Source organism: Vulpes lagopus, chromosome 1 (genome assembly GCF_018345385.1).
Source record: "Vulpes lagopus strain Blue_001 chromosome 1, ASM1834538v1, whole genome shotgun sequence".
Classification (NCBI taxonomy): domain Eukaryota; kingdom Metazoa; phylum Chordata; class Mammalia; order Carnivora; family Canidae; genus Vulpes; species Vulpes lagopus.
Window position 1 is genome coordinate 56,666,265 of NC_054824.1, and position 72,089 is coordinate 56,738,353.

Sequence of the window (72,089 nt, forward strand, 5' to 3'; positions counted from 1 at the left end):
GCAAGACACACTTTCCATAAAATGCTTTATATTAATTGTACTTTTTGTAGCTCATGAGATTCTTTTAATTATGAACCATTGGGATACCTGGCTGGCTCAGTGGTTGAGCATTTGCCTTTGGCTTGGGGCATGACCTGGTGTCCTGGGATCAAATCCACATCCGGCTCCCCACAGGGAGCATGCTTTTCCCTCAACCTATGCATCTGCCTCTCTGTCCTTCATGAATGAATGAATGAATAAATGAATAAATAAATAAAATCCTTAAAAAATAATTATGAACCATTTTAAAATTTTTATCCATACAGAAGCCTAAAAATTCTCCATATATTTCTTTAAACAATAAAAACAAAAAACATGATTGTAACTACTTGCTACTTTTCATAATCTTAGACATTTGATATTTCTCCTGTAATTTACTAAAGAGGTGTTCTACTTTCCTGAGGCACAATTTTAATCATTTTATGTAGGTTATTAGTAAAGCTATTAGTAATGGATATTCATCATGTTTGAAAATATTTGGATGTTATTTGAATCCCCTCCAAATACTCAGTTCTTAACTCTGGATTGTACTTTTTCAGCATTCATATTTGCTGCTTCCCTTAATCAAGCAAAAATCCATTAAGCATTCAATGTTTAATCTTTATTAATCTTTATTACTTTATATTTTTATTATAATTCCAATTAAGTTACTATCAAAACCCTAAATAAGGGCAGCCCTGGTGGCTCAGGGGTTTAGTGCCACCTTCAGCTCGGGCATGATCCTAGAGTCCTGGGATTGAGTCCCACGACAGGCTCCCTGCATGGAGCCTGTTATGCTATATGTTGGCAAATTGAACTCCAATAAATAAATAAATAAATAAAAAACAAAACAGTGGCCAGTCTAACAATCCCCATAACCCAATGGTTTAGCAAAATAAAAACTTAACACTATAGCAACATTTTTCTAAATGTGTCTCTGGGGCAAGGGAAATAAAAGTAAAAACTACTGGGAATACATCAAAATAAGAAAAAAGCTTCTGCACAGTGAAAGAATCAACAAAATTAAAAGGCAACCTACTGAATGGGAGAAGATAACTGCAAATATCATGCCTTAAAAAGGGTTAGTATCCAAGATATGTAAAGAACTTATACAACTTTGCCCCTAAAAAACAATCCAATTTAAGAATGAGACATGAACAGAAATTTCTGCAAAGAAGACATACAAATGGCCAACAGACGCACAAAAAGATGTTCAACATCACTTCTCAGGGAAATACAAATCAAAACTATAATCAGATATCACCTCACACCTGTCAGAATGTCTAAAATAAGAAACACAAGAAACAATAAGTGTTGGCGAGGATGTAGAGAAAAAGGAATGCTAGTGCACTGTTGGTGGGAAAGCAAACTGATGCATCCACTGTGGAAAACAGTACAGAGTTTCCTCAAAAAAATTAAAAATAGAACTACTCTACCATCCAGTAATCACACTACTGGATATTGATCCTTATAATACAAAAGTGCTAAGTCATGCTCCCTCATGTTTATTGCAACATTATTTTCAATAGCCAAATTATAGAAGCAGCCCAAGTGTCCATCAATAAATGAAAACATAATTATTTGAGAGAGAGAGAGAGAGAATGCAAGTAGGGGGAAGGGGCAAAAGGAGAGGGATTGAGAACCTCACGCAGACTCCCCACTGAGCAGGGAGCCCAATGCAGGGTTTGATCTCAAGACCCTGAGATCATAGCCTGAGCCAAAACCAAGAGTTGGACACTCAACTGTCTAAGCCACTCAGGCACCCCCTTAGGGAATTGAATCTTAAGTATAGGGAATCCTTGATTCCCTTCCCCACTTTTTATGTTTTAAAGACAGGCACAAAAAATTCACTTGAATGGAAACCCCTGGAAGTCTTTCATTTTTCCAAGTTTCCCTAACACTGTCCACTTTTCTAATTCTCTGTGTGTGTTTGCCTTGTATTAGTGAAACACTTTCCAGATGTATCATAGTTCTTCTCAATCATTCAGTTATAAGCATATGAACTTTTGAAGCACCTGGGATAACATTTCAACATCGGAAAAAGAGTGATGTATTCATGGCATAATAGACTTAACAAACCTCTGCCACTTTTTGTTTTTGCCAAACCTAAGCACACTTACTAAGGATAAGGAAATAGACCCCTTGACATTTTAGAACATAAACTTTAAAATGTTTATAAGAATTGAGGAATAGGTTATTTCAGGACATACCAGATTAGCTTCCTGATTCTTACTTCCTGAATTAAAATATTTATTTAGGAAAAAAAGTTGACCAAATATAGGAAAACCAGTGACATAAATATATTTTGAAAATAACTAGGGGCACTTAGGTCACTCAGTCATTAAGCATCTGCCTTCAGCCCAGGTCATGATCCTACAGTCCTTGGAAGGAGCCCATGTCTTAGGCTCCCTGCTCAGTGGGAAGTCTGTTTCTCCCTCTCCCTCTCCCCTCTCCAAGCTCATGCTCTCTCTCTCACTCTGATATTTCTCAAATGAATAAAACCTTTTTTTTTAAGAAAGAGAACTAAAGGGATGCCTAGTGGCTCAGTGGTTGAGCATCTGTGTTTGGCTCAGGACATGATCCTAGGGTTTCGGGATCAATCCAGTATTGGGCTTCCTATGGGGAGCCTGTTTCTCCCTCTGCCTATGTCTCTGCCTGTCTCTCATGAACAAATAAATAAAATCTTTAAAAAAGAGAGAGAGAGAGAGAACTGAAAGTGATAAAGAAATCAGGCTTCTTAACCATTCATAGAACTCCGGATGTTTACTTTGGTAAGCAAATAAACTTTCAAACAAATTCACCTATGGCATGCACCTATATAGGTGAGACAAAAGTAAATTTCTTGAAGCATTCTGGCTACTGTCTATGCTATTTCTCTGTAGGAGAATGGATGGACTGCCAGAATAGAATGTGGGAAGACAATACAGGAAGGATGGTAGGAACAGGCACTTTTTGTCTGCATTTAGCAGAAAATTCTGATTTAATTCAATAGCATAGTAGACTATCATGACTTTGTGAAGAGAAGAGTTTTCACTATTCTTTATAAACCAGAAGTCCTTAGGGAATCAGAAAACTTTCCTACTGTAACTTCAAAAGCAAAATATGAAAAAAATTACATTAGACCTTATTAAATAATCTCCACAATTGGGCTCTAATAACAAATATGGGAATAGGTATATACGCATTCACACATACTTGGTGCTTAAATGTCTTGTCCTTGAAATAGTATTATAAACATTGAAGAGATTTTAAAGAATTATTATTATTTTTTTTAGTTTGAAATATCCTTTCCCAAATGCAATCACTGGTCTGATACAGTATTGCAGATATTAGTATACTTTCTAACAAATTAATAGAGGCCCAAGTTAGGGAAATTTGAAGAAATTAATGATAACTTTTCAATTGGCACTAGTGAGGTCTTAATCAAGCTGATTATAGGGTTGAATAAGAAAAAACACATAGCATCAATCATTTATATTACTCCATAAAACTGGAAATTAAGTTACAGAATTACCATTAGATTTCCTAATGTTTTAGCAACTGATGTTTATGAACAATCATTTTTCACCCAGAGGAGAAAAATAAATAAATTTAGGATTGTAATATGAACAATAGGGTAAGGAAAAGGATTAATTCAAAAACTTAGACATTCTGTTGTACGAAATTCTACTTAGTGAAAAAACAAATATGGGAAATTAATCTCTTAATTTTGATTGTAGAATCAGATTGTTTTAAATCAATTTAAAAAGTCTGCTTCCAAAGTTCACTTACATTTGACTATAAATTGCTGATATCTTTAACTTTTTATTGAGTTGCTTCAAAATATAAGGCCATAGTTCTTTTATGCTTGGTAATATAGGAGTATAGCTTAACATTACCACATTTTTATTTATCCCACTAAATTACAATGTCACTTTTGGTGTTAGTAGTGCTAGGCCATTAGTTCATCTGAATTTAGAATGAGGTGAAATATTGTTATGACCAATAGTGACAGATATTCTGATAGAGCCTAAAAACAGCAGATTAATAAAGGATTTATTTTCCCTTCTCAGGAAACAAAGCCAATTCAGAGCATCTATTTATATGTGCTCTTGGGAGTGAAGGAGCATGTAATTTGTCCTTTAAGGCTTATGTCTTTCATTTATGTAAGAAATATAATAGGGCCAAAATATCACCAATAGTTTGTCATAAAAATGGTAGTTAAGGTTGGGGTAACTATAGTGTGCATATATGCTCAACAAAGACAGAAATGATCAACATAATTTAAAAATAAGCATTTAAGTTTAGAAAATGGTTTCATTATACATGTAGCATTTTACTCTTTTGTTTTCAGTAAAAAAAAAAAAAAAAAAAAAATGATGACCTGTAAACTTCTTTCTCTTACATCTGCACTAGTTGGTGGGAGAAAAGAAAACTTCATTGTCATTTGGCCTTTACTCATCCTAACAGAGATACCTTTATCATGGGAGTCCAAAAATGTCTCTCAATGTCTATTTGGAATAGAAAAAAAAAATCCAGCTATTCCCAGAAAGAGGTGTTGGCCATTGTGGCTCCTCTCTGTAGGATGTTAAGTGGCATTGAGAGCAGTTTCAGGAGGAACAGCAAAATAAAAAGACTTTTTTGCCAATCTGTGATTGTTCCCAATGGCCTCAGAAGGAAAGTCTGTGCAGAATATTATATGAGATCCCTATACTTTGTTGTTTTATACCTTGTGTGATTTTTGTCCTATTTGGCTATAGTTTGCAGCAGAATCTCTGGCATCATCACTACTGCAAGCGATCAGAGCGTTGATTGTGCTTCTGCAAAAGATGATCAATTACATACAGGCCACATCAGCAACCCCGCTTAAGTTTTGTTTTAATTCTGGTATAGTTAACATACAGTGTTATTTTAGTTTCAGGTGTACAATATAGTGATTCAGCAATCCTATACTTTCTTCAGTGCTCATTATGATAAGTGTACTCTTGATCCCCATCACCTATGTCACCCATACCCACACCCACCTCCCTTCTGGTAACACCATCAGTTTGTTCTCTGTAGTTAACAGTCTGTATCTTGGTTTGTCTCTCTTTTTTATGGTTCTTGAAGTCTATGATCCCATTGATCGTAAGAGGCAGGATGTTTGATTCATGTAAAATAAAAAGAGAAAGCTAGGAGAAGAAAAAATGCTATCAAATTATGAAATGCATCAATTTTAAGACATGATTTCAGATAACTAAAATGAGAACAAGCTTTAAGTTGCTAAAATATAAGACGTTGTTCCTCTCATCCTTAATTGTTTAGCTGTATAGATGATATCACAGAATCAAACTGGCTAAAGGGAAAACAGTGTGGTAAAAGTAAATAGCTTCTCTTTTTAAGATATCCTCTATACAATGCAAGAAGAACTCACCAAAATAAGAAATTGTGAAACCACTCAAAAGACAAAAACCTCTCTATCCCCTAATTACTTTATTTACTTAACATGTCACCCATTATCAGTGATAATAGCACTTTATCAAGATTCTAAGGTGATTCTTGTGCACCTTAAGATTTGGGATGTGCTAGATAGAACACACAATACACTGTCCCCAAAAGGTTTGTAAGAGGTATGAAGATCCAATAACAACTAGGTTGTGAAAGAATGCTGATCAGCTGTTTTGTGTATTTACATATCAGTATTTAATGATTATAAGATATTGTTTCTCAAAGAATATTTCAAGTTTACAAAATGCTCATTTGGGGGGAGGTGAATTGTGGGAGAGGGCTTTATTTTACAAATGTTACAGTGAAGTGTTTTATTCAAATACCTATAAAAACCATCAATTCTGGAAATAAAAATTATGTACATACACATATCCATATAATTAATTATTCATTGTATTTTCTTTTTAAAAATTATTATTGATTTTTTAAAAGAATTTATTTATTTATTCATGAGAGACACAGAGAGAGAGAGAGGCAGACAGGTTCCATGCAGGGAGCCTGATGTGGGACTCAATCCTGGGACCCAGGATCACTCCTTGGACCAAAGGCAGGCACTCAACCACTGAGACACTCAGGCGTCCTTAAAATTATTATTTAAATTCAAGTTAGTTAACATATAGTGTAGTATTGGTTTCAGGATTAGAATTTAGTGATTCAGCACTTACATAAAACATCCAGTGTTCATCCCAACAGGTTCCCTCCTTAATGCCCATCACCCATTTAACCCATCCTCCCAACCCAACTCCCCTCCAGCAAGCCTCAATTTATTCTCTGTAGTTAAAAGTCTCTTATGGTTTGCCTCCCCCTCTTTTTTCATCTTATTTTTCTCTCCCTTCCCCTATGTTCATCTGTCTTGTTTCTTAAATTCCATATATGAGTGAAGTCATATATTTATCTCTGTCTTGTTTCACCTAGCCTAATACACTCTAGTCCCATCTACTTTGTTGCAAATGGCAAGATTTCATTTTTTTTTATCCCTGAGTAATATTCCATTGTATATATACACCACATCTTCTTTATCCATTCATCAGTTGATGGACACTTATTTGGGCTCTTCCCATAAGTTGGCTATTGTTGATAAAACTGCTATAAACATTGGGATGCATGAGCTCCTTCGAATCAGCATTTTTATATCCTTTGGGTAAATATCTAGTAGTGCAATTGTTGGGCTATAGAGTAGTTCTATTTTAACTTTTTGAGGAACTGCCATACTGTTTTCCACAGTGGCTGCATCAGCTTGCATTCCTACCATCAGTAAGAGGGCTCCCCTTTCTCCACATCCTCACCAACATCTGCTGTTTCCTGAGTTGTTAATTTTAGCCATTCTGGCAGATGTGAGGTGGTATCTCATTGTGCTTTTGATTTGCATTTCCCTAATATGAGTGATGTTGAGCATCTTTTCATGTGTCAGCCACCTGGATATCTTCTTTGGAAAAATGCCTTTGATGTCTTCCGCCTATTTCTCAACTGGATTGTTTTCCGGTAGTGAGTTCGATAAGTTCTTTATAGATTTTCAATATTAACTTTTTATCTGATGCGTCATTTGCAAATATCTTCTCCCATTCCATTGGCTGCCTTTTAATTTTGTTAATTGTTTCTTCCACTGTGCAGATGCTTTTCCATCTTCATGAGGTCTCAATAGATCATTTTTGCTTTTCTTTCCTCTGCTTCAGGAGATGTGCCTAGTAAGAAGTTACTACAGCTGATGTCAAAGAGGTTGCTGCCTGCATTCTCCTCTAGGATTTTGATGGTTTCTTGTTTGACCTTTAGGTCTCTCATCCATTTTGATTTTATTTTTGTGCATGGTGTAAGAAAGTGGTCCAGTTGCGTTCTTCTTCATGTAGTTGTCCAGTTTTCCCAACACCATTTGTTGAATAGTCTGCCTTTTTTTCCACTGAATATTCTTTCCTGCTTAGTTGAAGATTCCTTGGCCACGCAGTCGTGGGTCCATTTCTGGGTTCTCTATTCTGTTCCATTGATCTGTGTGTCTATTTTTGTGCTAGTACCACACTGTCTTGATGATTATAGTTTTCTAATACAGTTTGAAGTCCGGAATTGAGAGGCCTCCCACTTTGCTTTTCTTTTACATTATTTTGGCTATCTAGGATCTTTTCTAGTTCCATACAAATTGTAGAATTGGTTCCAGCTCTGTGAAAAATGCTGATGTTCTTTTGATAGGGTTTGCTTTGAATATATAGATTATTTTGGGTAGTATAGACATTTTACCAATATTTGTTCTTCCAACCTAAGAGGATGGAATGTTTTTCCATTTGTGTCCTCTTCGATTTTTTTCATAAGTGCTCTATACTTTTCAGAGTACAGATCTTTTACCTCATTGGTTAGATTGAATCCTAGATATCTTATGGTTTTTGGTGTAATTGTAAGTGGGACTGATTCCTTGATTTCTCTTTCTGCTGCTTCATTTTAGTTGTATAGAAATCCAAGAAAAAAAAAAAAGAAATCCAAGAATTCCTGTACATTGATTTTATATCATGAGACTTTGCTGAATTCAAGTATCAGTTCTAGCAGTTTTGTTATAGTCTTTCAGGTTTTCTACAGAGTATCATGTCATCTGAGAGGAGTGAAAGTATGACTTCTACCTTGCTGATTTGGATACTTTTTATTTCTTTTTGTTGCCTGATTGCTGAGCTAGGACTTCCAGTACTATATAGAACAGCAGTGATGAAAGCCAACATCACTAACTATTGTGTTCCTGATTTGGGAAAAGGCTCTCCATTTTTACCCATTGAGGATATTAGCTGTGAATCTTTCATATATGGCCTTTATGATGTTATGTTCCTTCTAGCCCTACTTTCTTGAAGGTTTTTATCAAGAAAGGATGCTGTATTTTGTTACATGATTTTCTCCATCTATTGAGAGGATCATATAGCTCTTACCCCCCCTTTTTTATTATTAAAGTGGTGTATAATAGTTGATTTGCAGATATTGAACCACCCTGTGGCCCATGAATAAATTCCACTTGGTTGTGGTGAATGATCTTTTCTTTAAAAAACAAAAAATATTTTATTTGAGACAGAGAGAGAAAAAGAGAGCAAGAGCCAGGAAGGAGCAGGAGAGGGACAAGATGACTTCATGCTCAGCACAGAACCCAACAATGGGGCTCAATCCTACAACCCATGAGATCATGACTTGAGCTGCAACCAACAACCATATGGTTAACCAACTAAGTCACCCAGGCACCCCATGTGAATAATCCTTTTAATGTACTGTCAGATTCAATTAGCTGGTATCTTTTAAAAAAATATTTTATTTATTTATTCATGAGAGACACAGAGAGAGAGGCAGAGACACAGGCAGAGGGAGAAGCAGACACCCTGCCAGGAGCCCGATGTGGTACTTGGTCCTAGGACTCCAGGATTGTGCCCTGAGCCAAAGGCAGATGCTCAACTGCTGAGCCACCCAGGCATTCTCAATTAGCTGATATCTTGTTGAGAATTTTTACATCCACGTTCATCAGAGATATTGGTCTGTAATTATTTTTAGTGGGGTTTTTGTCTGGTTTCAGAATAAGATAATGCTGGCCTCATAGAATGAGTTTGGAAATTTTCTTTCCATTTTTTTTGGAACAGCTTCAGTAGAGTAAGTACTAATTCTTGAAATGTTTGGTAGAATTCCCCTGGGAAGCCATCCAGCTCTGGACTATTGTTTCTTGGGAGATTTTTGGTTACTGTGGACTATGGTTTTTGGGGAGATTTTTGGTTACTGATTTAATTTCCTTGCTGGTTTTGGGTCTGTTCAAATTTCCTATTTCTTTTGTTTCAGTTTTGTAGTTTATATATTTCTAGGAATTTATCTATTTCTACCAGATTGCCCAGTTTGTTGGCATATAATTGCTAATAATATCTCTTATAATTGTTTATATTTCTGAGGTGTTGGTTGTGATCTCTCTTCTTTAATTCATGATTTTATTTACTTGGGTCCTTTTTCTTCTCTTTTTGATAAGTCTGGCTAGGGGTTTATAGATTTTTTTAAATCCTGAGGGAGGGCAGCCCGGGTGGCTCAGTAGTTTAGCGCCGCCTTCAGCTCAGGACATGATCCTGGAGACCTGGGATCAAGTCCCACGTTGGGCTCCCTGCATGGAGCCTGCTACTTCCTCTGCCTGTGTCTCTGCCAATCTCTCTCTCTCTCTCTCTCTCTCTCTCTCTCTCTCTCTCATAAATAAATAAATCTTAAAAAAAAATCCTTTGAGGAAATCAACTCCTGGTTTCCTTAGTCTGTTCTACTCTTTTTTTTTTTTTAATTTCTGTATCATTGGTTTCTAATCTAATCTTTATTATTCTCCTTATTCTGCTAGTTTTGGGTTTTATTTGCTGTTCTTTTTCCAGCTCCTTTAGGTGTAAGGTTAGTTTCTGTATTTCAGACTTCTCTTACTTGAAGTAGGCCTGTATTGCTATATACTTCCCTCTTATGATGACCTTTGCTGCATCCCAATGGTTTTGGTCTGTTGCATTTTCATTTGCTTCCCTGTATTTTTTAAATTTCTTTTTAAATTTCCTGGTTAACTCACTCATTATTCATTTGGATGTTCTTTAACATCTACATATTTGTAGTCTTTCCAAATTTTGTCTTGTGGTTGATTTCAAATTTCATAGTGTTGTCTGAAAATATGTGTGGTATGATATCAGTCTTTTTGCACTGTTTGAGACCTGATTTGTGACCCAGTATGTGATCTATTCTGGAGAATGTCCCATGGGCACTCAAAAGGAATATATATTCTTCTGCTTTGGGATCAAATTCTCTGAATATGTATGTTAAGTCCCTCTGGTCCCGTATGTCATTCAAAGCCATTGTTTATTGATCTTCTGTTTAGATGCTCTTTCCATTGCTGTAAGTGAGGTATTTAATTCCCCTATTATCAATGAGTTTCCTTAAATTTGTTATTAATTGATTTATGTTTGGCTGTTCTCAAGTTAAATAAATATCCGCAATTGCTAGATCTTCTTGCTGGATAGACCCCTTTATTAGTATATAGTGGCCTTCTTCATCTCTTATTATAGTCTTTGATTTAAAATCTAGTTTGTCTGATATACGGATGGCTACTCCAGTTTTCTTTTGAGGTCTATTAGCATGAGAGATGGTTTTCCACCCCTCACTTGCAATCTGGAGGTGTCTTTGGATCTAAAATGAGTCTCTTGTAAGCAACAGATTAATGGACTTTTTTTTTTTTTAATCTGATACCCTATGTCATTTGATTGGACCATTGAATTCAATTAAATTCAAAATAATTATTGATAGGTATGAATTTAGTGCCATTGTATGACCTATAAAGTCACTGTTTCAGTAGAATGACACTGTTCCTTTCTACTCTTTGTGGCTTTTGATCTCTTTCCCATTCAGAGATTCTCCTGTAGTATTTCTTGCAAGGCTTTTTTAGTGCTCACAAACTCCTTTAGTTTTTGTTTATTTGGAAACTCTATCTCTCCTTCTAGTTTGAGTGACAGTCTTGCTGGATAAAGTATTCTGGACTGCATATTTTTCCCATTTAGCACATTGAATATATCATGCTATTTTTTCTTGCCTGCCATGTTTCTATGGACAGATCTGCTGCTAACTTTGTCTGTCTACCCTTGCAGATTAAGTACCTTTTGTCCTTCACTTTCAGAATTCTCTCTATATTTTACAAGTTTCACTATGATATGTCATGGTGTTGACCTATTTTTATTAATTTTGAGGTGAGTTCTCTATGCCTTGAACTTGAATGCCTTTTTCTTTCCCCAAGTTAGAGAAGTTTTCAGCTATAATTTGCTCAAATAATCTTTCTGCCACTTTTTCCCACTTTTCCTTTTCTGACACTTCTATGATATGAATATTATTGTGCTTTTGTGCTGAGTTCCCTAAATCTATACTAGTGATCTGATAGTTTTCATTCCCTCTTCTTTTCATCTTCATTATTTTCCATCATTTTATCTTCTATATCACCTATTCAATCTTCTGCTTCTTCCATCTTTGTGATTACAATCAGTTGGTTTTGCATCTCAGTTATACCTTTTTTTTTTTTTTAACTGACTAGTTTTTAGGTCTTTTATCTCTATAGCCATGGTTTCCCTGGTGTATTCTACACTTCTTTCAAGCCCAGCTAGTATTATTATGACTGTTGTTCTAAATTCCTGTTCAGATATATTGCTTATATGTTTTGATCAAATCCCTGGCTGTGATTTCTTCCTGATCTTTCTTTTGGGGAGAATTCCTCCATCTTATCATTATGTTTAAGTTTCTGTCTTTGCCTGTTATGAAAACTTGTTATGTTTCCTGCTCCTGAGAGCAATACTATATTAAGAAGGGGTCCTACACAAACAGTGTATGTTCTCATTCATTTGGGGAATATGAATAATAGTGAAAGGGAATATAAAGGAAGGGAAAAGAAATGTTGGGAAATATCAGGAAGGGAGACAGAACATAAAGACTCCTAACTCGGGGAAACGAACTAGGGGTGGTGGAAGGGGAGGAGGGCGGGTGTTGGAGGGGAATGGGTGACGGGCACTGAGGTGGACACTTGACGGGATGAGCACTGGGTGTTTTTCTGTATGTTGGTAAATTAAACACCAATAAAAGTTAATTAAAAAAAAAAAAAAGAAGGGGTCCTACAGTATTCAGGATCTGGTACTTCAGTAAGTGTTTTCGGTGTATGTTGTGTATACTCTGCTGTTGTGTTTTGGCTTCTCTTTTCCATAGGTCAGTCCTCTACAGGGTTTCTCCTTGCTTGCAGTGAGGAGTTTTAGGACTTTTAACTATATATGCTCTGATTTGTTTGTTAAGGTAAGCCTGGGAGAGGGAGAGAGAGAGGAAGAGAGAGAGAGCGCAAAGAAAGCAAAGGAAAGAAAGGAAAGAAAGGAAGGAAGGAAAGAAAGAAAGAAAAAGAAGAAAGAAGATTGTTCTGATCCAAGAAAAAAGGAAAAAAGAAACAAAAAACTGTAAGTCTGATTCCCAAGAATATGAAAGAAGGATAAAAAGAAAAATTCACCTGATCAACAAAAGAAATAAAATGAACAAAAAACTATAAGCCGGATATGAAAGAAAAAAGTAAAAAGAAAAGAAATATACATAAAAAAGCAAAAAGCAAAAAGCAAACCTATTTCCACCAGAACTGAAGCTGATACTTTGAAGCACTCTATAATCAATAGACTTGGGATATGCGGGGGCCTCCTTTTAGTCTTCTAATGGAGAGGGCCCACCTCACTGGCTCATGGTAAGTCCTGCCCCTGTTAAGATGCTCATGCTTGGCACAGTGGGGTGAGGTTTGGTGCAAGTGACTCTAACCTTCACTGGAGGAACTGAGTTTCTCTCTGAAGTCCAACTGCTCTGGTGAGTGGGGGTGAAAGGTGGGGAAGTGGAAGATGGTGACACCCTAACCTCTTGTCCCAGGAGAGGGGGAACTCATGGGCAGTATTGTTCAGGAAGCCCTCACAGAAAAGTGAACAATCTTCTCCCCTGTATCCCAGGCTTTTGTCGGATCCTGCCCTTAAGCTGTTTTCACCTGGCCATCAGCACACCTGGAGCCACAGTTCCCTTGTGTTTTACCTCTGGCTGGTGGATTCAAAACTCCAAATCCTTAAAGAGCCTGGCAAGATGCAGACCAGCTTCCCATCCCTGGAGGAGAGTCTCACTGCTCACCCAGCACTGTTGTGTCCCTGAAAAGCAGTCACAGGGTGTGTGAATTGTGGCTGGAGTCTATTTTGGTGCACAGTGAAAAGCTGTAGCCAGATTATCTTTCTTCTGTGTGTACTCCTCAGTCCCTTGCTATTGAACCACTCAAGGGCTCCCAGCAGGCCTTCTGTCCTCAGAGAGGCAAAATACACTCTTCCTTTTTTTAATATTGATTTATTTATTCATGAGAGACATAGAGAGAAGGAGAGGCAGAGACATAGGCAGAGGGAGAAGCAGTCTCCTCACTGGGAGCCTGATGCGGAACTCGATCCCAGATCCCGGGATCACGACCTGAGCCGAAGGCAAGCGCCCAACTGCTGAGCCACCCAGGCATCCTCACTCTTCCTAACATACTCCAGGAAGGGAAGGGATCTCTCCCAGTGATCTGGGATCTCTCCAGGGATCCAGGGGATCCCCTCACCATGGCATGTTGTGTGAACTCTATGCACTATTCTCTCTCCTGACTTTAATATGTGAAAAGGGTTCCCTCCCCTTGAGGGCACCATGGCTTTTCCCTCCCAATTCATGGCTCTGAACCTTGTGTCTGCCACACTTTCTCCCTTAAATTGTGCAGATTGTTTTCTTAACCCTCCAATCAATTTCCTAGTTGTTCAAAATGACTTGATGTTGATCCGTTTTTGAGGGATGAGGCAAGCTCAGGGTCCCCTCTATTACTCCACCATTTTTACTCTTCCTCTATTCACTGTATTTTCACTTATAATTTAGACTTCCTAAAGGAAATATATGATTTTTGCTTGTTCTAATTTCTGAAGTGAAAGTGTATCCCATTTTATGTCCTCTGTAAGAGCATTTTGAAGTACAGAGATACACACATTGCATTTTGATCTGATTAAATGTCTCAGATTATTTAAAACTTCCCCCAATCTCTTACTTTTCCCTCACTTCTTAACCATCTCTCTTACAATCAGTGGAAATAAACAGTTATAATAAAATTGAGAAATCTGCCTATGTACAGTAATTACTTTTTAAAAGCTGGCCTGGGATATATTTGCAAGAGGGAAAAAATTTCAAAACTAACCAAAAAATGTGCTTTCTAAATGGATCATACTCTATTATAAATCAATAGTACATGATTTAACTTTAATTCCAAAAATGACTAAAATATTCTATTTGTCACTAATATATAAAACTTAGATGCTGATAAAAATAAAAACACTTCAAGCAACAATACTGCAGTGTGCCCCTTCTCCCCACACAATGGACCCCACAGATACTCCATTTATGTTCAGGTGGGTAACACAGCCTCCAGATACTGCAGTGTTCTCATCTGTTCTCATCCACCACATTAGTGCCAATAATACTTACCTTAGGTTTCTGTTGAGGACCTGCTTGGCAATGCTAGTCCCTGAAATAATGGCAAGTTCCCTTATCCTTTTCGCCATGCACATCAGTTTTGTGTTATTCAGGCCAATTAGATTATATAACATGCATGCAAAATCTAGCTATGTTCTATTTCAACTAGAGGAGAAACATGATTTGTGTGTGTAATCAATGAAGTGACACATGTAAATCATCTGGAGTAGCACTGAACATCTGATTTGTACTCAATAAGGATTCATTTTAATTTATCCTTATAAATTTTTCCAAATGAGAAAAGGATAGTGTTTTTTTGTCACAGAGGATCCAGAGTAATTCCCTTCTACTTCTCATCCTCCAGCTCTAAGGAGTTGGGACTTAAAATTCACATATGAGGGGTGGGGATATCTGTGTGCTTAGGCATTTTTAATCTACATTCAGTTATGTGATATGACATAATTCCTCTCTGCATTCCTCCAAATGCATTTAAGGTAAATAAATATGCCCTGGCTACAAAAGAAAAATGGGAATTTGGATTTTTTTTTTCAGATAACAAGTCCTTTGTATCATTTATTTCTATTTTTTAAGATTTAGATTACCACAGTTTACTTTTGTGAAGATAAAATATGTTCAGTTTCTCCCAGGATAGACACAAAAAGGAACCAAAAACACTGAATGCCCCAGTTTCACAAGAAAAGCTCATCATTGGAGGCTTTCAGATAGCTAACAGGGCCCAGTTACATTCAAATTATGTGCATGACTCAAATGTGTGGACAAAAGGAGACAAAAGTCAACAGTTCACATGAGTGGGACTCAACACCTGATGAGGCAAACAAATAAGGGGTGACTTTAACCCAGCTGTCCAGGATAAAATGAGAAAAGGGTTATCAAACCCTTAGGAGCTGTGATAAAATGCTCTATCTGTGCATTTTGAAAATAAAGCCAGTTATAAATCATTCTTATAATTCTTTTGAACAGCTTCAAAGTGGAATCACTCTGAATAGGTTTTATGTAAATGAGAAATGACACATCAGAGCCTAGGCCATAAGTTCTTCAGAGAATATTCCTAACATTTTCAAGTTTCTATATTCTTTATATGTTTAGTCATCTCTCTTGCCCCATCCTGCTTTCAGAAGAAGAAAGGATAGCTGTTTTGGGAACTTTTTGCCAAATGAAATATTAGTTATTTATACCATTTTTTATCCCAGAGGAAACAAGTGATCTGATCTCAACTGATCTAAAACATGTTCATTGGAGGCAGAGCCTCTTGTTCAAAAAGAACAAGTATATTGCTTGCATCCAAATCAAAAATGAGAAAATATCTTGAAAGCTTCTGATAGCTCTGTCCACTAATTACTGCAATAAACATACAAAAATCCTACCTACAGTAAGAATCATAACCAGTATTTACTGCATGTTTACAATGCCCTAGTTATTATAAAAATATTTTTTAATTTGAATTAATAGCCCTAGCATGATGTTACAAAAAGGTAGTACTGTTATCTTCATTTTCAGATGAGGGAACTGGTTTATATAAAAAATATTAGATTGATTACTATAGATTCCATTTATCAAACTACTGTGACTTATAGTCTCATACTCTAATGATTTTCACTTGTGAGAGTCACCATCCCCAGGGGGGAGTTTAGAAATAGTGGAATGCTTTTGCTTTTGTTTTCAATGTAATGTTGGGTAGGGTGCTATTGTGTTTAGCAGACAAAAAAAAAAAAAAAAAAATCTTGTAATACACTGAACAGTTGTAATCAGGAAAAAGAAATGTTCCATTTGAGTATATACATATGAATATGAAAAAAAAACACTATATATGATTTGAGTATAGAACCACACTATTTAGAATGATTTTCACATGAAATAAACTTTTCTGTTATATAATTACACGGTCTTTTTGAAACTTCACCAAGAGTTATTCACTTTATCATACCAAAACTACCATGCTTAAAAAAATCGTGGTTGGAATTGTGTCTAATTTACATCAATTTGGGAAAAATTCATATCTGAAAAATATTCCATCTTCGAAATGGTTTAAAAAAATTCTACTTATGGTTTCTTAGTTTTCTCCTTATATCATCTGTATCTTACATATCAGTTTATCATATCTAATGTTCTTGGTGCTTTTATATTTAAAATTTTGATTATAATCATTTATTAGTAGATGGAAAGAAAACTGATTTTTATTTTTATGTCACATCCTGCAATCTTACCAGACTTGCTATTTCTTGAAGCTTTTTAATAAATTCTTTGGTATTTTCTATATAGATACCCATGTTTTCTATAAATTAAGCTAGTTTTATTTCTTCCTTTCAAAACAATATTTACATTTTTTATTTTAAAAATTTATTTTAGGGCAGCCCCGGTGGCGCAGCGGTTTAGCGCCGCCTGTAGCCCGGGGTGTGATCCTCGAGATCGGGGATCGAGTCCCCCGTCGAGCTCCGTGTGTGGAGCCTGCTTCTTCCTCTGCCTGTGTCTCTGCCTCTCTCTCTCTCTCTCTCTCTCTCATAAGTAAAATCTTAAAAAAATAAAATAAATAAAAATTTATATTAAATTTTTATTTTAAATTTATTAAATATTTAAAATTTCATCCTCTCAAACCAATATTTTTATTTGCCTTATTCACACTTGCTAAATCTCCCCTAAATCCCTGAATAGAACTTGGGAGTTGACATCCTTGCTTCATTTTAGGGTGAAAACATTCAATTCTACACAAGTATGATATTAGCTGTTGTTTTTTTGGTAAACACTTTAAATCACATTGAAGTTTCCCTTTATTCTTGTTTATGAAAGTTTTTTTTTTTTATCATGCATAGATGTTAATTTTGTAAAATACTTTTTTTTTCTGTATCTATTAGGCTTTTTTTTTCTGGTCTGTGATATGGTAAATTAATTTACTGATTGGCACATGTTGTGCTAATTTTACATTCTAAATAACCCTTGGTCATGTTGTATTACCCTTTTTAAATATTGCTGAATTCAAGTTACTAATACTTAGTTGAGGGTTTTTACAACTGTGTTCATGAGGAAGGATATAGTTTTTTGGTTTTCTCTGTTGATAATAGTTTTATCTCGTTTGGGGTGCCTTGTAATATAAATTGCAAAATATTCTTCCCTGTTTTCTTTTCAGTAAGTGTGCATATTGAAATGGTTTTATTCCATTCTTGTACATTCGGCAGAATTTGTCTACAAAGCCTTCTTGATCTGAATATTTCTTTGTGGGGAAGTGTGTAACTACAAATTCTGTTATGGAAAAGATGTACTATTTAAGCCATCTATTTGAATAAACATTTTGGTGTCTCTCAGAATTTTTTCTATTCTATATATTATTAAATTTGTTATGTATTTTTTTAAATAACTCATTTTCATTTTTTTAAAGATTTATTTGAGAGAGAGAGAGAGAGAGAGAGAGAGAACATGAGCAAGTAAGAGGAGGGGTAGGGGGAGAAAGCAAATCTCAAGTAGACTCTCCACTGATTGGGGAGCCCAATGCAGGGCTCCATTTCACAACCCTGACATCATGATCTGAGCCAAAACCAAGAGTTGAGCCTCAACCAAATGGACCACCCACACCCCTCATTTTCCTTTTAATAAGTGTCTGGAATATATAGATAGATATAGATATATAGATATAGATGGCTATTTCTGAAATTGGCAATTTATAATTTCCCTTGGTTTTCTTGATCACTATAACTAGTGGTTTATAGATTTTGATTTTTTCAAATATCTAGGTTTTGCTGTATTTTTAATTTGTGCTATTATTGTTATTTCTTGTTGCTTTGAACTTAATTTCCTCTCCTTTACCTAGATTTAAAGTTTGAATTTTAGGTAATTGATTTACAACCTTTTTTTTTTCTTCAAAAATATGAGTAATATGAATAATTCCAGTTACACTATGGTAGTATAAGTTCAGAAGAGCCCACATCTTCCACCCATTACATCTAAAAGTTATGAACTTAAATCTCTAGACCTTAGATAAGTTATAAGATTAAAGATAAGGATCAACAACATAGTTATGAACAGCCCATTTACCATCTTAGTGCTATTGTAACATTGGTTTCCTCCTTCCTCTCACCCATAGAGTAAAAATACAATTATATTCTTCCACACATTTTGTAGAACAATGGAAGTACTAATTGTCAGCCTCACATTTCATAGAACTAATTAAGAAGAATCAGGAAGATTCCATGATTTGTTTCTCAGTTCTTTTCCCTAAATGAAAAATATAGTCAAGCCTAAAATGCTGAAAATTCCATCTTTCCTATCTTTATAAAATATTCCAATACAACAATTCTCTTTTCCTGAAGAGCTTATAAAACCAGGAACTTACATGAAGTCATACACCGAGTAACAGAACTAAAACCATCAGGCTGGTCTAACCTTTCATAGTCCTTGAACAATAATAACATAAAGGAGAACATGTGAAGTTTATTATCTATAAATAACCATTGTTAATTATAATGCATATTTATAAGGCAAATGATTATTTGATTCAGAAACTGATCTAGAAAGGTCATTAATTAGAATTTTTGTAATATTTGAAAAATGATTTAAACAATAGCCTATGAACAATTGAAAAATAATTTGAAGTGATCAAGAAATTTCCAGTCAATTAATTTATCCTAATGTTAAATCAGAATCATAACAAGAATATCAGATTCAACCTGGAGTATTAGTTGACTTAGAGGAGAGAAGGAGGAAATATTTTCTCATACAAGTTCATCAAGGACTCTGATGTTCATCCGTAAAGAACATCTTAAAGGTAGAATCTCCTTTCATTGGATTATTATAGAGTATCTTTTTAAATGATTTATTTACTTTAGAGAGAGAGAGAGAGAACAGGAGGAGAGGGAGAGAATCTAAAGCAGACACCCTACTGCATGAGCCAAATGGAAGCTCAATCTCACAGTCCTGAGACCATCCCCTGAGCCAAAAACAAGAGTTAGACACTTAACCAACTGAGCCACCCAGGAGCCTCTAAAGAAAGTATCTTAGAAACCAGAATTACAGAGCCTGATTTTTTCTATGATTATTTTCTATAGCTGGCATAGGAATAGCTGGGAGTCCAAGCTCCCCCCAACCTAAGTAGTACTGAGTGACTTTGATATAGAAAGAGAAAATATTGCTCAATAAAAATGGTGAGGATGGGACACCTGGGTGGTTCAGCACTTGAGCACCTGCCTTCCGTCTAGGGCGTGATCCTGGAGTCCCAGTATTAAGTCCCACATGGGGCTCCCTGCATGGAGCCTCAGAGAGACTGCTTCTTTCTCTGCAATGTCTCTGTCTCTCTCTGTCTCTCATGAATAAATAAAATCTTTTTTAAAAAATGGTGAGGATATTATATCAAAACATGTTAATATATAAAGGTCAATCAGAAGGTCCTCATATACTAGAAGAAGTATAGAGGAAATTCCACTATTAAAGTTATCTACAGTTCATATATCTACATTTTGATGTGTTATCTACCTAACATTATATATTTTTCTAGAATTTTTTTTTATAGTTTAATGAAAACATTCCTTAGTTTATATATAATGAGTTACTGATTTGTGTTTGTTCCCTGGCTTTCAAAAGACATATACTTGGGATAAGCAAAATTTTTAAAGCATGCTCCACATCACTTGAGGGCCATCCTTTTTTTCCTGAGCACAAATTAAATTTTGTTTAAAAACACTAACTGACTTGTCTTGAATAGTTCATTATTATAGAAACTAAAGTTATTCCTGTAATAACTACCTTATTCTCCATCTCAGAACTTTATTTTAGGAAAGAACAATGGATCATTGTTTTATTTGTTAGTGAACATTAAATAGGATAAATAAAACCAGTAAGCATATTAGTAAACACAGTAACTGGGAAATGATTATTTACTGTAGTAAAAAAGCATGACTCTTCAAATAAATGACAGATTTGAAGTACAGTGGATGTAAGCATTTTTGTGCATCCAGTAAAATGTAATTTGGGAATTTGTTTCCTCAGTGATAATAAATCCTTATTTCCTTTGTGAAATAATGATATGTGCTGTTTGCTTGACATTGCATCCAACTTAATTTGACTTAGCAGAAACTCCAAAAATTTATTCGTTCATATTTGTAAACTTCATGTAAGCAATAAACCAGCCCATATGGCATCCCTAAGAACCTTGAAGTGACAGCAAGTCTATAAACAGATTAAGTTTACATTGTATTTATTTACAGTTTTAGCCTTTGCAAAAAAATATTTTTATAGAACATTCTTTTATCATACTTAGTAAATTAAGATGAATTTGACATGCTAGCACTTACATACAGCTTATTCTATGAAATGTAGTCCTATTTCATAAAGGTGGTGAAATAAGTGAAATCACAAATTACACTTATACAAGTTAACATTTACTCTCCAAATTACAGTTTTATCTAAGCATATTTTCTTTTCTTTTTTGCATATTTTTATTGGAGTTCAATTTGCCAACATATAGCATAACACCCAGTGCTCATCCCATCAAGTGCCCCCCTCAGTGCCCGTCACCCAGTCACCCCAACCCCCCACCCACCTCCCTTTCCACTACCCCTTGTTTGTTTCCCAGAGTTAGGAGTCTCTCATGTTCTGTCTCCCTCACTGATATTTCCAACTGATTTTCTCTCCTTTCCCTTTATTCCCTTTCATTATTATTTATATTCCCCATATGAATGCGACCATATAATGTTTGTCCTTCTCTGATTGACTTGCTTCACTCAGCATAATAGCCTCCAGTTTCATCCACATTGAACCAAATGGTGAGTATTTGTCATTTCTGATGACTGGGTAATATTCCATTGTATATATAGACCACAGCTTCTTTTTCCAAATTTCTATGAGACCTAGGCTCCTTCCATGGTTTGGCTATTGAGGACATTGCTGCTATAAACATCGGGGTGCAGGTGTCCTGCCCTTTCACTGCATCTGTATCTTTCGGTTGAATCCCCAGTAGTGCAATTGCTCAGTCATAGGGTAGCTATATTTTTAACTCTTTGAGGAACCTCCACACAGTTTTCCAGAGTGGCTGCACCATTTCACATTCCCACCAACAGTGCAGGAGGTTTCCCCTTTCTCCACATCCTCTCCAAAATTAGTTGTTTCCTGTCTTGTTAATTTTCACCATTCTCTTTGGTGTGAGGTGGTATCTCATTGTGGTTTTGATTTGTATTTCCCTGATGGCAAGTGATGTGGATCATTTTCTCATGTGCTTGTTGGCCATGTGTATGTCTTCATCTGTGAAATTTCTGTTCAAGTCTTTTGCCCATTTCATGATAGGATTGCTTCTTTGCTGTTGAGTTTAATAAGTTCTTTGTAGATCTTGGATACTAGCCCTTTATATAATATGTCATTTGCAAATATCTTCTCCCATCCTGTAGGTTGTCTTTTAGTTTTGTTGACTGTATCTTTTGCTGAGCAGGAGCTTTTTATCTTGATTAAGTCCCCAAATTCATTTTTGCTTTGTTTCCCTTGCCTTCATAGATGTATCTTGCAAGACGTTGCTGTGGCCAAGTTCAAAAAGGGTGTTTCCTGTGTTCTCCTCTAGGATTTTGATGGAATCTTGTCTCACATTTAGACATTTCATCCGTTTTGAGTTTATCTTTGTGTATGGTATGAGAGAAGGGTCTAGTTTCATTCTTCTGCACATGGCTATCCAATTTTCCCAGCACCATTTATTGAAGAGACTGTCCTTTTTCCAATGGATAGTCTTTCCTGCTTTGTCAAATATTAGTTGGCCATAGAGTTGAGGGCCCATTTCTGGATTCTCTATTCTGTTCCATTGATCTATGTGTCTGTTTTTGTGCCAGTACCACACTGTTTTGATGATCACAGCTTTGTAGTACAACCTGAAATCTGGCATTGTGATGCCCCAGCTATGGTTTTCTTTTTTAATATTCCCCTGGGTATTCGGGGTCTTTTCTGATTCCACACAAATCTTAAGATGATTTGTTCCGACTGTCTGAAGAAAGTTCATGGTATTTTGATAGGGATTGCACTGAATGTGTAAACTGCCTTGGGTAGTACTGACATTTTCACAATATGAATTCTTCCAATCCATGAGCATGGAATATTTTCCCATGTTTTTGTGTCTTCCTCAATTCCTTTCAGAAGTGTTCTGTAGTTTTTAGGGTATAAATCCTTTACTTCTTTAGTTAGGTTCATTCCTAAGTATCTTATGCTTTTGGGTGCAATTGTAAATGGGATTGACTCCTTAATTTCTCTTTCTTCAGGCTCATTGTTAGTGTATAGAAATGACACTGATTTCTGGGCATTGATTTGGTATCCTGCCACACTGCCAAATTGCTGCATGAGTTCTAGCAATCCTGGGGTGGAGTCTTTTGGGTTTTCTAAGTACAGTATCATGTCATCTGTGAAGAGGGAGAGTTTGACTTCTTCTTTGCCAATTTGAATGCCTTTTATTTCTTTTTGTTGTCTGATTGCTGAGGCTAGGACTTCTAGTACTAAGTTGAATGGCAGTGGTGAGAATGGCCATCCCTGTTGTGTTCCTGATCTTAGAGGAAAGGCTCCCAGTGCTTCCCCATTGAGAATGATATTTGCTGTGGGCTTCTCATAGATGGCTTTTAAGATTCTGAGGAATGTTCCCTCTATCCCTACATTCTGAAGAGTTTTGATTAGGAATCGATGCTGTATTTTGTCCAATGCTTTCTCTGCATCTATTGAGAAGATCATATGGTTCTTGTTTTTTCTTTTGATATGATCTATCATGTTGATGGCTTTACGAGTGTTGAACCAGCCTTGCATCCCAGGCATAAATCTCACTTGGTCATGGTGAATAATCTTCTTAATATACTCTTGGATCCTATTGGCTAGTATCTTGTTGAGAATTTTTGCATCCATGTTCATCAGGGATATTGGTCTATAATTCTCCTTTTTGGTGGGGTCTTTGTCTGGTTTTGGAATTAAGGTGATGCTGGCCTCATAGAACGAGTTTGGAAGTACTCCATCTCTTTCTATCTTTCCAAACAGCTTTAGTAGAATAGGTACGGTTTCTTCTTTAAACATTTGATGGAATTCCCCAGGGAAGCCATTTGGCCCTGGACTTTTTTGTGTTTTGGGAGGCTTTGGATTACTGCTTCAATTTCCTCCCTGGATTTTGGCCTGTTCAGGTTTTCTGTTTCTTCCTGTTCTAGTTTTGGTAGTTTGTGGTTTTCCAGACATGTGTCCATTTCTTCTAGATTGTCTAATTTATTGTTGTATAGCTGTTCTTAATATGTTTTTTTTAATATTTATTTATTTATTTATTTATTTATTTATTTATTTATTTATTTATGATAGTCACAGAGAGAGAGAGAGAGAGAGAGGCAGAGACACAGGCAGAGGGAGAAGCAGGCTCCATGCACCGGGAGCCCGACGTGGGATTCGATCCTGGGTCTCCAGGATCGCGCCCTGGGCCAAAGGCAGGTGCCAAACCGCTGCGCCACCCAGGGATCCCTCATAATATGTTTTTAAAATCGTTTGTATTTCCTTGGTATTGGTTGTGATCTCTCCTTTTTCATTCATGATTTTATTAACTAGATTCTTTCTCTTTTGTTCTTATTAAGGCTGACTAATGGTTTATCTATCTTATTAATTCTTTCAAAGAACCAACTGCTGGTTTTGTGGATCTGTTCTACAGTTCTTTTGACTCTATTTCATTGAGTTCTGCTCAAATCTTTTTTGTTGTTGTTGTTTAATTGTATTTGTTTATTCATGAGAGATAGAGTGAGAAGGAGAGAGAGAAAGAGGCAGAGACACAGGCAGAGGAAGAAGTGGGCTCCATGCAGGGAGCCTGACATGGGACTCAATCCCGGGTCTCCAGGATCAGGACCTGGGTTGAAGGCAGCGCTAAACCGCTGAGCCTCCCTTGCTGCCCTGCTCAAATCTTTATTAACTCTCTTCTTCTTTGGGGTTTGGGTTTTATTTGCTGTCCTTTCTCCAGTTCCTTTAGGTGTGAGGTTAGCTTGTGTATTTTAGTTTTTTTTCCAATTTTTTGAGGGATGCTTGTATTGCAATGTATTTCCCTCTCCAGACTACTTTTGCTGTATCCCAAAGATTTTGAACGGTTGTATCTTCATTCTCATTAGTTTCCATGAAACTTTTTCATTCTTCTCTAATTTCCTGGTTGACCCTTTCATCTTTTAGCAGGATGGTCTTAACTTCCACATGTTTAAATTTCTTCAAATTTCTTCTTATGATTCAGTTCAAGTTTCAAAGCATTGTGGTCTGAAAATATGCAGGGGAGAATTCCAATCTTTTGGTATCGGTTAAGACCTGATTTGTGACCCAGTGTGTGGTCTATTCTGGAGAAGGTTCCATGTGCACTTGAGAAAAATGTGTATTCAGTTGCATTTGGATGTAAAGTTCTGTAAATATCTGTGAAATCTATCTGGTCCAGTGTATCATTTAAAGCTCTTGTTTCTTTGGAGATGTTGTGCTTAGAAAATCTGTCATTTGCAGAAAATGTTGTGTTGAAATCTCCCAGTATTAGTGTATTATTATTGAAGTACCTTTTTACTTTGGTTATTAATTGATTGATATACTTGGCAGCTCCCACATTAATGGCATAAATGTTCATGATTGTTAGGTCCTGTGGTTGGATAGATCCTTTAAGTATGATATCGTGTCCCTCTTCATCTCTTACTACAGTCTTTGGGATAAACTTTAATTTATCTGATATGAGGATTGCTTCCCCTGCTTTCTTTTGAGGACCATTTGGATGGTAAATGGTTTCTCCAACCTTTCATTTTCAGGCTGGAGGTGTCCTTAGGTCTAAAATGAGTCTCTTGTAGACAGCAAATAGATGGGTCTTGCTTTTTTAACCAGTCTGAAACCCTGCACCTTTTGATGGGATCACTAAGTCCATTCACATTCAGAGTTACTATTGAAAGATATGAATTTAGTGCCATCATAATACTTCTTCAGGTATTTTCTTATTTATCTAATCAACATATCTATCATTTACTTTTAATTTTACAGAGATTTAATTTGTCTGAAAACTAATCATAAATTTGATTTATAGCCTACTTTTATGTAACTATATATATATATATATATATATATATATATATGTATCAATCATCCAAATCATATATAGATGGCAAAATAGATACTACTTTTCATTTTTGTTGTGAACATTCAAACTCAAATACTACTAATTTGCAGCAGGTGCAGCTAACATGCAGAGTCCAAATTCCATTCCACATTTGCCTTATGATTCTGAATCTTTTTTTCTTTCATTCTCAGTCTCCCATCTATGCAAAATACACATTCTTGTTCATCAGTCTTTCTACTTGTCTGACCATTTCTCCCTTCCACGTCTAGTGCACCAAAGCTCACCTTCCTCATGCCTGCACAGATATCCTTCCTTCTCTCAACAGAGGATTCCACCATCTATTTCATGGAGAACATCAATACTAAGAACATCCATTCATCATACCAGAAGTCATCTGCACTACCGCTATGTCCTTTTGCAGTGTTAGAGAAACCTATATCTACTTCTGCTCAAGGTTGATTTTTCAACATCTGTGTCTTTAAAATGACCTCTCATTTTTCTTTGGAGCAATCTGGGAGTGCTATTCTTTCTTCTATTTCTTTTTCTGTCCGTTCTTCATTCTTTCCCATATATAAGGTGATGAGGAAACCAAGAAAAATGAAAACAAAAAAAGACCTACCATAGTTTATATTTCTCTTTGGTGTAAAATCTGAGTTTTGAGAGAAATATCACCAATTGTTCCACTTCTCCATCTTCCATTTACTCTTTAGGTGGTTATAGATAAGTACTACGCCAATGATTCTTTAATGGCCAAAGGTTGCTCCGTCACCCTATTTTATTCAACTTTTCTGCAGCATTTGACATTTCATCAATCCCTTCCTTTTAAACTATTCTCTGTAGCTTCTAGTTCACCTCTTTTTATGACAACTGGTGCTTCCAGAACTCTGTCTTGAATTTCTTCAATATTCACATTACATATCTTTCTAAATTCTTTCTTCCATTTGTATGACAACAGCTACCGATTATAGACTAACTTGATGACAGAATTAACTAAAATTAATGATTCCTCTAACTTAATATAGAATTGTTAGTAGGATAACATGTGTAGCTGGGTTCTGTTTCTCAGTTGTGTGTAAAGCACTGCCAATATCACGTGAGCTTATATAGTGTGTCTTTGACTTTTAAGTAGGTATCATCCCCTCACACTCTCATCTAGGAATGACCTTTCCTCAACCTCTGACTCTCTTCTACCTCCATACACCTGGAAAATGCCTACTAGTCTTTTAAGACTCAGCTAGGAGACAGCTTTTCAATAAAAACTTTCCTCCCCACCCCAGAATTCTTATCAATGTATCTAACTTGGTTCCTAATACATACTTGTCTTATTCTAGATAATAAGCCTTTCAAAGCTGAAGGCCACATATTAGTATTTCATCGTCAATGTGTAGCATAGAACCTAGTAAACAGTAAAAATTAAATATTTGTTATGTGAATAAATGTCTTCCTACAATTTTTTTTTCTGACATCATAGTGTGGACTCTCCAACAGAAACTGGGTAAAAGTATTTACATGGTTAATTTCCTCTATCAAGTCCTTTTCTTCCAGTCTCCTAACCCATGTAAAATAATATCAAGAATTTTATCAATTCACAATACAGAAAAGAGTTCAAGAATTTGATATTTTTCAAATTGCATTTTCAAAATAATGCTAAGGTTAATCAATGTGAATATACTTTCCACATGTTAAAAATGTAGTAAAGGACTGAAATGTCTCAAATGCTACAATTTCTCTTTTCATAAGATAATTAGAATCAGAGGTAGAACTAGGGAGCGGTTTCTTCATCACCGCTTAACACAATTCACAACCATGGTTACACACCTCTAAACCTGCCTTCTTTTCAGACTTTTGCAGGAGTTTATGGCAGAGAACAAGTAAAAATCAGTAAAAAGAATAAATTCAGCAATTCCGTATAAAGGAGACGGACAAAGGGAGTTAGAGATCTTCCTGATTTTTCCAACATCTGATACATTGCTCATTGGGCCAATTTACATAATGAATTTTTCTTTCCTTTTTGAGAATATCTAAGATATCACCTCAACTACATATTTGTAATCATTTGCAATGATTTTTAAAATCAGTTGTGTATAATTAATTATCAAGGGAATCTTCATTCCATTTACTGCTAAATTTATTTTTTTTCATTTCGTGTATAAAAATATAAAAGTGCAGTGTACATGAAAATGATCAATGATCCATTTTTGAAGAGATGACATAATTTAGTTATGATGATATAAGTTTGATATCCAACAGACACTGGGAGCTATTTAGGCTTTGTTACCAGAAATGGGTTTACATGGATGGGTAAACTTATATTTGCCTCTTCACTACTCAGGAACTCTAGTTCTTAGATGATTTATCTAGTTGCCTATTCTAACTCCAGTTGGGTGAGAATACTCTAGGTGGATCAGAAAAAGTGAACTGCAACCACAAAATCCAGAAGTTTTTTGTTCTTGTGGTTCATTTCCTAAGTGACTGTGCTGGATATTGCTGCCCTGGAAGCATAAATCTTATTTAGAACAAGAACTTCATGTATCTTGTGACTTTCTCTACTCTGTGCTGTATAGCCCCTTAGAATTTGAAGGCACTGTTTTATCTTTTGGCTTATGCCTAAAATTACTTTTATATTCACTTATTATTCTTATTTGTTACTATTGTTCTTTTCAAGTGACAAGTAGAATCAGAGGTCATGAAAACTTTAAACTTTCTTGTATTAACATTCAAATTATAGCATATATTTTAAATACAAAATAAATATCTCTTAACTTTTAGAGAGCAATAACCAAAACTATGTGTCATTATTTGGTACTTTTTTGATTTGATGAATACTTGGTAATCCCAATAATCTTGCTAAATTTATGTACTATGCTCGGGGTAACCTGATAAGAATACTACCTATTTTTTGTGTGAATAATAGATTTATATTTTAACTACACAGAATTAATATTTGCTGACCCTGAAGGAAAAATTTTGGTTCTTCCATTAATTTGATTGCTTTAGATGCAAATAGTAGGTTATTGTATTCAAGTGCCTAACACAAAAGTCAAGTTTCAAGTTCATGTAAATATATATACCATGTAAAGCTTCAGACAAGATGCTATCTGGTAGCTTAGTGGTATTATCAAAAGCTGGTTTGTCTCTCTCTCTTCTCTTCTCCCTTAATTTTGGCTTATTCTACTGGTGGTTTCCCTTTGGAAGCAAAGATAATGATCAGAAATCCCAAGGAATGTATGTTTCTTGATTCATAATAAGTAAGAACAATAATGATAGTCTGTTCCCCAGCATATCCAGCTATATAACAGGAAAAGACTGAATGAGGAGTCTTATGTCCGTAACTGGAACAATAGCTCCTGGGATAAGATGAGCTAATTGGTTTACTCTTCTATTGCTCTATTCCTAAATCAATAACTGGACAAAACATACAGTAGAAGATCTTAAACTTTGTCATTCAAAACACAGTATCATTAGCTCTATCAAAATCTCATGGCTGATAATAAAGCTAAAACAATCAGATTAGATTACTGATTACCAAGAGAAAATATGTATAGAGTGATGCTAGCCTTTTTTGTCCTTGAATATGATTTAACTTGAAATAGAAATGATTTGTTATTTCTCATGACTTTTTAAATGAGTTCTATCCAAATAGAACATGTCAATCCTAAAACAAGATCCTTTCTCTTTATCCTAATTCTGTTATTCATCAGAGAGCATAATTGCTATGTAGTCTGACAGGTTTTCACTTAAGAAAGTAGAGGATATTTGAGAAATGATCTGCTTTCCTCTTAAATGTAGATATGTTTATATTGCAAATCACACAGAAATAACTGAAATTTAGCAATTAATGCTAATTTTGAGTTACAAATTTCTTGCTGATAGGTGGTAAACAGACATCAATCTGGAGGGAATTTTTTTTTTTTTTTAATGAAATCTGCAATGCATCACTGCAGAATCTTTTTTTTTTTTAAATTTTTATTTATTTATGATAGTCACAGAGAGAGAGAGAGAGAGAGGCAGAGACACAGGCAGAGGGAGAAGCAGGCTCCAAGCACCGGGAGCCCGACGTGGGATTCGATCCCAGGTCTCCAGGATTGCGCCCTGGGCCAAAGGCAGGCGCCAAACCGCTGCGCCACCCAGGGATCCCTGGAGGGAATTTTTTACATCTAACTTGGAAATTTACCTTCTATTTGGAGCAGCATGGCAACTTAATGATGTCTTTATGCCTGAAATTTTATTAAAAATGCAAACAAAAGCCACTCTGGAAAACTGTGTGGAGGTTCCTCAAAGAGTTAAAAATAGACCTGCCCTACGACCCAGCAATTGCACTGTTGGGGATTTACCCCAAAGATTCAGATGCAATGAAACGTCGGGACACCTGCACCCCGATGTTTCTATCAGCAATGGCCACAATAGCCAAACTGTGGAAGGAGCCTCGGTGTCCATCGAAAGATGAATGGATAAAGAAGATGTGGTTTATGTATACAATGGAATATTACTCAGCAATTAGAAACGACAAATACCCACCATTTGCTTCAACGTGGATGTAACTGGAGGGTATTATGCTGAGTGAAATAAGTCAATCGGAGAAGGACAAACAGTGTATGTTCTCATTCATTTGGGGAATATGAATAATAGTGAAAGGGAATATAAAGGAAGGGAAAAGAAATGTTGGGAAATATCAGGAAGGGAGATAGAACATAAAGACTCCTAACTCGGGGAAACGAACTAGGGGTGGTGGAAGGGGAGGAGGGCGGGTGTTGGAGGGGAATGGGTGACGGGCACTGAGGTGGACACTTGACGGGATGAGCACTGGGTGTTTTTCTGTATGTTGGTAAATTAAACACCAATTAAAGTTAATTAAAAAAATAAATAAATAAAAGAAATAAATAAAAATGCAAACAAAGTATATATGAAATTAAAGGAATTACTGAGATATCTGTACACTTATTTCTTGAGAATGACAGTCTACTACATGTCTGCATAGCAACTTCTATTTCTCCAAATAATTATAGCATGAACAGAAAAAAAAATTTCTCAACTCCTGTTATCTCCTGAGAATAAAAAATTGAAGACTTTTTAAATATTAAAAATAAGTCATATTAAAAATAAGTCATAAAAATAAGTTATATTAAAATTAAGTCATATTAAAAATAAGTCATATTTTAAAAAGTCATATTTAAATATTAAAAATATTAAAATAAGTCATAAAACTGAACCTAATCAAGCACTGAGAACATTTCATAAACATCAGCTGAATTTATGTAAATATGGGATTGGTCTAGCCTTTGTTTAATAATATTTTATGCATGAAGTGATGTTTTATGATTATAAACTTTAAAATATATAGGGATAGTAAAATACCAAAAATATAAAGAACAATTTTAAGTGCCCTAAATTCTGCTACAGAGATACAATCTTTTAAATAAAGTATTCTCTCTTCTCTTCATTTCTTCGCTATGTCTCTAGCCAGATGAATAAAGTAAATATAATAAATATGAGAGAGTCTATTAAATCTGATTGTGTGAGCAAACAAGTTGTCTTACAGGAAAGGATATTGTAGCTGCACTTGAATTTTTTCTAGCTTCAGAACTTCACCAGTCACATAGCAAAAAAAGAAATCTAAAAGGCTTCCAAAACTTCTTCTGGAAGCATTTTTATATGGTCCTATAGCAGCTACAGCAACTGGATCAAGGACTGTTTCCTTTCACCTCTGTATCCATTCTGCCCATTCAGGCTATTGGCCTTGAACTTTAGCTTGGTTATTTAAAGCCGTAGTTTGTTCAATAAATATTTAAGTACCTACCCTGTGTTAAACACTGTTCTAAATTTGGGCAAACAATGATGAATAAAATGCACATAGTCTATACTCTTGCAGTCAGCAGTAGAGACACACTGAACTAACTGGTATAAATGAGCAGTCAGGGAGCAAGGTATATAATTCATGGCAGGAACAAGCCTTTCTGGGGTTCACAAGTTTTCCCTGAGAAGGATATTGTGTGACATTAAATAAAAGATTGTGTGTCTATAGTGTGTGAGTAGGTGGAAAAGGGATTTGTATCACATAATTTAGATAATGCAATAATGTATGCAAATACCTTGAGATTAGAAAAAACACCAAAGATAAAGAAAATGGGCCATGAAGTGGCTAGAATATATCCTAAAAGGAGATGGGTAAGAAGCAAACCTAATTTATCCCATTGGACAATATCATATGGACAGTATTTTGGATCTTTAATGAGAAAATAAAGAGCTTCAGACAGAATAATGAAATAAAATTATTTTTTAAAAGTAATTTTATCAGAGATTATCTTGAAAGAGAAAGAACAGCTCTCTGGGGTTCATATAGGCTAGGAGATGGTACAATAATCAAGGTACATAATGCTACTAGGAGGGCTTACTGGTGGTTTCCCTTTGGAAGCAAAGATAATGATCAGAAATCCCAAGGAATGTATGTTTCTTGATTCATAATAAGTAAGAACTTAGACAGAGGAAATGAGAAAAAAATCAATGAACTAGAGCTATTTAGACAAGGGAATTAATGCTTGGTAACTGATTGAACATGGAACTAAGATACAAATCTAGGGTCAAATACAAATTCCATTTACACTAGGAGCCAGTCATTTGTGGAGCTATATTTTGAGATAGGAAACACTAGAGGAAGAAAAATAATTGGGGGGGAGTATAGGGATCTTTTTTTTTTTTTTTAATTTTTAGACATATAATTTGTCCAGGCAAAGATATGATGTAGGAAAGTAAATGTAGGAAAGTAAAGTAAAAGTGATGTAGGAAAGTAAAACTCAAGAGAAAACTCTTCAATGGAGATGTAAATGTGATAACTACCAATATATGAATAGCATTTGAATTCAGAGGAAGAGGTGAGCCTACCCTGGGAGATGGAAAGCAGGCCTCAAATAGAACATCCAAGACTACAACACTTCATTGTTAAGGTCATATGAAAGAGATGCTAAGGAAGCCAAAAAATTTGAAAGAAAACAAGGAGAATTTAATGTCATGCATACAAAAGGAAAGGCTCTTAGGATGGAAATAAATGTTAGAATGTAGAAGACTGTTATCTGTATGCCAGTGACTTTCTAAGCAGAAATAATCATGAAATCAAAGTTTAATTTTTTTTTAATTTTTTTTTTAATTTTTTATTTATTTATGATAGTCACAGAGAGAGAGAGAGAGGCAGAGACACAGGCGGAGGGAGAAGCAGGCTCCATGCACCGGGAGCCTGATGTGGGATTCGATCCCGGGTCTCCAGGATCGCGCCCTGGGCCAAAGGCAGGCGCCAAACCGCTGCGCCACCCAGGGATCCCTCAAAGTTTAATTTTTAAAAATAAAGTTATCTCAGAGATTAATCTGAAATATAAAGTCAAATTACAGCAGAGTAAAATGAAATAAATACCATATTCTCAGTACCTAATTGAAGAAAAAAATAAATTTAGACTTCAAAGTGATTCAATTCTACCACTTTTCAGAACCTATCTGCTCAGGTCTGAATGTTTACATCCTCCCAAAATTATTGTGCTGAAATCCTAATGCCTACTATGATGATATTTAGGAGGTGGGACCTTTAGCTGCTGATTAAGTCATGAGAAGACAAAGAGAGCTCCTTTGAACCTCCTGCTATGTCAGGACATAAAAGAAGTCTTGTGGCGTCAAGTAAGTCCCTCACTGACCATGTGGGTACCCTGAGCTCTAGAACTGTGAAAAAGGTTTCTGTTTTTTTTTTTTTTTTAAGAGTTTATTTATTTATTCATGAGAGACACAGAAAGAGAGAGGCAGAGACACAGGCAGAGGGAGAAGCAGGCTCCATGCAGGGAGCCTGACGTGGGACTCGATCCCGGGTCTCCAGGATCACACCCTGGACTAAAGGCAATGCTAACCGCTGAACTATCTGGGCTGCCCAGGTTTCTGTTCTTTTTAAACTATCCAGACTCTAGAATTTTGTAATCAGACTGAATGGATTAAGACACTATCCTGAAGAAATACTCAGTTCAGTGCAAGTGATAAAGTAAAGGGCCCTAAATTTGGGGAGAGCAGAGATAAGATAGTGCTCCTATGTTAGGACATCCCCCTACAATCAGATTTTTTCTATGCAGAGGATGAAAATGCATGCATGTCTCTCATGAACCTGTTAGTCAAGAGTGGAAAGCTAGTAGAACCTTGCTTAGCAGGGGGGGGTAAGCTGCTGCAACTCTGTTTAGGTCTGAGAGGCCAATGAATGCCACAATTCATGCTCCTTCTCCGCTTTGATAGCACAGATGAGAGCAAGGTCCATGCACAACAGCCAGCCTGCTTCTCAGTGAGCTCTGGGTCCCTAGCCCATAACACTAGCCCCAAATATCCAGGGGCATAGAAAAAAAAAGGAGAAGAACTACTAAAATACAAAGGATCCAGCCCTAGAACTCTGCCAGATGGTGTATGGGGGAGCTGTTAGAACTCTCTCCAGGTCAGAGGGCCTGATGAGCACCCCAGTTTGTGTTTCCCTTCCAGTTTGATAGCACAGTTAAGAACAGTGTCTAGACACCCAACCAGGCCACTTCTTCAATGATCCCTGAGCCCCTAGCCCAAACCAGACCTAACCATCCCACAATGCTGGCCCAAGAATAGCACACACTGGGATATGCCTGCTTAGGGCTTGCTATAGCCCCAAACAACTTGCCAAGGTGACACAGGTACAAAATACCCCAGACCTGCACCATTTTGGCTGTAGATGACTCATCAGGGAGCATCCTCGGACACTACAACTTGTACCTACTTCAGCTTCAGCTGTCCTGCAAGGGCACCCTCAAGGTGGAAAGCCCTAGGACCACCATGGCCCATGCCCATTCCAGCTTCAGATGTCCTGCCAGGAAGTCCTTTGCACAGAGAGCCCCAAAATTGGCCTAGTCTTTACCCACCTTAGCTCTGATTATCCCACTAGGGTGGTCACAGCAGAGTGTCCCAGGACCTCAATGCCACACCAGCCACAGCATCAGTCAGCTCACCAAAGTCACCAGGCACAGATATCTATACAGGAAACAACTATCCACAAGATCATTCTTTCTAGATTAGAAGTAGATGTCCTTCCTAATTCACAAAAACAAAAAGTAAAGCAAAATGAGGAGACAGAGGAATATGCTCTAAATCAAAAAATAAGACAAACCTCCAAGGAAAAAAAAAACACCTAAATGAAACAGATTAAGCAATTGGTTTATACAGAGATCAAAATAGTGGTCATAACGATGCTAACCAGACTAGAGAGAAAAATGAATGAATTCAGTGAGAACTTCAACAAAGAGATATAAACTATAAAATAGAATTAGAGTTTGAGAATACAGCAACTGAAATGAAAAATACACTAGCAGGAGTCAAAAGTAGATTCGATGAATAAATTCCTTAGAAATGTACAAACTATCAAAATGAAATAGGAATAAATAGGAAACTTGAACAGACCCATAACCAGCAAAGAAATTGAATCTGTAATAAAAAATCTCCCAACAAACAAAAGTCCAGGGCCAGATGGCTTCCCAAGGGAATTCTACTAAACATTTAAAGAAGACTTCATACCTATTCTTCTCAAACTGTGCCAAAAAATAGAAATAGAAAGAAAACTTCCAAACTCACTCTATGAGGCCAACATTACCTTGATTCCAAAAACAAAGACCCCACCAACAAAGGAAATTACAGACTAATATCTTTAATGAACATGGATGCAAAAATTCTCAACAAGATGCAAATCAATTTCAACAGCACATTAAAAAATCATTCACCAAAATCAAGTTGGATTCACTCCTTGCCTGCAAGTGAGATTCAATATCCGCAAATCGGTGTGATACACCACGTTAATAAAGAAAGGAAAAGAACTATATGATTCTCTCAATAGTTGCTGAAAACGCATTTGGCAAATATAGCATTCTTTCTTGATTAAAAAAAAATCCTTAAGAAAGTAGGAATAGAAGGAACATACCTCAACGTTATTAAGGCCATATAAGAAATACTCATCCTCCATGGGGAAAAAAATGAGAGCTTTTTCCTTAAGGCCATGAACAACATAGGAGTGTCCACTCTCACAATTATTATTTCACAAAGTACTAGAAGTCCTAGCCAGAACAATCAGACAACTGGACCATGTTCTTACACCATAGACAAAAAAACTAAAAATGGATTAAAAACCTAAATATCAGACAAGAAAACATCAAAATCCTAAGGGAGAGCACAGGCAGCAACCTCTTTGACATTGACTGTAGGAACTTCTCACTAGACAGGCCTCAGGAGGTAAGGGAAACAAAAACAAAAATGAACTACTGGGACTTGATCTAGGTAAAAGGCTTCTGCAAAATGAAAGAAACAATCAACAAAACTAAAAGGCAGCCTAAATGGGAAAAGATATTAACAAATTACATATCTGATAAAAGGTTAATATCCAAAATCTATAAAGAACTTAAACTCAAAAAAAAATAATGCAGTTAAGAAATAGGCAGAAGACATGAACAGACATTTTTCCCAAAGAAGATATCCAGATCACTAAACAGACATATGAAAAGATGCTCAAAATCACTTATCAAGGAAATATAAATCAAAACTATAATGAGATAACACTTCACACCTGTGAGAATGGCTAAAATCAACACCACAGGAAACAGCAGATGTTGGCAAGGATATGGAGAAAGGGGAGCCCTCTTATACTGATGGGGGGAATGTAAACTGGTGCAGCCACTCTGGAAAACAGTATGGAGATTCTTTAAAAAGTTAAAAATAGAACTGCCATACAACTCAGCAATCGCACTACTAGGTATTTACCCAAAGGATATAAGAATACTTACTTGAAGGAGAAATGCATCTTGATGTTTATAGCAACATTATCAACAATAGCCAAATTATGGAAAGAGCCCAAATGTCCATCAGCTGGACATTCATCAATGGATAGAGAAGAGGAGGTATGTGTATACACAGGCACGTGCACACACACACACAAACACACATGAATATTACTTGGCATTCAAAAAGAATGAAATCTTGTCATCTGCAATGATATGATGGAGGTAGAGTATATTATCTTAAGTGAATTCAATGAGTCAGAGAAAGATAAATACCATAGGACTTCATATGTGGAATGTAAGAAACAAAACAAATGAACATAGTGAAGGAAAAAAAAAAGAGGGAGACAAGCTATAAGAGACCCTTAGCTATAGAGAACAAACTGAGGGTTGCTGGAGGAGAGGGGGGCAGGGGATGGGTTAAATGGGTGATGGAGATTAAGCAGGGCACTTCTGTGATGAGCATTTGATGTTATATGTAAATGATGAATCACTAAATTCTATTCCTGAAAACAGTATTACACTCTATGTTAACTAAATAGAATTTAATGAAAAATAACTTGAAACAAAAAAATAACACGGCTAAATTTTATTTTTGTGTATGGTGTAAGACAGTAGTCCAGTTTCATTCTTTTGCACATTGCTGTCCATTTTTCCAAACTTTTTTGAAGAGACTATCATTTTCCTATTGGATATTTTTTCCAGCTTTGTCCATGATTAACTGACCATATAAGTGTGGATTCATTTCTGGGTTTTCTATTCTGTTCCACTGATCTGTGTGTCTGTTTTGTTCCAGTACATACTGTCTTGATGACTACAGCTTTGTAACATAGCTTGAAGTCCAGAACTGTGATGCCACCAGCTTTGCTTTTCTTTTTCAAGTGCTTTGGCTATTAAGGTCTTGTTTTGGTTCCATACAAATTTTAGGATTGTTTGTTATAGCTCTATAAAAAATGATGGTGATATTTTGATAGGGATTGCATTAATGTGTAGATTGCTTTGGATAGTGTAGACTTTTAGCCAAATTTGTTGTCCTAATCCAGGAACTATTTCTTCTGAGTTCAGTTTTCATAGTTTACATGCTTATAGGAATTTATCCGTTTCTTCTAGGTTGTCTAGTTTGCTAGCATACACTTTCTCATAACATTCTAATTGTTTGCATTTCTGTGATGTTGGCTGTTATTTCTCCTCTCTCATTTGTGGTGTTATTATTTGAGGCTTTTCTTTTCTTTTTGATAAAATGGATAAACCTCTAACCAGACTTATTTTTTCAAAAAACCATCTCTTGGTTTCATTGGTGTGTTCTATTATATTTTTAGTTTCTATATCTTTTATTTCTGCTATAATGTTAATTATTTCCTTCCTTTCTTCTGGCTTTAGGCTTAGTTTGTGCTAGCTCCTTTAGATATAAGGTTAGGTTATTGGAGATTTTTCTTACTTTTTGCAGTAGGCCTATTTGGCTATATACTTCTCTCTTAGAACTGCTTTGCTATATCCCAAAGTTTTTGGACCATTGTATTTTCTATTTTTTTTTTATTAGAGAGAGAGAAGCAGATGGAGAGGGAGAGACAGAAGATTAAGCAGGCTCCATGCCCTGTGTGGAGTCCTATGTGGGGCTTGATCTAAGGATCCTGAGATCATGACCTGAGCCAAAATCAAGAGTCAATGCTTAACCTACTAAGTCACCCAAGTACCCCTGAAAATGAACACTTTGATCCTGACCTTTTTATTTTTTTTTAAGATTTTATTTATTTATTCATGAGAGACACAGAGAGAGAGGGAGAAGCAGGCTCCCCACAGGAGCCCAATGCGGGACTCAATCCGGGATCAGGACCTGAGCCAAAGGCAGATGCTCAACTGCTGAGCCATCCAGGTGCCCTAGATCCTGCCCTTTTTAAAGAGAAAAGCTTTAAAACATCAATAGAAGGAAACATTGTTTAGAAGAACTTGATGGGTACCCAGTGGTTGAGAAAGCAAATACTACAGTAGGTCAGGGTAAGGTGAGCACTGGTCTGGAACTGGTAATGATTTTAAGCTGGAGTTTAAACTGAAACCGTTCACTTCTGGTTTAAAGAAAGAAAAATATGGAAGGTTCATAGAGATAATATGACCCAAAGTGGCCCAAGTAAAGAATAATGACTGCAACGAATATTTTGGTAAGCTGAGAAGTTATTCTATACTGAAAACATCAGGTTGAGTAAGAACTTGTAATTCCTCAGATGTTATCTCAAAGTTTTTTGGATATTTTCCTGTAAGAAATGGGAAATCATTTTAGATTTTTGAAGAGAGGTGACCTAAAGGCATATGAGGAAAGTAAAATTTAAGGAAGATTAGCCTGTGCTATCTAGAGACCTAGAGTACACAATGACAGATAATTACAACTCTAAGCATAGGATGTGCCACTGATGTCACTATACTTTGCATCCACATCTGAAAGCATTGCTATGCTCCCTGAAAAATTTTGCCACCATTCCTATGGAAGATAGGTATTTATCCTGGATTTTTAAATGATAGAATTAGGGAGGGTTGTATGTAGTGTCAAAAAGAGTACATAGATTAAACAGTTATTTTCAACCTATTATTTTGCCACATTTGATTTAAAAAAAAAAACTGGAGTCATACATGGAAAACTTACCTGACCTAAAACACTGGAGTATTTGTAGCCATCATAACTACATTTGGCTACTCTTAAGATCTGTGAAATCCCACTGTAACTTTTTTCTCCTATATAATCAGGAGATAAAATTCTTCAGCATATTTCTTTGCTGTAAACTTCATGACATATGTCTTAATTCTCAGGTTCACAAGTGATACCTGGGCTGCAGCATAATCTATGCCTCACTCAGCAATGTAACTTTTATGGCAGGCCTTGCTGTAAAAATATATATACCCTGAATTGTAACAAAAATACATTTTGTTTGTTGATCAAAATTTGGCAAAAGCTATAAAAAGTTTGGTCTATACAATGGCACTTAAATCATACTGGCTATGTCCTTATAAGATGAATATATATGTATATGTATGCATATATAAAGAAATACACATGTATTATTCCACCATTCTATCCCTAGAAATAGAGGACATTATCCAAAATATCTTCAGTACAACAAAAGAAAGGAATGACACTCAGAAATAAAGAAACAATGGGTCACATCATACAAACAGAAATTTGAGAGGATTTTCTTAAATTCATGTGGGATATTATGATTTACAAAGCATTTTTTAAAAGACGTGATTTATGGAAAAAGTAACTTACTTTAAAGTACATGGACTTTCAAGTCAGATGGATTTCAGTTTGAATCTTAGCTAATAAAAGAGAACCAAGTAACAAATATTCTGGGACCAGTTAATAACCAGTTGCAGTCTCATCTGCATCAGTTACAAAATAAGGTAAATCATAACTACCTGTCAGAATTATGGTGAAGACTATAAATATATAATACCTTTAGCTCATAGTTCTGACAATGTCACTCAGCCAAGACAGAGTGAGAGGTAAACCTTAAGCATTGTAACTCATTGGGAAAATTCCAGCTAATGCTTTCATGCTTGGACCTTGGAGACCACCTCAGGCACTGCCTGAGTATCAAATAATCCAATAAATATTATGGTCAGGAGAAACTTTACTATATACATGGATGGCGGAGGACATTTAGCTAGATGCTCAAAGATAAGGGAAAATTTACTAAATTAGTTGAATCATTTTATCTGCCGAGTTTACCTTTTTCTTACTCCTTAAAAGGAAATTCAAATATCACAGGACACAAACAGGATCTTAAGAATTATGCAAGTTCAGAAAAATGCTGGCTAATTTCTGTATTCCAACTGAATTTCAATTGAAGTATAATTAGAGATCTCTTTATAAAAGCAAAGTATTTTTACATTTAATGCATCCTCTACATAACCTTTTAAAATTACTGGGACATTAGGCAGGGCAGGAAAATGTCAACTACTTCAGCTTAACTCTCCAGTTATGTGTTATTTTTTTAGTCATAAATAGAAAAGTAGAAATGGAAGAAAATTAGATTTTTACAAGTTTAGTAGCTATTGTCTCATACAACAACAAAAAAATGATTTCATAGGTGGTGAGCTTTTTGAGTTATTATTGGTTTGACATAAATTTCAAAGTCAAAACTATGGAATGAGTAAATCCTGCTTCTTCAAAACCTTTAACTTATTTTAAATAACGTTTAATATTTTAATTTTGTGGCGCCAAAATTACGATTGAAGGGATGTTATTAAGTCAGTAGTTGATTTGTATACTCGTATATGTGTGCTTAGTAATTACAATAGAATATGTGTAGGTTAACTTAATTTGGAAGATACACTTTGTTTTGCCATCTTCTGTATGCAAATTTTCTTCTCAGTGTCCCAAGAAATGCTGTGATCCAATGTCAAGTCAGAAAACATTGATTTAAAAGTACCCAGATGTTTATCTGAAAATAAAAACTCTTTAGTACAAGACAGAGTTCTAAATTGGATTTCACTGCTTTATGACTGTGACTTTGGGTAAAACTATTCTAAATCTTTGTAAAAAAAAATCATGCAGTTTTGAGAAATAATTGACATGCCTCATTGTGTAAGCTTAAGGCATACAGCACGATGGTCTGATTTAGATACATTATAAGATGATTACCATAATATGTTCAGTTAACAATCCTATAGATACAATAAAAGTAGAAAAAAAATTCTTTGTGGTAACTCCTAGAATCAACTCTCTTAATTTTCCTATGGCCCTATTGCAGTGTTAGTTACAGTCACATTGTACATTAAACCCCTAGTACTCATTTATCTTAACTGGAAGTCTGTACATTCTGACCACCTTCCCTCAGTCCCCCCTACTCTACCCTCTACTTCTGATAACAAGTCTAATCTCTTTTTATGAGGTGTTTCTTTTTTTGTTGTTGTTAAGATACCATATACAAGTGAGAATCATACAATGTCTGTTTTATTTCATTTAGCATAATGCTTTCGAGTTCATTCATGTTATCACAAATTGTAAGATTTCCTCATTTTTAAAGGTCAAATAATATCCTGTTGAATATATATGACCACAACTTCTTTATCCGTTTATCTGCAGATGGGTAGTTGTTTCCATGTTTTGGTTATTATAAATAACGATGCTATGAATATGGGAATGCAAATATCAAGTTCATGGGGTTTTTTTGTTTAGGTTCAGGTAGTTTAATGAATTTTATTTATCAGATAAAAATATCAACATTTGATGGAAAAACAAATGCAGCTCCAGTCCTTGTTTCAACCTTGTCTCAGCCCAAAGGGGACTATCCACCAGGGGAGAGAATTGCTGGCAAGTCCTGTGATTGGGGGAAGTGTGAATTGGCAACAGGGCTGTCTCACTCCTTGAACTTCCACTCTTGGCAGCACATGGGGCAAAGCTGCTATACCTGCTGAACAGAGTCACTTGAGAATATAGTGCATGTAATAGCAGTGGGAACACTGGCTTCATACCAGGGAGTGGGGCAGTCATCGCAGGCCACCTGGCATTCCTGGAAGCAGCCATTAAAGGTCATCTCAAAGATGTTGCAGTTCTCCTTGTCCACCCAGAGCCAAGTGGCCACAGCCTTCCAACAATTAATCTTTACCTTCAAAGGTGGTGGAGCCTCCCTAACCATGCTGCCTTGTCTACCTTCTGTTTTAGTGTTATCATTTCTTAAATATATCCCCAGAAGTAGAATTGTTAGACCATATGTGAGTTCTATGTTTAATTTTTTCTTTGAGAATCTTCCATAGTGTTCTCCATTATGGGTATACCAATTTATATTCACATCAACAGTGTATAAAGGTTTCCTTAGCATTTGTTTTCTTTCATCTTTTTGGTGGCCATTCTAACAGGTATAAGGTAATATTTCATTGTGATTTTAACTTACATTTCCCTAATGACTAGTGATATTGAACGTTAGCTTTTCCCATATCTTTGGAGAAATGTCAGTTTAGGCCCTTCGCTCATTTATTAGCTGTGTTTTGTTTTGCTACTGAGTTGTATGCATTCTTTGTGTTTTGTATATATCATTTGCAAATATATTTTCTCATTCCAACAAAGTTTTTACTTTGTTGATGGTCTCTCTTGTTGTATAGGAGCTTTTTAGTTGATGAGTTGACGTAGTCTCATTTTTTATTTTGTTGCTTGTTTTAGAGGTCATATCCAAGAAATTATTACCAAGACCCTGTCACAGAGATATATTTCTAGATTTTCTTCTCTGAGTTTCAGGTCTCACATTTAAGAGTTAAGTCTAAGTCAAATTTTCAGTTAATTTTTATGACTGGTGTAACCTGAGTTTAAGTTCTCTTTTTTACATGTGAAATCCAGTTATCCCAGCACCTTTTATTTTTTTTTTATTTTTTATTTTTTTATAATTAACTTTTATTGGTGTTCAATTTACCAACATACAGAAAAACACCCAGTGCTCATCCCGTCAAGTGTCCACCTCAGTGCCCGTCACCCATTCCCCTCCAACACCCGCCCTCCTCCCCTTCCACCACCCCTAGTTCATTTCCCCGAGTTAGGAGTCTTTATGTTCTGTCTCCCTTCCTGATATTTCCCAACATTTCTTTTCCCTTCCTTTATATTCCCTTTCACTATTATTCATATTCCCCAAATGAATGAGAACATACACTGTTTGTCCTTCTCCGATTGACTTATTTCACTCAGCATAATACCCTCCAGTTCCATCCACGTTGAAGCAAATGGTGGGTATTTGTCATTTCTAATTGCTGAGTAATATTCCATTGTATACATAAACCACATCTTCTTTATCCATTCATCTTTCCCAGCACCTTTTATTGAAAAGATTGTCTTTTCTCTATTGAATATTTTTGGTTCCTTTGTCAAATATTAGTTGAACTTACATCCTTAGGTTTTTTTTCTCGGCTCTTTATTCTGTTTCATTGGTCTATTGGTCTCTTTTCCCACTAGTAATATATAGCTTTGATGACTACAGCTTATAGTGTAGCTTAAAATCAGGAAGTGCGTGATGCTGAGTCTTGCTTTGTTCCTTCTCAGGATTTCTTGGCAATTTGGGGTCTTTGTGGTTCCATGTAAATGTTAAGAATGTTTTTTCCACCTTTAAAAAGTGCCATTAGAATCTTGATAGGGGGCACCTGGGTAGTTCAGTTGGTTAAATGTCTACCTTCAGCTCAGGTCATGATCCTAGGGTTTTGAGCTCTGCATGGGGCTCATTGCTCTGAGGAGAGCCCACTTCTCTGTCTCCAGCTCCCCCTGCTTGTGCATTATCTATTTCTCTCTCTCTCTCTCAAATAAAATCTTTGGAGATTGCATTGAATCTATAGATGACTTCTAACAGTATTGATATTTTATATTAATTCACCCAATCCATGAACATGGGACGCCTTTCCATTTATCTGTGTCTTTTTCCACTTCTTTCACCCTTGTCTTATAGTTTTTAGAGACATTTCACTTCCTTTAATATCTAAGTATTTTATTATTTTTGATGATATTGTAAATGAGATTTTTAGAAAATTCATTGTGTATATAAATGCTATTGATTTTTATATATTAATTTTATAACCTTAATTCATTGGTTGGAACAGATTTTTTTCTGAGTGTTTAGAATTTTCTAATTAAAATTACGTTATCAGCAAGTATACTTTCTTTGATTTCTTCTTTTCCAATTCTGATGCCATTTCTTTTTCTTGCATGGTAGTACTAGAAGTCCTAGCTAGTGCAATGTTGAATAGGAGTGGTAAGGGTGGGCACCCTTGTTTTGCTCCTGATCTTACAGGAAAAGTTTTCAGTGTTTCACCATCAAGTATGATGTTAGTTGTGAGTTTGTCTTATATGAACTTTATTATGTTTATATATTTCCTTTTATGCCTAAATTGTTAAGAGTTTTTATCATAAAAAAGTTTTTATCATGAATACCTGTTGAATTTTGTCAAGTGCTTTGGCTGTATTAAGATAAGCATGATTATTTTCTTTTGTTCTATTATTGTGACAGATCACATTGATTTGCATATGGTGAACCATCCTTGCAGTGCAGTGATGAATCCCATTTGATCATGTTGGATAATCCTATAATATGCAGTTGAATTTGTTTTGCAAGTATTTTATTGAGAATTTTTGTATCTCTATTCGTCAGGGATGTTGGTCTGGTTTCTGGTTTTGATATCAGGATAATGCTGGTTCTATACAATGACTTTGGAAGTATTCCCTCCTCTCTGATTTCTCTTGGAAGAGCTTGAGAAAGATTGATGTTAATTTTTATTGAAATATTTGATAACAGGCAGCCCGGTGGCTTAGCAGTTTAGTGCCATCTTCAGCCCAGGACCTGATCCTGGAGACCTGGGATCGAGCCCCATGTCAGGCTCCCTGCATGGAGCCTGCTTCTCCCTCTGCCTGTGTCTCTGCCTCTCATGAATAAATAAATAAAATATTTTAAAATATATATTTGATAAGATTCAACAGTGAAGCCATTTGGTCCTGGGTTTTTCTTCATTGTAAGGTTTTTAGCTGGTTCAATAAGTAATTGGCCTGTTCAAGTTGTATCTAATCATCACTTTTGTCATCTGAATATGTGAATGATGTAATAATTATATCAAGATAAAAATATGACTTGCTTACATTTCCAGCTACAATAAGTTTATCCAATATATCTCATTCTATGCCACTTATATAAAGAATATGATTCCTTTGAGCAAATTTTCCTGTATCGAAGTATTCAAAACAGTTCTATACATTTACTATGCACTACACTCCAAGATTTTTGATGTTTTATACTTTGTAAATATGATATTTAGATTAAGGCATATTTACTATTTATTTTTATGAGTACTTTACCATCATATATTAAGGGTCAATAATATGTCTTTACTAAAAAAAATATGCTTACTTTTATTACTTTCAATATACATCTTTCTTGACCTATAAGAAGAGACAACTGATTACCCTATAAAGAGATAAATTTAGTATACTTAAGAATTCTTTCCCTTGTCAAATTTTTTATTTAACTATTAATGGTTTCCCAAGTATATTAAAACCCTTTATTAAACAAATTCACAGAATACCAAATCATTCATATTATAAAAATGAGAATATCAGGACCTATAATATTCACTTCTGGATATTTTCCCTAACTTCTCTATTTATATCAAGTATAACATGACTTGTACAAATAAAACAAAGTCATATTTTAATATTGTTACATAATTAAAATAAAATCTGAAAAAAATAAAATCTGACTCATTTTACAATGCTTCCCAAAATATGTAGTCTATAATAAGATTATAATTTTGTAACTGTTTCTGTAGAATGATTAACTGTATTGTAGAGATTGAGATTGGAGTTACAAATAAGCATATGCTCTTCTCTGCCTTCAAATAATCCTTTTAATTCAGAATATTTTCTGCATCCAAAAACAAAATTTAAATTTCTCAGTTTATTAAATGATTAAAATCATGCTGCACATGTTTTTATTCATTTTTATTAAAAGAAGATTTTAACTTGAGACAGATAAGAACAGAGATAGTGAGTAAGAGCAGGGAAGAGAGGAAGAAGCAGGCTCCCTGCTGAGCAGGAAGCTCCACATGGGGCTCAATCTCAGGACCCTAGATCATGATCCCAGCTGAACACAGTCACTTAACCAATTGAGCCACCCAGGCACCCTTTTTTCCTTCATATTTAAAACGACAGAAATTTTTATTCAATACTTGTTTTCCCTGGAGTTTTTGTACCCTTTTAAAATTTATTTTTAATAACAGAATATGCCTTCTTCAGTTCTTAACAATGTTAGAATCCTGAGATTTTTCTCATGTTAATCAAGCTGGTGGTCTTATATATCCATCTGCCATCCTGGAACTTCTTTGGTTTATTTCACAAACGAGATCTACTATTTCTATAGTACCATGGCATCATACTTTTCAGAGTGTTTTAATGGCTAGAATACATATTCTAGTTATTTTTTTCCAGATAATGTTCAAAAGAGTTTTTTAAACATTTGGTTAGTAGTTTCACTGGATAGAGCATCCTAGAGTTAAAGTCTCTGCTACATTGTTTTCCAACATCCAATGCTACCTTCATGGAACCTGGATACTAAAGAAGTATTTTCCATTAAATGGTCTCCTAGTCCCTGTAATGGGATCCTGTGCCTTGGGGTCCTCTCCCTCAGAAACCATGAAATCTTCATCTTCATTCTTGAATATAGAAATCTTATGACAATATTTCCAAATGTGAATCCTTTATAATCTTCTTTTTCTATTCTTTCTAAAATGCCTATTATATGGATCCTATTATATGGATCCTCTACTTTTTCCCTCTTGTATTTTCCATTTCTTTTAGTTTTATCATTAACATGTTTTTACATTCCATATGCTCTTACTTTCCCAATCCTTCCTTTTCTCCCCCAAAGCATTTTCTTCTCACTTATGGAGTCATTGTTCACTCAAATGTCTCTAAGGATTCTAACTAGATAGTTTTATGTTTTCCTTCCTTCACATTATCATTTTCCTCAGTTGTTAGTTTTTATTTATTATTCTAGATTTTCTCTTTGGGCTACCTGCCTTTCTCCAAAGTCTAGTGATCTTTGGTGGTCAATACATATTAATGAATAAAAGCCTATACTGATAAATACAGACGTTGGACGTTTTCTCTGAAAATGCATTAACTCTCTTTACTCCCAAAAGTTCTTGTTCCTAAATTGAGTGGCTGACTACAAGCACTGTATGATAATCTGGCAGACTTCACGTTAGAATAAGCAAGCTGTGGAGTGGTTAGGAACTGGACACTTACCTTATGCAATTACTTCAACATCTTTAGCTGAAATTTTTTACTTCTATTTTTAGTATTAAAATAATAAATGCTGTCATATCCTCTTCCAGAGGAAAATTCTTTTTAAAAAAATATTTTATTTATTTATTCATGAGAGACACACAGAGAGAGGCAGAGACATAGACAGAGAGAGAAGCAGGCTCCTCACAAAGAGCTTGATGTGGGACTCAATCTCAGGATCACAGCCTGAGCCAAAGACAGACGCTCAACCACTGAGCTACCTAGACACCTTGAGGAAAATTTTTATACTAAGAAAATATAGCTGGGCCCACAATCTAGGCATATTTTATAAAATTTCTAAGTTTGAGTACAAACCAAGAGTATCCAAGAGTCTTATGAGAAAAAAGCGTTGGAAATATGTTTGTGATAATTCATAAATATCAAAGACCATGGACACATTGGATTTTGAATCCTCTCTACTCCACATGGATGGATGAATTATAAGGGATCACAGGCTCCATAGTGTTCCAGATATAATTTCTTTGTAACAAATTGCCTCAAAGATTAGTGTCAGAGAAAACCATTTATCATACTCAGGGATTCTGCTGGACAGGAATTTGGACAAGGCACAACAGAGATGGTTCTCTCTATCCCACTGTGTCTGAGGCCTCAGATAAAAGATGCAAAGCCTCATGCCTAGAATTATCCAAAGACTCATTCCCTCATGTATGTACCGGTTTACTCGGACTGATGGTCAGTAACCTCAGTTAAAAGAAAATAAAAACAAAACATGTGGAGAGTTAAGATTTTATTTAGTCATGAGAGATACAAAGAGAAAGGCAGAGACATAGGCAGAGGGAGAAGTAGGCTCCCTGTGGGAAGCCTGACGGGACTCGATCCCAGGACCACAACCTGAGCCAAAGGCAGATGCTCAACCACTAAGCCATCCAGGCATTCCTTCACATGATTTTTTAAATGGACTATAACAGCTGGAGTCCAAGGACAAGAAAGCAAAGAGCAGGCTGACTCCTATCGAGTGAGGGAAAGGTGGAGCTAGGTAGGGAGAGATAGGTAGGGGGCTATGTAATCAGGCTCACAGAGATCCCCAGAATGCTGAAGTGTAATTAAACCTGAGATAAGGGAGCAAGCCAGACCACCCTTCCCTAGGTGTAGGTGGGGAGAGTGTCTTTTTATGACAGTCATCTGTGACCAACAAAGAATAACCAGACCCCTTTAATAACATTAAGGATGTTATCTCACCAGTCCTTACTCAAATCAAGACAGCACAAGAATCTCAAGGCCACAAGTTTCCTAGTCCTCAATAAAAGATGCCACTACAAGCCCTCAGGGGTAACCCCTCTCACTTCTGAGAGCTTTTTCTATATCTTTGCTTAAAAAACTTCTATCACTTTACTCCTCTTGTCCGTGAGATTCATTCTTCAACTCTGTAAGACAAGAGCTAAGCTCTCCTGATCACTATAACCTTTTATGACCCAACTTCAGGATCACATAGTATCATTTCTGCCACATTCCATTGATTTAAGCCAGAAGCAAAAATAAATTCCACTTCTTGGTTGGGAATGACAAAGTTCTGGCCTTGGAATATTGCTGTGATAATTTTTGCTAACATAACCTTCCACTGTCTACCATCTGTCCCAACAATCTCCATCCTTCCAACGTGCAGAATATACTCACCCCTCCTCCACTTACTCTTGGCTATGTTGATTACTCTGAAATATAGTGGAACCTGGTAGGGAGTGTTTCTCTGTTTGCTGTTACCAGCTGAAAGATTTTAAGGTTGAAAGTGAGAATTCTTTGTAGCCTCATCCACTCATGTCAGGCAGTTAATGTCTTTTGATGGGGCCTCAGTTTCTCCTCCGCATGGGCCATTTTGAACTTCCTCACAGCTTGCTGACTGAACTGTATAGGGGTGTGTGTGCATGTATGCATGTGTAGAGGATAAGGAAGAAGAGAGGAAAGGCAGTCTAGTGGGGAGATCCTATCCCATTTTATGATCTAGCCTTAGGAATGCATGTCATTTCAGTGCACTTTAGTTGTTGAAACAGTTAAAACTCCTGTCCACATTTAAGGGGGAGAGAAATGGATTTCATCTACCTCACGAGATCTGCAGATCTAAAAGAGCATTCAACCATCTTTGGAAAATAAAATCTGTCACACTTGGTTCTATTCTACTTGACTCTACTTCCCTCTATGTTGAGGGGCAGTGAGAGCGTGGGCAGCAAGAAAGTATTCATTAGTAATAGAACCACTCTTGCAAAAATTCTCTTTGTATTATTCAATTATTCTGTGTTTTGCACACTCTAAAATCAGTCATCACATCTCTAGAATCTCCAGGCTTTGGAATGTGTAAGAATGCCCATCTGTTTGTGTGAGTAGTGCCTATGTCTCTGTGTGCAACTGTGCACATGTGCATGTCTGAGTGAGAGTGCACATATCTCAAAAAAAAAAAAAAAGAGAGAGTGCACATATCTCTATGTGTTAACGGGTTCCTTCTGCCATTTTTTTGTTTAATCTGTCTTTTCTTGCCCTAAGCAGTAAGCAGTCAGCCTGAGGTCCAGGAAATGATCACTAGGGGGATGAATATGGTTCTGTTTGTATTCAGACCAAAGTCTAATTCAAATAGAAGCTGACACTAAATCAACAAGAAAAGCAGACCTGGGACATTTCCTTCTGTGGAAGAATGCTGACTCATTTCCTCATCACATTAGAGAATGTATTAAATGAATGTTCTTATGGTGACAAAGGAGATAAAACTATATGCTAATGGGCCTTTTTGGACTCTGTTTTCTGTGATTCAGCATCATTTCATGGTTAAAACAGCAGGGACAAAAAACTTAAATATGTATATTTTTTAAACTATAAGGCCAGTGAATATAGTATTGTTTTTCCTGCTAGATCTTAAATAATCATGAAAATATAGTATAATTTGTGTAATTGGGGAGAAGAAAATATTTTTTAAAAGATAATATGAATGTACCACTATCCTACACCCTAGTGAGAGAAAAATACTTAATCGGATTGATCTGGTGATTTGTATTATTACGCCAAGATTATATTAAAACTTTTTTTTCCATATAGATTTTCATACTATATAAAACATGTATAAAGTAGTAGAATTTGATAGATCTATATGAAGACTCTAATGCAGCTGCCAAAATATCATGAAACTCATATTAAGCAATTAGAAAAGATATTTAATCTAATTCAAAGAATCAACATTAAGCAACCTCCATGTTGGGCACAGTCCAAAGATATTACCCTGCAAATAGGGAAAAACATACAAATAAGTGAAAAATAATCATCTAGTTGTAACCTTTATATACTCAACCTTAAGTGAGGCAATTAAGTATTTGGGAAGGACATACTCTGTCCTTTAGAGATTTTATATTTTGAAAATTAGTTTAAATAAAGTAAAATAAAAAAATGTGTAAAAACAGTAAGCATTGAAAAAGAGCCCAAACACTAAATTTTATGAACTAGAAACAAAATTATATTTCTAAAGCAAAGAGAGAGAGAGAGACCAATGTAAGGTGAGGTGTTTCAAAATAAGGGAATTTTAAACGAAGCCTTAGAGAGAAAGTAGGTCTTCCATGGTTGGAGAGGAGGAAAAGTAAAGAGAACAGAGCCTGAGCACAATCTTGGAGATGGAGTAAGAATGACATCTTCAATAGGCAGTGAAGAAAGATTCTTGATGTGAATTGCTATTATTTATGAGCAGCCTACTAAGCGATGGCAAACTATGGAAACCAGAGGCCTAAAGGCTCTAGAGTACATTCCTTCCTCTGCCACCCCCACAGTGTGCTCCACTGTGGTGATATAACTAATTCACAATGCCAAAGCCTGTGCATATTGGTATTAAACTATAAGCCTTGTTATGAAAGGCATTGTTAAGTGCTAAAACAGTAGCTTTCTATTCAGTACTATCTCAACATAGTGTGGATAATTTAGCTGCAGTAGTGACAGGTTTACCACAAGCAACCAGTTACTACAAATGCAATTTTAACACCAGTTACTCCCTGAAGGGACCTGCCCTGATGCTTGAAATAGGAGAGACAGGTTGGCTTTGCTCAGGGCATTTCCTGACACAGTGGGTGGTATTTCCTTTGAAAGTTGGCTAAGACATTTAGCCTGATGCAATAAATATCTGTCCAAAACTCCACATCATTGAGGGTGGTGGAAGATCACAGAGGTTGGATGAGGACAAACTGGGTTCAAATATCGGTTTCATTATATAGAGCATATGCCTTAGACAAGTCATATAGGGTCTCTGGGCCCCAGTTCCCAAAGATAATAAAACTTGTCCCTTTTACCTTATGAGTTTATTGTGAAGATTGAATAACCTGTAAGGACAGGAACTCTGTAAACACAGAGTACTATACCAACTTTAATTATACTTATTTGCCTATGGAACAAATGAGAACCAAATTTCCTTCCCATTAAATTTCCATCAATGTTTGGTCCTCTATCATACCTGAAGATTTATACTTGTGAGAATGTCAGAGCCTAGTTCCTTACTGTATTTCTCAGATATACTCAGATGCCAATTACTAGGGATTGTTTACTTCTAAAACTGACTAAGAACTCAGGATTAAGGTCCAAGAGCCAGGGGATAATTGAAGAAAAAATTTTTTTGATCTGCAGTAAACCTCAAAGGACATTTTCAAGTCTAGTTTACACTGTCTGCTTTATGTAAATAAAGAACACAATTCAATAGGATTTTCAGAAATATTCAACTAATAAATTGTTCCTACCGAGTATCGCTGTTCCATAAACATTACCCTAGTTTGGGAAATGGCCAGAAAAACTTAGGTTGGTACACAATTAAGGTTTCTTTCTTTTTTAGTATTCTTTACTCTGACAGGTTTTTTCCTTAGCTCTCCCAGAAACAAATAGAAATCCTTCTCTCTTTGGGTCTTAATTCCATGTTGCAGCCAATTTGACTCAACCACAGTTACACTAAATACCATCTTTCAGAATAGTCAAGTCCTAATTGTCCTTAAAACAAACTGTCCTCAAAAAAGCCTGTAACAAAAAGCTACTCCTGTGGCAGGGCTGCTTGTCTTAGTCACCAGCTTGCTGCTACTTGAAAAGGATGTTGGCTAAATTCATAAGTGTGTATATCAGGCGACATGGCACCTTTTGACTTATCGGTCTTTTCCTTGCAGTCTTCCCTTGCCAGCAGAAGGGCCACGCTACATTTTTTCAGCATATATTCTGAGCACCTCTGTGGATCACAGCTGTGTATGACACTATCTCCTCTTTCTAGGTCAAAACATAGTAGAACAAATATGTCTTTAGCAGATAAGCATTTTCATTTTTACTGTCACACACAAAAGCACAAACATCTACAACACAATGTACCTACCATCCCTGAGTGACTAAAAAGTAGCTGAAAACCAAAAACTGGATAATGAATTAAAACAGCACCATAAAAATAAAATGCAGATATTTAGAATTTCAAATAGTTGTTTTTAAAGTGCTACGGAGGCCTTTTACTGGGTGTATTTGTGTTTATATATAGCAGATGGTTAGGAACAAACAGTGCCTGTTAATTTTAAAAACATTTTGGAAATAGTAAGCAACTAGTGTTTCTCTTAACCAATACATGTCCTATTTTGCATGACTTCCAGAATCTGTTTATTTGCGGCCATTATTGGTTCTGTGTGTGTTCAACCAATTTCCTTCTTTTTTTCCAATTATGGTAATTTTACTTAATTTATTTAAGGTGGTGCCAGTACCTTATGGACTGAGGGACAGAGTAGTCAAGATCTGGATATCTTAGGAAAAAAGACTTGCTAGTGTTTGCCCTTGAGGGATTTTCTAGGGAGAGGAGACTGAAGGTCATATCTCTGAAAACTCCCATTATCCAAGGGCAGAAGTTTCTCCCAGAGAGAAAAGTAGTGACATTAGCCTTGGTTCTCAATCATCTTTAGTAAGGCTCTGTGGAAAAATATTTCTGTGAAGGTCATTCTGTGGAATCTTAGGCTCTATCCAAGAAGAATTTTTCAAAATCTTGGGAGAGACCCGACTGTAGCTATAGTTCATGGCACAAATGAATTGGAGGACAGAAAGTTGAACAACTACCTAGAGATGACCAGAGACTGGGACCACCAAGACTAATCAGTCAGTAATAAACCCAAAAGCCTTCAGAAATATTTACAATACAAAGGTACTTCAATTCGACTTCATTAAACTACGGCCATGATTTTCAAGACAGTTTAGTTGCTTCCTTCTCTAAGAGAAGAAACATTAAAAAAAAAAAAAACAACAAAAATGCTGTTAGATGAGGGCAGTTACCCAGGAAGTCTAATTCCTTCATAAAAACTGAAGTGCTCTCTGTGAATAGAGAATCCAAAAGAAATTTCCAGGTGGCCAGCTCTGCACAATAGAATTTGGGGGCCTACTTCATGTATTAAAATTAAAATTTAAGGGCATCTGGTTGACTCAGTTGGTTAAGCATCTGACTTGGTTTCAACTCAGGTCATGAGCTTAAGGTCTTGAGATTGATATCTGGGTTGGGCTCCATACTCAGCTGGGGATCTGCTTGCAATTCTCTCTCCTATTTCCCCTCACCTTGCTTGTGCTTGCTCACTCTCTCCCATAAATTCAAATAAATAAAATCTTTTTAAAAATTAAAATAATGGAAATGTAGCTGGTAATTCCTACATTTGTTTGGCAAATATTTATTGAGCACCCACTAGTCTAAAACAATCAGTGAGCATCACAAAAAGCCTCAGCCAGGGAGTTTCCAAACAAGTAAAATAATTATTCTATAGGTAAAAAGAAGTTGGGTTAAGAAGGCTAATAGCATTTAAATCTCAACATCATTTAACTGGTAAGTAGCTGAGTCTGAACCTGAACCCCAAACCAAAGCCTAAACTAAAAGTGAGTCTGCATACCTATTCTAAATATATAAAACCCACTAGCAATTTATCTACAGTCAAGAGCATCTATGCCATTCGTACTGTACGACTCTCAAGTTTTCTTTTAAAAGGTTTATTTGCAGACAATGTTGATCTACCATTATGAGAAAAAAATCTGGGATTTTAGTCCTATAGAGATTATAAAAATGTTGGTAAAGATTATATTTGTAGTATTTAAGAGCTTATATATACCATACTCTTTATATTCTCTCTTATAGGACTCTATACTGCAAGAATCAGGTAATTCTTAAACTTTTTTTTTTTTTATTCATGAGAGAGAGAAAGAGAGAGAGAGAGAGAGAGAGAGAAAAGCAGAGAGAGTCAGAGGGAGAAGTAGGCTCCATGCAGGGAGCCCAATGTGGGACTTGATCCTGGAACTCCAGGATCACACCCTGAGACCAAGGCAGACACTCAACCACTGAGCCACCTAAGTGTCCCAAAATGACATTTTTAAAAGAATTTCTTAAAATATAAAAGTTAGGATCCCTGGGTGGCGCAGCGGTTTGGCGCCTGCCTTTGGCCCAGGGCGCGATCCTGGAGACCTGGGATCGAATCCCACGTCGGGCTCCCAGTGCATGGAGCCTGCTTCTCCCTCTGCCTGTGTCTCTGCCTCTCTCTCTCTCTCTCTCTCTCTCTCTCTGTGACTATCATAAATAAATAAAAATTAAAAAAAATAAAAAATAAAATAAAATATAAAAGTTAGGTCTTTGTTGTATCTAGTCAAAACAAATATGCTACAAATTAGTTTTGTTTTCATTTTCTAATGCATTTCATTTTTCATTTTTGCAGAGTTTATAATCTAATACAAAATCTCTAGGCTATTTTGAATGAGGCATTCATTTGACCCCTTGAGCTCTCAACCCAGAAGATGTCAGTGACTGCCTGATGGCAGCCTCACAAAGCATAGGTCTTCCTTTGATTTATGGTGATATTATGTCCCAATAAACCCACCATAAGTTGAAAATCTAAGTCAAAAATGCATTTGATACACCTAGTCTACTGAATATCTTAGCTTAGCCTACTTTAATCATGCTTCAAACATTTACATCAGCCTAAAGTTCAACAAAATCCTAAAAACAAAGCCTATTTTATAATTGTTAACTATCTTATGTCATTTAATACTGTACTGAAATTGAAAAATAAGATGGTTGCAAGTATATCATTTGTTTACCTTCATGATCTGATGGCTGACAAGGAGCTATGGCTCATTGCCTCTGCCCAGCATTCTGAAAAGTATTGTACCATATGTTGCTAGCCCAGGAAAAGATTAAAGTTCAAAACTGAAGTACAGTTTCTATTGAATGCATATCACTTTTACATCTCTGTAAAGTCAAACCATGGTAGGTTGGGGGCCATCTGTATCCTATACTCCAACATGTAGAAGATAGAGGTAAGAATTATCATTGTCATCACCATAAGGTGTCTAAAAGTGTGTTGGTGGTCTCCAAGATGTCCCACAGTTAGGAAAGTCAGGAAAATAAAAAGGATCTGGAATTCATGGACTAGACAAGCACAGTGGAGATGAAGGCCATTGACAAGATGAGACCCAACAACACAGGATATGGGCATGGAACCTTGGCAAATAGAAAAGCAGTTGTGGTATGGGGGAGGGGGCGGGCAGTGGGGAGAGGTGGTGGAAACTGAGGGGAGTGGAATGCAGGGGCCATATTTTAAAGGGCCTCATGTACTAAGCTAAAATGTTTTAATGTTTTATTGATACCTTAAAAATAACAAGATGGAAAATAACATGGTCTTATTTTAGTTTAAAAAAATTATGGGGGTACCTGGATGACTCAGTCAGTTAAGCATTTGCCTTCTGCTCAGGTCATGATCCCAGGGTCCTGGGATGGAGCCCTGCATCAGGCTCTCTCTCTCTCTCAAATAATAAATAAAATCTTCAAAAATATTATGTTACTTGCTGTGATGAGGGTAAAGTAGAGAGAATCAAGTTTGGCGGCCATCACGATAATTATAGCCTAGCCTGAATTACAGCACTGGCAGCAAAGATGTAAAGAGGTATATTCAAAATATGTTAATGAATAAATTCAGCAACACATCTTTAGTGAATTGATTGAATAGATATTGGGTATTTAGAATGAGGAGAGTAGGCCGATTCCCAAACATCTGCCTTAGATAGCTGGATAGTGTGTAGAGTCATAACTAATATAGGGAAGCAATAGAAACAAGTTTGGAGAAAAAAAGAGGAATGGATTCTGGGATTCTGGACTGTTGTTTTTGCCACAAGTAGATGCCCTATCAGCTTGCGTAGTGAGCTGTTAGATACACTATTCCATCATCCTCTGATAAATATGAACTAATGTAGAATTAAAAGAAAAAAATCCTGCAGGTCATGCCTTCATAAGAAGCCCAGTTTACAAGGTAGCATCTCTTCTGAGATCCTCATAGTCTGATGTCTGGTTCTTGGTATCATAGACCCTGGGGAATGATTTATTCAGGATCCTAGAATTAAAGTACTAAAGAACTAAAGTATTTTGACTCACACTAATCTCTTAATAAGTTTTTTTTAAAATTTGTGTTCCCCAATTCAGCTGTATGTGCATGCACACAGACATGAGTGCATGAAAGGGACAGGAAAAGAAAGAGAGTGACAGAGACTGAAAAGGAAAAAGATATACTTTTAAAGATATTGGGAGTATTTTTTTAAACTTTCCCATCACTATTCTTCTTTTATACTACACTTAATTATGTCAAGAATTAGGTAAATGAAATCACTTGTCAAGGACACTTAAGATGTGGTAGGAATGTTACTATGCCAAGATAAATTAGATGGTTTCCATAGACATCATTAGTGATCACCAGTACCTGTTCCCCTTTCCTTTTTGGACATAAAAAAAAGATCATATAACTTAGGCTCTCAGATTAGGCAGGATCATGTTTCTGACCAATGCACAGTAAGAGGAAATCCCTAATGAGATGAGGCAATAAAAAAACCCCTGAATACCCTGCTTCCTTCCTCTGCTGTGGTTCCCAGGAGGCTCTGTGGTGGAAATGGAGTCATGGATCAAACTAGCCTGGATCACTCACCACCATATAGAGGCCAACCGCTCTGGACAGCTAGCTAAAAACCTGAGCAGATTTTGAGCATAATAATATTATATGAAGTTACTGCTATATGAGCACCACTTTTTCAACTTCAGATAGGCATGCCAACCTAACACACATATTTTGCTAACCCCCTCTTATTGAAGCTTACAAAATATAAGTAACCTTATCCCATATCTAAAACAGGAAATAATCCAGATCTCTCTGCCATGGTAATGAGATTCCTACTGCACCATCACTATCTTTCACTGAATCCTTTACCTTTGTCCTCTGTAATGCCCCTCACACAGTTTTTTTCAGTCTCTGACTACCATATTGACAGACTGTGAAGGCTTGGGCTAAAGCAATGGTCTCCAACCTGATCCTCTAACTATATTCTTCCTCGAATCCAGTCTATATAGCACCTCCTGCCAGAATAATGTCCTAAATTATTCCTCGAAACATGGCTATTCTGAAAAGTTAATTCCCTGATGTGTATAGGTTAAAATCCATTTAAAATATAGAAATGTCATACTTAGTGGAACTGTAGGGTAATCTATTCTAATCATAATATAAAGAAAAAATTAAAATCTATAGTTTAGGTGACTAGCAAAGTTAGGGAGGAAATCACTGAGATAGAACTACTTAAACTAGCTTTCATCTACAAGTTTGAGTTATAGAAAAATAACACCTGGGTTGAATCCAATTTCTGTCAGTTACTTGCTATGTAAACTAGTCAAGTCAAACTCTCAGGCCCAACTCCATTTACAAGCTGGGGATAATACTGTCTATCTCAAAGTTATTCTGAGGATTAAATGAATTCATATAAGTACTTAAAGCAGTGTGTTTCCTGCAGACAGTTATGTAAATATAATTATTTACATAATTTATATAAATACATAATATGTATTATATATGTATGTAATATATATAATAAATATAATTATTCCTTCCCAAAACATTCTACTTCCTGTAGCCCAGTGTTCTCCTTTTCCTCAGGACATGCCATTTGAATTAACACAACTATACTTTTTCCTTTGTCAATTCCTCTGGCTGAGCACATATTTTCCTTTCTATAACTGCATGACATTTGTATGTTTTCAATGTCAGTTTGAAGTCCCACCTGCTGTTTAAACCATTTTCTGAACTCAAATCTTGAGATCTCTCCAATCTTAGGACTGATAGAGTATATACAGATGTGCCCACACATGTTAATGTGTATCTTTCACACATTTGGTAATTATCACTTCCTATCTTTTTAGACTATACTTCTCTCAGTTTGAAGACTTTGATGAAGCAAAGCGCTATATTGAAGAGGCCTATGTGGCAAGGAATGAAGATCAGACTTAGACAAAAGCTAGCTAAGTAATGAGGAGCCCTCAGTTCAACTCTCTAGGACCTGAATTCTGCCAAAAAGCATGTGAAGTTGGAAGTATATTTTCCTTAGTTATGTCTTCAGATGAGACCTCATCTGCAGTCAACACTTTGATTGCAGCCTTGTGAGAAATCCTGAAACAGAGGACTACTCTGTCATAGCTGGATTCCTGACCCACAGAAACTAACAAATATATATATCTTATGTTGCAAAGGCCACAATCATTTGTTCTGTAGAAGTAGATAACTAGTAGATCTGGGCTGGTTAGAGGAGAAAGGACAGATATTAGAATCTCACTCTAAAAATTGAGCAAACAACTCACAAATATGTATATGAGTATTGACAAAAGGTCACATGAAAAAAAAGTCCTGTAGTAAATTTACCTCATGTACATTCACATATCTTGTAGTAAATGAAGTAAATTGGAAGAGAAATGCAAAGAGAAATTTAAGTTACTAGTAGGTTGTTCTTAGCAACTTGTTCCTAGGTGGAACATCTTGACATTGTTCAACAAATGGTCTCTACTATCTGTAAACAAAAACAAAGAGCTTAGTGAACAAGGCTTACATTCCCTATCACTGAACAAAGAATCAAGAGACCTTTGGAGATCATTTAATCAAGGTGATATCAAAGATATATCTTTGTATTTCCCCTTCTGTCCATATTCTCTCAAATCTTGTCACTTATTTCTTGTTTTATTCATTTTCTTCTTACAAAATGTCCTCATTAGACAAATGTGAATATTATAATGTAGGAATAAAAAGAGGACTTCTTGCCCTCCTCTCAGTTTAATTTTCCATATACTTCCTCAGAATATAGATAGTGTCTATTAACTTAAAAAGAACTGCAGTTCAGCTAAAAATATTCACCTAATGGAAATGGTGCCATGCAGCTGAGAATATCTGTTATGTGCAAACTGATTTGCCTTAATTCAGTAGAGGTAGTGTTCCATAGAATAAGAAAGAACTTAGAATCTAGAAGATTCAAGTTTGAATCTTACTTCAATAATATGCCAACTCTGATTTTTGTTTCAAAATCTCACCTTAAGACAGCAATAAACATATCAATGTGTTTGTGTGTTTTTAAAGATTTGGGGGAGAGCATGAGCAGGGAGTGGGGCATAGGGAGAGGGAAAAGCAGACTCCCCATGAGCAGGGAGCCCCAACTCAGAGCTCCATCCCAGAACCAAGAGATCATGACCTGGGCTGAAGTCAGATGCTCAACTGACTGGGCTATTCAGGCAGCCCCATATCACAGTATGGTTTTGATAAATATGACGACTATAATATCCTTGTGACTTTGTAATAGTTATGTAATATTTCTCTCAGCCCAGTCCCTATCTCTTCCATTCACCACACACACTCACCCACGCAAAAATACATTTCTCTACAGTTCTTTCTCAGAGAAAATCATGGCATATTTTGCTCTTGTGAGAGCAGTTATTTTTTTGTATAGCACAGTAAGGTCAACAGTTCATAAAAACACTTCAACTTCTGGAACTGTGGCCTGAGTTCCTTATTTCTCCTTGAAGTTCAGTGGAATTTTAATAGGAGTTTATGGTTTCTACAGTTCATCTTTGAGACACTTAGATGAAGCTATTTATTCAACTAAATGAATCTGTGGTTCCAGGCAAGTTATATGCTAGAGATAATTCAGAGCTTCCTCTGACCCTAATTCAGAACAGAATTTTTACTTTTATACAAAACTGATATATTTAAAGTATTCCTTCACGTTTGAAAATACTTTTACTTAAGAGTATAAATAAGGAGTTTTCTGTTAGTGAGTCAGTTGAAGGCTATCCATGCACTTTACTAATAAGTTGGCATTTGTCTATGTCAGAAAGACATATTTGCCACATTTTTACTATTTTTAATTAAGTTGATGTATGTTGTAAAATTCAGAGTTTGGGTGAACTTATTTTTCTTGGGTCAGTATAATTGCTCTGCTTTCTCTTGCCATTAAGTTAGTAAAGCAACCATGAAGGAGGAAGTGGCTGAAATTTGGTCTTAGACTGGACATAAATTTATTAATCTTGTGGCTCAAATGAAATCTTTAAAATTTAATTGGAGCCCAGTTTTTAGTGTGCATGTTAGCTGATATTTTTTTAAATAAAAAATGAGCATTACATAATTATAAGTTTAGGTAACAGGAATGAGCATTACTTTCCCAAAGTCCATTCCTACTAATTAGATGGCAGTGCCATTCCAATGTATCAAATTCAGTGGTAGCCCTAGTCAATATACTATATCTTGAACCACACAGTATGAGGTATATATGCAGGCTTCTTGTTTCAATTACTTGTAATAAGACGTTAATGAGGTTGACATCTTAGATTTAGTCAACTGAAATCCACCTGCATATATTACTGTCAACCTCAGCCAGAAACTCAAAATGCAGGTGTCTTGTCATTTGCAGTAAGAATAACTACATGAAAAATCCTTATTTGAAAATGTTTCCACTTTAAGCACTATGAATACTAGCTTAGTAGGAAAACCAGGCACAATGGAATCAAAGATCTTCTAAGCAAGATCAATGACAGGCCACTTAGTTTGAATTTCCCAAATATTGCAAAGGTAAAGACTTGGGGGTAGAAAGGTTATTTGCTATGTGATTCCAAGAAGTGTGCACCAGAGAGAAAGCATGCATGAGAGTGTGCATGCCTGCATGTGAGGGAGAGAGAAAGAGAGAGAGAGAGAAAGAGAGAGAAAGAGAGAGAGAGGGAAAGGGAGGGGAAGAGGAGGGTAGGAGAGAGAAAAGAGAAAATAGATGTGTTAATAATGTTTCTGCTATAAGGAGTTTTCAATTCTTCCAGGACCTCTTTAAATTGTATAGAATGTTACCAAGAATTGTTAAACTAATGGAGAGGAGGCTCTAAGATTTATCCCATTTCTGATCCTGTCCTGCTCAAAAATCATGTTTGGAAGCATCAACAACTCCACACTCTGGAATTTTCTAGTATGTAGAGGCAACAATATTCCATGGTATCAGAAAAGCCCCTGAGGCAAAATGAGAAAAGATGGGTGGTACAACTTGAAGCCAGAGACATTAGCAGCACAGGTTAATTTAACCTTCTCAGAATTGAAACTGAATTGGAAGTTTGTCATGGATAGGATGTATACACCAGAACACTTTCATAATTGAGTAGATCTTTCCCTTGAATTATTTTTTCAGCCAATTCCTAAGATTTCCTTCTTGGTAAGCAATGACTTTTATCTCTAAATCAAAGATAAATTCAAAAGAGGAGTCTTATTGGTAGAAAAAGCCCAAGTACATCATAGTAGGAAAGTATCTGATATTAGAGATTTCAATCAGGGTAAATATTATGAATATACTTGGTACCTGAAAGGTGTAGGCATCAAGAAATTAGAGAAGAGTACATACAGTTAAGTCTAACACTTTATCATTTTCCCCAGAAACCCTGATCAGTAAGATCACTTTCACACATTGGCAAATTTTTATAGCAGAATTCCTAGCTGTAAGCACATACAAACATTACAAGTATTATCTAAATTATCTATTGCTGTGTAACAAACTATCCCAAAACTCAATGGCTTAAGACGACCACTGTGTTACATCTCAAGATTTTGTGGTTAAGAATTCAGGCAGCATGTAGTTCAGGTGATTCTTCCGTACTAGTTGAAGTCACTTCTTGCTATTCAGCTGGTTGACATCCTGGCTTGAGTCCAGGATGGTTTCATACAAATGTCTACCATCTTGGTGAAGATAGCTACAAGGCTGCACTAAATGATGACTGCCAATGGAAAATCCCGTTTTTGGCTTCTTTTACATGGTGTTCACAGAGTTCTACAGAGAGTAATCCTAGAACCCTGAGCAGAGACTGGAAATTCTTAAAACGTGACCTTGGCATTACCAGAATGTCACTTCTGTCACATAGTATTAGTCAAACATGCTAGTAAGTCAGGCTAGATACAAAGAAAGGAGAATTAGACTATTTCTTAATGGAAGAAGCAGCAACTCCTACCAGAGTTGTGATATTAGATCTTGTACCTGAATCAATGTTTTTAAAGGGTTTTAAGGGAACTGTGAAGTTTTCATTCATGCATTAAGAACTCTTCTCTTAAAGGCAAGAAACTAAATCTCAGTTTACATGCCAGTCTCAGGAGGAAAGGGTGATCAGAGACTAAACAGAATTTTGACAATAGAAATTTAGGCAATAGTTACTACACAACTGTTGGAACTTTGAAATGTACAGATGAACAATACAGGTTTGAACTGCATGGGTACTTATACATAGATTTTTGATAAATATGTAATACTGTAAATATATTTTTCTTATGATTGTAACATTTTCTCTATTTTATTATAAGAATATAGTAAATAATACATGTAATATATAAATTATGGTTAACTGATTGTGTGGTATCAGTAAGGCTTCCAGGAAATAGTAGGCTATTAGCAACGAATATCTTATGAAGTCAAAAACTCATGGATTTCAACTGTGCAGGGATTATCAGTGCCCTTAACCCTCACATTGTTCAAGGGTCAATTATAGTTTAATAGTTAAGTTCATACCTTGAAATATTATCATGTAGTGAGTTGCCTTTTGACAAAATTACATGAAAACAAGTGATCTAAAGTATTTGCAAAACTTTCCAAAAAGACTTTTATCATGTCTAAAAACAAGCATAGCCTCATGTTGTAACTATATGTATTTTAGTGTATGCTTAAAGATGTTATTTTTATTTTTTTAAAGATTTTATTTATTTATTTATTCATGAGAGACAGAGAGAAAGAGGCAGAGACACAGGCAAAGGGAGAAGCAGGCTCCATGCAGGGAGCCCGACGTGGGACTTGATTCAGGGTCTCCAGGATCACACCCTGGGCTGCAGGCGGGGCTAAACCGCTGCGCCACCAGGGCTACCCTAAAGATGTTATTTTTAAGAAAAAAATATCTTTTGCTGAATTAGCAGCATAGAATCATCCTATCCCTTACAATTTCCCTTTTAAAAATTAACAAAAACAACCTCTGTAGGAATAAAGGTTCTTTTCAGCTTTACTGCTGGAATTGATCTTATTTGTAGCTTTTAGAGTAAGTCATAGACTCGTTCTTCCATTTCTCCTGTATTATATAGGAATGTGTTCAGTATCTGTGTGCTTACTTAGATTGCAATGAATTCCAGGGGCTGGTGTGTTTGTCTTAGCACTCCCAAAAGCACAACTTGAACAAGGATAACAGTCTCAGAGTCAGCAGATTGAGTGGAAAACAACTGCACTGATAGCCTTGGGACACTTCCACTGATTAGCAATTTTCTCTGACTATTCGACTTACACAGAAGAGCAGCAGTCCATCCATAGGCTCCGTTTGGAGGTCTAGATTTTTCCTCTCATTCTAGTCTCAGAGGCTAGCACTGGGACCACCAACCAAATGGTTGAGATGGACTAACTCTGAACCAAAGGTCACAGTTTTAACTCAGAAACAATTTGATTATAGAACCTTCTTATATTTCAATCAGTGCTCCTCTTATCTATTTTAAAGTCTCACCTCACCCTAGAAATCTGTCCTGTTCAGAAAAAGGCCTATATGCCAGGTAGTATTTATATAATATGAATATGTATAAATTGTCTAAATGTACTCTTGTCTTTAATATTCTCCACCAATCTAATCAAGAAATTATTACCATCTTAATCATTCTAAAGGAAATTTTGTAAAGTGTATGGTGGGAAACACTATAGCCTGGAATTTTGCACCCTCATCCATAATTTCATGCTTCACATCCCTATGTCTTTCTATCATCCATACTCACTGTTTTCACTTCCTGGCCTGCTCTTCTATCTAACATGAAGACCCACTTAAAAAGTCATCTTCTGAAAGTCAGCTCTCATTCCTCAGCTAAGATGATGATTTCTACCTGCTTTGAAACCCCATTATGAATCAATTACACATTCCTTTTATCAAGTTTTGTTGGCTGTTTTGTAGCACAGATGTTTTTAATTACTGTCCCCTTCTTTACCACAGCATGTATTGTTGAATGCTCTTTGGAGAACATTTTGAATTTTTGTATTGTTACTTTGATTTGAAAAGTAACCAATATAACTTGGTAAAGAATATAAACAGAATGAAAAAATATATAGTAAAATTTAAGCAATTCTTCAAATCACCTCCACAGAAGCAACAACTATTCATTTATACTTCTAAGAAATTCTATTACAAATACAAATGTATGTTTTTCCTTATATACATATCCTTTTAAAAAACATAGGAGAAAAAAATAAAAATAAAAATACAAAAAAAACCCATAAGAGAATAGACACTATTCTATGCCATGGATTTTCTTTTCTAACAGTTTACAATGTATAGAGCTTCTTGATACTTGCACAATTGACCATTTTCAATAAGAATATAATATTTTATTGTATAAATATACTATGAATTTAAACATTAGCTTTTAACCATACTTAGATTTCTAGTTTTTGCCATTAATCATGATGCAAGAAAAAATATTGTATACATATTTATACACACATGTGAGTACATCTATGAGAAAATTTTGTAAAAGAGGTAGGTACAAAGAAGGTAAATCAATTCATGTTAAAGGTTCATAAGTCCTTATACATGTATTAAAGACAACATGTTTGATCCAAAACCATTTGGGGGAAAGCCTAATCAAAATGAATGGTTTATTTATGGTCCTTATATTATACTTTTTTGGCTATACACTTGTTTTACTATTTGATAACTAGACCATGCCATATAGTTTGACTATGAGCATACCACATGGGTAATAGCTGAGGAAGGGCTGAAGTTACTGAGAGCTGATAGCCAGCAAGAAAATGTTGACTTCTGTCATATTCATTTGAAGGACCTGAATTCTTTTAATAACATGAATAAGAGGGACGCCTCGGTGGCTCAGCAGTTGAGCTTCTGCCTTTGGCTCAGGGTGTGATCCCAGTCCCGGGATCGAGTTCCACATCAGGCTCCCTGTGAGGAGCCTGCTTCTCCCTCTGCCTATGTCTCTGCCTCTCATTTTGTGTCTCTCATGAATAAATAAATCTTTTTTTTAAAAAAAAATAACCTGAATAAGCTTGAAAGATGACCCTGAGGTGAAAATGAGATGGCCTTTATCAATATGTTAATATGGTCTTCTGAGACCATAAGCAGAGAAATAAGCTAACCTGTACCCAGTCTTCTAATGCAGGAAAAACAGTTCATGGTAACTTGTTATATAACAGAAAATTAATATGGCCTAAGGGACGAGAAAAGGTAATATAATCTAGTGGTTATGAGCATAGGCTCTAGAATAAGGTCTAGGATCTATCCTCAGCATTCCTAATCGGGTATTTAGAGGACTTTCACATAATGTCTCTTATCCTCAGTTTCTTCATTTGTAAAACAGGCATACAATAATTATACTCAATAATTGTTATAGACATCAATGAACTAATGCAAGTGGTATACTTAGCACAATGGTTGTCATACTATGAATGTTCAAATAATTGTAGCAATGCATATTATGTAAAAAAGGGTATTTTCTAATTTGACTTTGGATTATAAATATCCATAGTCCATGTTAGGCCAACTCCACATGATAAGTAGACACATTTAAGAGCAATCACATATATGCAGAAATGATTTGCTTCTTAAATTAAAAGAAAACATTTTCTTATATACCCCCATTTAAAGTATCCCAATGTTGAGATCTGGTGAATACTGCTAAATGGACCATCATAAATTAGATTCCACATGTCTTGATAAAGATGGCTAGATGAATTAGGATATTTTTCACCCCAAGGATGTATAGTCTCTAAGAAAATGGGTACTTCTACAATGGTCCTGGTTTATCTGATAAAATAATGAACCAGAGTCTGGTCCATAGGAGAGAGATTAGGGATCAGTGTCAAGGACCTAGATTGTCTTGAATGTCATGCTAAAGTTAGTCTTGACCTGGAAGGTTATTATAAGTCACTAAGGATTTTAAAGAGGAAAATAATAGAATGACCCATGTAATAGATTGCAAAAAAGAATACAAGACTTTGAAGCTTCTTCTAAGGTGGTGTAGTATATTTGCTTCCTCCTCCAACTCTGAGGTTGGCCATGTAACTTTATTGGGCAATAGACTGTAAGAAAAACTGACAAAAGCAAAGGACTGAAATGAGTTTGTACATGGAGTTTGTTATTTTTGGAACAAGTTTCTCCATGTAAACAATCCCAAAACAGCTAAGATGAAAACCCTTGTGGAAGAGAGACCAGCTTTCTATCCATAGCCTTTTCTTAACCAAGCATGCCTGAGCAACCTCACATATCATGTGAGTATGAGCCTAGCAGAGTCTAGCCCATGTTACTCAGACACAGACAGTATCTTTCCTTAAGAAACTCTCCAGTTATTTTACTAATTGATATCTAGGCTTCTCTAGAGTATTTTTCTAAATACAAATTATTTTGGAAAGTAGAATTTTCACACATATGGAACATAAAATATCTTATTTAACTTAAGAAAAACAATAAAGTATGTTTACCTTCTGGGTTTCAATTATCACAAATTTTGAAATTCCATAGTGTGACAAATGCTCTTATTTTTAATTTACTGTATCATGAAAATCTCATTCTCCAAAGCTATCTAGAGTTTATTTTTCCAAATTTGGGAGACATCACAGAGTTCTTTGAATGAGACCAAAAAACAGCACCCATATTTCTCACTTCTGAAAATTTTTTGAGACATTAGGCAAAATGATCAGGAAAATGGTGGTAACAACATCATCTTTGAATGCCACTGCTTCTGTCCCAAATGAAGTAACAAGGACTGGATTTTCCCTCCTCTCCTAAATAACTAAAAAATCTTGGATAACATATGAAACCACATAGTTCACTCATTGGGATGTGATTCCTGAGAGCAGGAAAATAAGGTGGATCCTACAAACTCACCAACATCATTCACTGAAGGAGTTTAAGGTTGTAACACAGGCAGGGGAAATACAGTGCCTTGTAGTCTCATTAAATTGAGAAGGAGATCAGAATTCAAAGAGGCTAGTAATTGCATACCATCAAAGATCTAAATGCACACCAAGTTCCAGAGATCCGCATAGAATTTTCTTGGGCTTCTGATTAAGTGCTGGTCTGAGCATATATAATTATGCAACCAAAGTCAGGGAAAGCACCATGAGAAAAGAGTAGACAATATAGCTCATGGACTTCAAGGGCTTTGGGGAATTTATCTCACCACCAGATGGTATGGAAAGATATTTAAGATACATGGTATCAAGTAAGATCTCCAGAAGTGTGTTGCCCTAATAGCATAACTAAATGAACCCTAGATAAAGTCCCTTCTGGACTAATCATAACAAAACTTAAAAGTAATTCTATAGGTACAAAACTTAGTCCAACTAACTTCATTCCAACACAACAGCTAACAGACAAAAGTGCAAATTCACAATTCAGCATCCAATCTTAAATTACCAGGCATTCAATGATGTCAGAAAATATGACCTACAGGTAGGAAAAAAAATAATAGAAACCTTCCCAGAACAGACAAGGACAATTAGAGAACCTTTATAAATATGTTTTATATGCTCGAGCAGGTGGAAGGAAGCACAAGCAAAGAGACAGAAGAAACAGAAGACAGATTTCTAGAGATTAAAAAGTCTAACATCTAAAATTAAAAGTACACTGAATTGGATTAACAGTTTCAAGAAATTTCTAGCATTGAATATTTATATTAGATACAGTGATAGGGCTTAAGTCAAAGATTTATGCTTTTACTTTAAGAAACTAGAAAAAAAATTAACTATAACCTCAAATATATGAAGAAAAAAAAAGGAGATGCCTAATTGAAATATAAAACCTATACAATGGTAAAAATTAAAAGTTGGCTCTCAAAAGATCAAAACAGGAAACAGGAAAGAAACATGAAAGAGGGAATATAACTACCATTCCTACAAATCTCAGGAAGCCAAGTAAATACTATAGCAACTTGATGCTAAGTAATTGAATAACTTAGAAGAAATGGACACATTTATAAACATAGGCCCATATACATTAAGGTTTTAGCAAAATTAATTCAGCAATATGTCAAATGGAAACATGAACAAGTGGAGTTTATGCAAGAATGCAAGGTTGGTTTAACATTCACAAAAAAGAAAATCAAGTTAATGTAGTTTACAATGTTAACAAAAATTTTAAAAAGGAATCTTATGATCATTTAATAGATGCAGAACAAGATGCAATTGACTCGTCAATGTTCATGATAAACCTTTATAAATTACTAATTGAAGGGAACTTTTCAACATGATAGGAAAATTCTATCTTATTCTCTTTATTCAATAGTTTCCTCGATGTCCTAGCTAGTGCAATAATATAATAAAAAATATAAATATAAATATAATATTGTAATATAATTAAATACACAAAATAATATAATTTAAAAATGTAATTCCCAACCTATGTCTATGAAATTAAAAACTATTATTCATGGCTAACAGGACTATCTAGAGAAACTATAGGGAATTTACAAAAAAGTAAATAACACTATTAAGTACAACTGAAAAGTCAAAGAATTAATTCAACATATAAAATATTAATTTTCTATATATTAGTCAAACATTTGAAACTCAAAACGTAAAATAATACTATTAACCACATCAAAAAATAAAACATTTAGAGATAAGGTTAGCAAAATATATTCAAGACCTATAAATTAAAAATTATAAAGCACTGTGAAGAGAATGGAAAGTTACCATGTTAAAGAATCATAAATAAAGAGATACTATATTCTACTATTGGAAAAGTCAATATTATGGTTATAGGTATTCTATTCAAATTGATCTATAGATTTAATACAATCCCAATTAAAATTTTAGTTTATTTTAGAAATTGATGAGCTGATTTTAAAATTTACATGGTAATATACAAAACAGCTAAAATAATTTTCTAAAAGAAAGTTAGAGGACCCAAGTTATCTAATTTCAAGACTTACAATAAGATTATAATAAGGCCTATGATATATTCCTCTTTAAAATCCTTAGTGACTTATAATAACCTCCTAGGTCAAGACTAACTTTAGCATGACATTCAAGACAATCAAAAATAAACAAACAAATGAAGACTCAATCAGAAATGAAAGAAATACTGGATACCACAGAAACACAAAGAATTATAAGACATTATAAAAATTATATGCCAATAAATCAGACATCCTTGAAGAAATGAATAAATTCCTACAAGTGTTCCAAAACTAAATCTGGAAGAAATAGAAAATTTGAACAGGTCAATTAACTGGTAATGAAATTGAATCAGTAATAAAAAATAAAATAATCCCCAATAAAAGTCCAGGACCACAGGTAAATTCACACCAAATATTTGGTAAATTCTACCAAATATTCAAAGAAAAATAGCAATTTTGCTCAAACTTTAAAAAAAATAGAGGAAGGAATGTTTCCAAATTCATTCTGTAAGGACAGTATCACCCTGATTCACCACAATCAAGTGGGTCTTATTCCTGGGATAAAAAGTTAGTTTATTATTTACAAATCAATGTGATATATCACCTCTACAAGAGAAAGGTTGAAAACTATATGATCCAGATACAGAATAGGTGCTTGACAAAGTATAGCATCCATTCATGATAAAAACTCTCAACAAAGTAGGTTTAGAGGGAACATACCTGAACATAATAAAGGCCATATATGAGAAAAAATCACTGCTAACATCATATACAATAGTAAAAAACCACCTGAGAGCTTACCACCTAAGCTCAGTAATAAGACAAGGATATCACTCTCACTTTTATTCAACATATTACTGGCAGTCCTAGACAAGGAAATCAGGCAAGAAAAGATTTCCAAATTGGTAAATTTCTATTTGCACATGACAGGATACTACATATATATATTTATATAAAACTCTAAAGGCTCTACCAAATAACTACTAGAATTGATAAATGAATTCATTAAGATTGCAGAATACAAGATTAATATACAGGAATAGGTTGCATTTCTATATACTAAATCAGCAGAAAGAGAAATTAAGAAAATAATCCCATTTATAATTCCACCAAAAATAAAATACCTAGGAATAAACTTGACCAAGGATATGAAAGGCCTATACTATGAAAACTATTTTAAATATTGTTGAATGAAATTGAAGATGACATAACTGTAAAGACATCCCATACTCATTACTGGAAGAACAGATATTGTTAAAATGTCCATACTACCCAAGAAAATATACAGATTTTATGCAATTACTCTCAAAATACCAACAGCATTTTTCATGCAAACAGAACAGAAATCTTAAAACATATATGGAACCACAAAAATCCTGAATAGCCAGAGCAATCTTGAAAGAGAAGAAAAAACTGAAGGTATCATAAACCGAGATATAAAGATATACTACAAATATGTAGCAATCACAATGGTATGATATTAGTACAAAAATATACACATATATCAATGGAACAGAATAGAGAGCCCAGAAATAAATTCATATTGATATGCTCAATTAACCTTCAACAAAGGAGGAAAGACTATGCAATGGGGAAACGTCCAACAAATGGTGCTGGGAAAACTGAGCAGCAACATGAAAAGAGTGAAACTAGATCACTTTCTCACACTATACACAAAAAGAAACTAAAAATGAATTAAAGACCTAAACATAATACATGAAATCCTAAAAATCCTAAAAGAGAGCATGGACATTAATTTCTCTGACATTGGTCATAGTAACATTTTTCTAGATCTATCTTCCGAGGCAAGGGAAACAAGCAGAAATAAACTATTGGGACTATCACAAATAAAAAGCTTCTGCTCAGCAAACAACCAACAGAAAGACAACCTACTGAATGGGAGAAGATATTTGTAAATGACATATCCAATAAAAGGTTAATATCTAAAATATATAAAGAAACTTTGAAAGCTCAACACCCCAAAACAAATATTCCAGAAGACATGAACAAACATGAACAAACATTTCTCCCAAGAACACCTACAAATGGTCAAGAGACATGAAAAGAAGCTCAACATCACTCATCAGGAAAATGCAAATCAAAACTACAATGAGACATTACCTCACACTTGTCAGAATGGCTAAAGGCAACAACAGAAGAAACAAATGTTGCTGAGGATGTGGATAAAAGAACCCGTGGGAACTACTGGTGGCAATGAAAACAGTATGGAGATTCCTTAAAAAGTTAAAAATATAATTACCATATGATGCAGTTAGTTAACTCCATTACTGGATATTTACCCAAAGAATACAAAAATACCAAATCTAAAATGTATATGCACCCCTAAGTGTATTGCCTATAACATATTGCAGCATTATTTACAATAGCCAAAATATGAGAGCAACACAAGAGTCCACTGATAGATGAATGGATAAAGATATATACACATGCATACATATATACACAATGGAATATTATTCAGCCATACAAAAGAATGAAATCTTGCCATTTGCAACAAACAGATGGAGCTAGAGGTTACAGTGCTAAATGAAATAAGTCAGAGAAAGCCAAATACCATAGGATTTCATTCATGTATGTGCAATTTAAGAAATAATAAAAAAAAAAGAGAAACCAAAAAACAGACTCTTAGCTATAGAGAACAAACTGATGGATATCAGAGGATGGGAAGTGGTGGGGGTGGGGGATGAAACAGGTGAAGGAGATTAAGAGTACATTCATCTTCATGAGAACTGAGTAATGCATAAAGTTGCTAA

General features: G+C 35.5%; 1 pseudogene; it reads right to left on the bottom strand.

The window, feature by feature from the left end:
* Positions 1-41,672: 41,672 nt before the first annotated feature.
* On the bottom strand, positions 41,673-41,951 carry LOC121486738 (annotated as a pseudogene).
* Positions 41,952-72,089: the final 30,138 nt, after the last annotated feature.